Source organism: Gossypium arboreum, chromosome 7 (assembly GCF_025698485.1).
Source record: "Gossypium arboreum isolate Shixiya-1 chromosome 7, ASM2569848v2, whole genome shotgun sequence".
In the NCBI taxonomy this organism is placed as follows: domain Eukaryota; kingdom Viridiplantae; phylum Streptophyta; class Magnoliopsida; order Malvales; family Malvaceae; genus Gossypium; species Gossypium arboreum.
In genome coordinates this window covers 8,580,975-8,653,063 of record NC_069076.1, presented here as the reverse complement: position 1 = coordinate 8,653,063, position 72,089 = coordinate 8,580,975, and the positions used below count along the sequence as shown (strand labels likewise).

General features: G+C 35.2%; 3 protein-coding genes across 4 annotated transcripts; all 3 read right to left on the bottom strand.

Annotated features, from left to right (window-relative positions):
- Positions 1 to 37,903: 37,903 nt before the first annotated feature.
- On the bottom strand, positions 37,904 to 38,476 carry LOC108469420 (uncharacterized). Its single transcript, XM_017770305.2, has one exon. The coding sequence runs from the start codon at positions 38,382 to 38,384 to the stop codon at positions 38,025 to 38,027; it is 360 nt and encodes a 119-aa protein (XP_017625794.1). The 5' UTR covers positions 38,385 to 38,476; the 3' UTR covers positions 37,904 to 38,024.
- A 1,577-nt stretch (positions 38,477 to 40,053) lies between these two features.
- On the bottom strand, positions 40,054 to 41,176 carry LOC108468933 (chlorophyll a-b binding protein 151, chloroplastic). The gene is made up of 2 exons (XM_017769801.2): positions 40,956 to 41,176; positions 40,054 to 40,865 (listed from the first exon to the last, which is right to left on the bottom strand). The coding sequence occupies exons 1-2, from the start codon at positions 41,099 to 41,101 to the stop codon at positions 40,214 to 40,216; spliced, it is 798 nt and encodes a 265-aa protein (XP_017625290.1). The 5' UTR covers positions 41,102 to 41,176; the 3' UTR covers positions 40,054 to 40,213.
- A 13,521-nt stretch (positions 41,177 to 54,697) lies between these two features.
- Positions 54,698 to 58,304, bottom strand: LOC128295202 (putative calcium-transporting ATPase 13, plasma membrane-type). 2 transcript variants are annotated; one of them, XM_053030478.1, is made up of 3 exons: positions 57,999 to 58,304; positions 57,291 to 57,830; positions 54,698 to 57,156 (listed from the first exon to the last, which is right to left on the bottom strand). In XM_053030478.1, exons 2-3 carry the CDS (start codon positions 57,737 to 57,739, stop codon positions 54,822 to 54,824), a joined length of 2,784 nt encoding a protein of 927 aa, XP_052886438.1. In that variant the 5' UTR covers positions 57,740 to 57,830; positions 57,999 to 58,304; the 3' UTR covers positions 54,698 to 54,821. The 2 variants fall into 2 exon arrangements, with proteins under 2 accessions (XP_052886438.1, XP_052886439.1); XM_053030479.1 differs by having other exon boundaries at positions 58,003 to 58,304.
- Between the last annotated feature and the right edge of the window lie 13,785 nt (positions 58,305 to 72,089).

Sequence of the window (72,089 nt, the reverse complement as noted above, 5' to 3'; positions counted from 1 at the left end):
ATTCATATCACCTTTTCATTTATCATCTTACCATATTGTTGTTATATCGAGTTTTCAACCCGAGGGTTAAGTACATACCTGTTCAAAGTATCCATTTCACAACACTTACCAATACGTCCCTTTCATCTTAAGTATTCCTCCATTTGAGTAGAACTTTACCGTTGAACACATCGAATATAATTCGGATACATGGAAAGTTTGCACATAAGTGCCACATATGTAGCCAAGCTACCATGTAACCCGCCCATAAGTGAACTCGGACTCAACTCAACGAGCTCAGGCGTTCGCATCCATAAGTGAACTCGGACTCAACTCAACGAGTTCGGATGCCTAGTTACATCTCACGAACTCGGACTCAACTCAACGAGTTCGGACGCTCGCATCCATAAGTGAACTCGGACTCAACTCAACGAGTTCGGATGCTCAACCATCCTAGTGACATGTCACTTGTATCCTCATCTATTCCTAAGGTTCAAACGGGCTTTTTCCTCGAACACTTATCCTTGCCGTCTTCCGTAGAATGCCGAAATCAATACTCAGTAACAATTATATTTAACAAGTAGTTCGCATAATTTGCATATTATTTGAAATTAACCACAAGCATACATTTCATAATAAAATTCAGCATAACATATAATTAACATCAATAACTTAAAATAACCATTATGCTACATTATTTACACATGAACTTACCTCGTATGCGAAAATGGCTATTTTACCATTTAAATCCACCACTTGGTATTTTCCCCATTTTAGCCCAATTTCAGTTTTCCTTGCTCTATCATTTAAAATATAGTCTAATTAGGACTCACATTATTCAAATTGACCCAAAATCATATTTTGGAAAATTTACAATTTTGCCCCTAAACTTTTGCATATTTACACTTTTGCCCCAAAGCTCGTAAATTAAAATTCAGCCTATTTTCTTATGTTTTATGACATGCTGATCATTTTTCCTTCTATGGCAACATCAAATTCTCACTCTAACATGTACTTATGACTATTAGGTATTTTTACCGATTAAGCCCTTTTGCTCGTTTTCACTTAAAACCGAGTAGTACAAGTTGTCTAACATAATTTAAAACCTCATATTATATCATAAAACACCAAAATACACAAATTTCACTTATGGGTATTTTTCCAAATATAAACCCTAGGTTAAATTATTGCTAGCATAAGCTAAATCGAGCTAGGGACTCCAAAACGTAAAAATCATTAAAAACGAGGCTAGAACGGACTTACAATCGAGCTTGGAAGCTTGAAAACCCTAGCCATGGTTTCTCCTTGCTATATTCGGCCATGGGGTTGAAGATGAGCAAAATTGGCTTTTAATTTTGTATTTTAATTCATTTTACCCCTAAATGACCAAAATGCCCTTACTACTAAACTTTCCAAAATTCCATCCATGTCCAATTTTTGTCCATAGACTTAGAAATTGGTAAAATTACTCTTTAAGGACCTCTAATTAATAATCTAATTCAATTTTATGCAAAATACTTCTAGAACACAAGTTTTGCAATTTATTCAATTTAGTCCCAAATTTCAAATTAAGCACTTTATGCATAAAATTTCTTCACGAAATTTTCACACAATCATGCAATCATATCATAGACCTTAAAATAATCATAAAATAATTATTTATATCTCGGATTTTGTGGTCACGAAACCACTATTCCGACTAGGCCCAAAATCAGGATATTACATACATGGCCATGTGAGTAGCCCGTGTAACTCTCTGTCCAAAAGGGCCAAAATAAGGTGTAAAGTAGACACGGTCGTGTGGAAATCTCACACGCCCGTGTGGCTAAGGGACATGGCTATGTGTCCAAGGCACATGCCTGTATGAAAATCGAAAAAATCTCCAAACAGTAGCCACACAGTAGTGTAGCACCAAAAATTGTCGAAAACCTTAATTTCCCAAATGCACACTGCCATGTGGACTGCCCGTGTGTGACACACGCCCTTGTGGCCACCTGCGTGGTCACGAAACCATACAGAAACAGGCTGAAAATCGTGCTTTAGGCAATGAAATAGTCCTCAACCCTTGGCAGTTTAGAAATATACCAAAATATGTAGAATTTCACGCAGTTCAATAGCAATATAATACTTCAATTAATCAATCTCAAAAACACACAAGAAATTGTCGAATTCCACAAAATCCAACAGCAATGCGATAACAAAATTAAACAGTTTCATAACACACACCTTAAATCGAAACCTTGATGCCAAGACTGATCGATTCGCTCCCACTAAACCATTCGAAAACCCGATTTAGAAAGCAATTAGACGGAACACACGAAGACGACTAACCCTTAACCAATCGGTAAGTAACATATATGTAAAAAATAAAAAGAATAAGAAAAGAATTGAAGAACGGAAGGAACCCCAACAAAATTCTAAAAATTTGGGAAACAAAAGGAAACAGTAAGAGAAGAACGTGAAGAGAAAGTAATGGAAAAAAACGTGATATTTGTTTTATGAGAACAACTTCTTTTTGTAAAAAATAAAATAACAAATACTTAAATAGTTTAACACAAAATCAAAACATAACTTAAACCAAAATTCGAATAAAACCAATTATTCTTTAACACACATGAGGATTCAAACCTGAAACCCGAAGGTAAACTAACACACATCCAACCACCGAACCAACAGCCTCATTCCGACATTAGAACGCAAAAATAAACCCAATTGTTCAACCTACTCACTAACCCTTACTTCAAACCTTAAAACCTCTAACCCCAAAATACGAGGCGTTACACACTGAATCTCTGTCAGACACTATGGATGAAGGTACCCCATGTAGGCGAACTATCTTAGAAATATACAATTTAGCTAACTTTTCCAATGAATAACTGGTATTCATTGGAAGGAAATGAGCTAACTTGGTAAGCCAATCAACTACCACCCAGACAACATTCTTTTTAGATGGACTAAGGAGTAACCTTGAAACAAAATCCATGGTGATCCTATCCCATTTCCATTCGAGAATTTCCAAATGATACAACTTTCTAGAAGGAACTTGATGTTCTACCTTAACCTTCTGACAAGTCAGACAAGTTGAGACATACTCCAAATTTTCCTTCTTCATACCCAACTACCAATAGGAGTCTGTGATAACCCGAATTAGGGCCTAATTAGAATAGTGGTTTCGAGACCACAAAATTCGAGATAGAAATAATTATTTTATGATTATTTTGAGGTCTATGATATGATTACATGATTGTGTGAAAATTTCGTGAAGAAATTCTATGCCTAAAGTGCTTAATTTGAAGTTAAGGACTAAATTGAATAAGTTGCAAAACTTGCATTCTAGAAGTTTCTAGTATGAAATTGCTTTGAAATATTAATTAGGATGTCTTAAATAGAAATTTGACCAATTTCTAAGTTTATGGACAAAAATTGGACATGGATGGAATTTTTGAAAGTTTAGTAAGGAAGGGCATTTTGGTCATTTGGATATTAAATGAAATAAAATGGGAAAAATAACACAAAAATGATCATCTTCTCCATAAGTTGCTGCCAAAATTTTCTCTCCACCATAGCTAGGGTTTCAACACTTTTAAGCCTTGATTGTAAGTGATTTCTATGCCTGTTTTTAATGTTCTTTACAATTTTGAAATCCTCGTAGCTCGGTTTACCTATTTCTACCAATATTTTGAGCTAGGGTTTATATTTAAAATTTTACCCATGGATGATCTGTATGAATTTTGATGTTTTATGGTAGAATATGAAGTTTGAGATTGTGTTAAAAAACTTTTGCTAAGTGATTTTTCGTAAAAACGAGTAAAATGACATAATCGGTAAAAATACCTAATATTCATAAGTACATGTTAGAGTGTGAATTTGATGTTGCTATAGAAGAGAAAAATGATCAGCATGTCATAAAACATAAGAAAATAGGATGAGGTTTAATTTACGAGTCTTGGGGCAAAAGTGTAAATATGTGAAAGTTTATGGGCAAAATATTAATTTTGCCAAAGTTCGTACTAGGGGCTGTTTTGATGAATGTGTGTATTAAATAAATTAATTTGGTATTATATATCAAGAGAAAAGAGATTCGAGTCGAGATTGGGGGAAAAATAAAGTTTACGAGGAATAGGCTCGACTATTCTCATTTTGTATCGAGGTAAGTTCATATGTAAATATTGTAATATAACCGTTATTTTAAATCATTTAATGTTATTTATAGGATATTATGATTTTTATCATGCAATTCTATGCTTTGTGGTCATTGTTGGACAACATGCAAAAATTTTATGAATTATGTGAAAAATGTGAAAGACTACCGAAGTATCGTCATTGGTATTCCAAGGAGAATGTTAAAGGAGTATGAACGAGGAAAGTCCCGTTGAACCTTAGGAATATACTAGGATATTTGGGCATCCAAACTTGTTGAGTTAAGTCCGAGTTCGTGAGATGTAACTAGGCATCCGAGCTCGTTGAGTTGAGTCCGAGTTCTCTTATGGATGCGAACGCCCGAGCTCATTGAGTTGAGTCTGAGTTTGCTTATAGGCGGGTTACATGGTAGCTTGGCTACATATGTGGCACTTATGTGCAAACTTTCCATGTATCCGAGTTATATTCCGATGTGTTCAACGGGTAAAATTCTAGGGAAATGGAAGAATACTCAAGATGCAAGTAACGTATTGGTAAGTGTTGTGGAATGGGCACTTTGGACAGGTATGTACTTAACCCTCGGGTTGAGACTTGATACGACAACAATAATATGGTAAGACGATGAATGATGTATAAAAATGTGATATATGTTTTGGTGATATTATGCTAATGTTGGTTGATATAATTGCTTTGTTAAGTTATTTGTTATTTGCATGTGGACTTACTAAGCATCTATGCTTACTCCCTCCTTTTCATTCTTTGTAGTTTTGACAAGTCAATTTGGAGATCGGGACGGTCGGAGGCACGCTCACACTATCACTGGACAATTACGGTATAATGACTTGTAATTTTTGGAAATATGGTATGTATAACATTCCAATCATTTTGTGTGTATAATCTTACGATATGGCCCATGGATGGAATAGAAATGTTTGAGAATGATTAGCTATTGGAATGGCTAATAAATTTTATATATAATAACATGTATGTTGTATGTCTTAACTAAACCATGAAAATCCTTGGAAAGGTAAAATTGACCACAAAACAGAATTAGGCAGCAACAGTGACGTGAATTTGAAAAATAACTAAAAATAGTAGAAATGGAATTAAATAATGAATATGTTATGGAATATAAGATTTTTGAGTCTATTTTCATATGGAAGAAACTAAACAAGTAAATGAGTTATATTTTATGAGATATTTAAGTTTTGGTGGAATAGGGTCAGAGCGATCTCTGAATCCCCTATTTTGACTTTAAAAATTTACCATAAATTTTACAAAAATAATTAGGAGTTTTACTTACATGTGTGAAATCCTTATTGAGTCTAGTTTTATGAAAAACAAACAACATAGTCATTGAAACTCTGTACAGGGAGATATCTGATTTGTAATAATCAGGGGTCAGAGTAGCCGAACCCTGAAATAGGGGAGACTTTAACTAATAAATTGTACTAATTGGCCAGACCAAAAATTCTAGAAAAAAATTTAGTAAGTAGATATATGAGTCTATTTTTATGTAAAATTTATGGAATTGGATTTCGAGTTTCTTAACTCGAGATATGGATTTTTTAGCAACTGTGATGCAGTTAGCCAGCTTGTCTGGAAATTCTAAAATAAATTGTTTGAGCTGTTTAATTAATAAATTAAGTCCGTTAACACCTCTGCTCGAATCCGGCGACGGTCTCGGGTACGGGGGTGTTACAGAGTCCTTCAGATCTTCGTACATCTTGATGCTACCAAGGTGGAGTGAAAAAGGTCCGTAATGACTTCCCTTAACAACTCTTTTCTTATCCTATTTCCTACTAGAACAAATAACCTATTCCTGAACTTGAGCTCACCTTCATTGCCTACACTGAATTTCATTGCTTTACCAGACAACATCCTTTGTTTAAACTTGTGACATTGGGCATTGATTTGTCGTAATACGATGTAGCAGATTAAACTAATTTTTGCACTTTAGAAGCTTGAAAGCAAGTGTTTTCATTAGGTTTTAATTATATTTTAGTAAATTTTCTTGAAGATAATAAAATATGCAAATGAGTCTTTTATTGACCTTAGGGGCCGAATGAGGCCTAAGGGTGTGAACTTTGTAAGTGTGCAAAAGACCATTAGAAGGTGTACTAAACTGATACTCATCATTATGTTGCAATACAGAATGATCAATGTCGTAAAACAAGGAGAATAATGGAGAAAACATGACTCTACCTTCGGTGTCGCGACACACCCCTGAAGACATCCCAAAAGGAGTATATTGACTCTTATCTCGTGACACAGGCCCTGCTATGCTGCAACATCTACTCTGGACAAGAACTAACACGAGCTAGGGAGCGTTTTGGTTCACACAATCAATCTTAAAGCTTGGGAACGTCAGCTAACCTAGGGTTAAGTACGATAACCACCTGAAATATATAAATAGGTTCATTTGTCACACAATATGGACATCAATACTTGGTTTAGAATTCTTTTTTAAAAATCAGTTTAGTTTTTCTCTTTTCTTAAGTTTAGATTTACTTTTAGTTTTTTCTTTGTTTTATCTCAATAGATCTAGTTTTTGGAGACAATCAAACTTTGTGGATTCACGTGCATTCTTAATATAAATCAGGCTTTTTCTTAACCTTTATATTGTCGATTCATTTAGCATGTTTGCTCTTTATATCAATTCTATATTGTTTATGAAAACTGTGAGGGATTAACGAGTGAAGGTATGATCTTTTAACTGTTTTATAGGGTTACTCAACGGATCAGCTGTTTAGGAGAGGAAGAATTGAAACCCTAGGCTTGACAACCCTTAAAAGTCATCAAGGTAGGAATTAACCCAAAATTGGTTTGGCCTATCCATGAACACCTTCACCCCAAGCCAGTCTGGACTGTGAGGTTGAAAGATAAGTAGTCCTTGCTAACTCATTATTTTAGTGGAATATCAGAAGATCCTGCTGGGATAGCGACTAGTTGATTGGCAAGAAACCCAAAGCAACAGTTAATGAAGATAACTGAAACAAGCTAATCACCCATAACTAGATTTGATTAATTCCGCTTTTCAATCCCTTGATATTTATTACTTTATTTTATATATTTTATTATTATAAAAATCTTAAAAACTCATTTTATTTTTACTTTCGTACTATAACTTATTTCGAGTACTAATTAGATCTTTTGGTGTTTAAAATTGATCTAGCACTAGCCTCCCTTGGGTACGATCCTTAGAGTATTTACCTACTCCATTGTAACTATATTACAACTAGACTCGTATACTTATGGATATCGCCTCATATATATATATATATATATCTTTTACTACAGTATTCACAGTTTGGATGTTAGTACGTTCGGAGGCGGTTAGACATCCTTCATTTGTTATTCTATTATTAAAGAGAGATAGGGTGGTTTCACAACTAGCCCCGCTAATAAGGCCCTATCATCAAACATGGCCACCTTAGCTCGAAGGGACAACAAAGTTGCTACAATCTTTCTACTCAAAGTATTTGCCACGACGACATTTATTTTCCTAGGGCGATACTCAATGATCAGATCATAGTCTTTCAACAGTTTCAGTCATCTTCTTTAACATAGATTCAAATCCTTCTATGTTATCAAGTATTTTAGACTTTTGTGATCAGAAAATATGTGACATCTTTCCCTATACAAATAATGTCTCCTGAGTTTCAGTGCGAAGACTACTACTACTAACTCTAGATCATGCATAGGGTAATTCTTTTTGTGAGGTTTCAATTGGCGTGATGCATAAGTCATGTCATTTCCTTTCTACATAAAGCCATATCCTAACCCATTTAGAGAGGCATCAGTATAAACTGTGTACTCAACACTAGGCTCTGGTTATGCTAATATGGAGTTTTAGCCAAGACTTTTTTCAACTCCTCGAAGCTCTGTTGGCATTCATCACTCCATACAAACTTTTCTTTCTTTCTCAACAACTTGGTGAGAGGCGATACTATTATCAAGAAACCCGTCACAAACCTCTTGTAGTATCTAGCCAACCTTAGGGAGTTGCAGACTTCAGAACATTGTTGGGTGCATTCCATTCTAGAACTGCCTTTACCTTAGCAGGGTTTACGATAATTCCATTTGCTGAGATAACATGTCCCAGGAAGTGCATCTCTTTCATCCAAAACTCACATTTTTTGACATTTTAATATATTTAATGTTCACATAGGGTCCACAGCTCAATTCTTAAATGCTTTTCATGATCACTCTTACTCTTAGAATAAACCAGTATATCATCAATAAATACTAACAAATTGGTCCAAGTAAGGTTAGAATACCCTGTTCATTAAGTCCATGAATACCCTGTTCATTAAGTCTATGAATACTGTTGGCACATTCGTCAACTCAAATGGCATCACCAAAAACTCATAGTGACCATATCTAGACCAGAAGGTTGTCTTTGGCACATCATCATCCTTGATTTTAATCTGGTAATGCCCTATCCTTAAATTGGTCTTAGAGAAAATTGAAGCCCCGTTTAACTGATCAAACAAGTCTTCAATCATAGGCAGAGGGTACTTGTTCTTTATTGTGACCTTATTCAACTGACGATAATCTATATACAGGCGCGTAAATCTATTTTTCTTTTTAACAAATAAAATTGACACACCCCAAAGTGGCACGTTGAGCCTAATAAAACTCTTACTCAACAAGTATTAGAAATGCTCATTTAATTCCTTAAGTTCCAACAGCACAATTTTATAGGGCGTGCACAATATAGGGGGTTGTCCATGGTTCCAACTCTATCGAGAACTCTATCTCTCTTTCAGGGGGCACACTAGGTAGTTCCTTAGGAAACACATCCGAAAATTCTTTCACTACAAGTACTTGGTTGATTTCACTTCGGGACTTGGGCGTATCCAAGATATATGCCAGATAAGTATCTGTGCCCTGAACAAACAGCTTCCTAGCGGACATCACAAAAATATTTCTGTTTGTCAAGTCTGACTATTTACTAGACAACAATATTTCTTCACCTTTAGTGCTTGCAAGGCGTACACTTCTAAATCGACAGTCAACTATAGCATTATGCCTAGCAAGCCAATCTAATCCCAAGATGACATCAAACTCATAGAAGCTTAGCAATAGCAAGTCTGCCAAAAACATATACTTGTTAATAGACAAAGGACAATTCCTGATCAATTTTTTCACTACTGTACTTTGCCCCAAAGGATTTGTTACCAATACGTTCGTATTAGAATACTTTACTTCAAGGCTAAGACCCTCTATGACCTTAGTACATATGTAATAATGGGTAGACCCAGAGTCAATCAAAACATCAAAATTATTGCCATTGAAAGAAAAATTAAAAGTTATGGCCTTAGGTAGGTTTGCATCCTCCTTGACCTTCATCACATAGGTGCGAGTTGAGGCGCTAGAACTTGTCTTGCTATAGTTCTTTCTTTGTGATCATTGCACTGAGTTGGACTTGGTTTCCATCTCTGATTTGCTCTCGTTTTGAAACTTTTGTGGGCTTCTAATAGATTGCTCTGTATTAAAATCAGGCTTAAACGGGTAGTCTTTAAGCATGTGGTCTCTAGATCTACAACAGAAGAAAGCCCCCTAATTTCTTTTTGCATTCACCATCGTGACTCCTTCTACAATAGCTACATTCACCTTTTCCGATTCTGAAAGCTCAAGAACTTGCTATGGGCATTGCTGGCTTGCTGAATCCTTTACATTTGTAGCCAATAAACTGTGAGTCTTTCTTTAAAGCTGAAAAATTTCAGTCCTTTGGCCTATTGAAACTAGATGGAGGTGGAGGACTTGATCTGCCTCTTTTCATTCTTTTTTTTTCGAAGTTCTTACTCTTATCCTTGATAATGGATTCTATGTTGTGAGCTTTGGCTGTTAGCTCTACCAAAGTCTTGCATTTATAGGCTACCATAAAAGCATGAATTTCATCTCTGAGTCCCTATTTGAACTTGTCACACATTTCCTTCTCTGTTGGAAACATATTTTTGGCATATCTACTGAGTCGGAGGAATTCACACTCGTACTCCACAATGGAAATCCTACCTTGTTTCAAATATAAAAAGTCTTTATTTATTTGTTTGTTCGACAAACATCTAATTGATATACCTCTCTCTGAACTTTTCCAAGAAGAATTTCCAGTCAACGATGTGCTCAGGGGTAACACTAACCAATGTTTCCTACCATTGGTATGCTTCTCCTTCTAGTAAGGACATGGCACATCTAAGACTATCTTTTTTTTATTACACTTTAATTCTTTAATGACCTTATGTAAACGAGACAACCACTACCTAGCTTGTAACACCCCTTGTAACATTCCGAAATAGGGCCTAAACGGAACAGTGGTTGCGAAACCACAAATTCAGGGTAAAAAAAAATTTTATTATTATTATTTTGAGGTTCATGGTATGATTACATGATTGTGTGAAAATTTCGTGATAAAATTCTATGCATAAAGTGCTTAAATTGAGGTTAGGGACTAAATCGAATAATTTGCAAAACTTGCATTCTAGAAGTTTTTAGTATGAAATTATTTTGGAATATTAATTAGGAGATCTTAAATGGTAATTTGACCAATTTTAAGTTCATGGACAATATTAGGACATGGAAGGAATTTTTGAAAGTTTAGTAAGGAGGGGCATTTTGGTCATTTGGTTATTAACATTAATAAAAAGGTGAAAAAGATGATAAAATTGTATCATCTTCTTCAAGTTACCAGCAGAACCTTACCTCTCTCCATAGCTGGGGTTTCTTCAACTTTCAAGCTTCATAGTAAGTGATTCCAAGCCCCGTTTTTAATGATCTTTACGTTTTTGAAGTCCCGGTAGCTCGATAAAGCTTATGCTAGCAATAATTTAAGTTAGGAATCAAATTTGGAAAAATACCCATAGGTGAAATTTGTGTATTTTGATGTTTTATGATGGAATATGAGGTTTTAAATTATGTTAGACAACTTGTGCTACTTGGTTTTAAGTGAAAACGAGTAAAAAGGCTTAATCGGTAAAAATACCTAATAGTCATAAGTACATGTTAGTGTGTGAATTTGATGTTGCCATAGAAGGGAAAAATGATCAGAATGTCATAAAACATAATAAAATAGGATGAAGTTTAATTTACGAGCCTTGGGGCAAAAGTGCAAATATGTGAAAGTTTAGGGGCAAAAATGTAATTTTGCCAAAGTTTGAGTAAAGGGTTGTTTTGATAAATGTTGATATTAAATAAGCTAAATTTGCTATTATAGATCAAGAAGAGCGAAATTTGAGAGTAGATCGGGGAAAAGAAAAAGTAAAGGACTAAATTGTAAAGTTTAGTCACATTTTGTATCGAGGTAAGTTTACAGTAAATAAATGCAATATTCTTTTATTTTACATTATTATTGTCAATTTCCAGCATTTATATATTTATGTTATGAAAATATTTAAAGTCGAATTTAAGGTGAAGTGACAGAGGAAAAGTGTTAGAAAGCCCCGGTTGAACCCTAGGAATGTTAGGATATTAGGGTTGACAGACGAAACGAAATGAGCCATGTAAGTCCATATTAGAAATATGGCTTTGGAGACAGGATTGAGCCATGTAAGTCCATATTATATATGGCATTGGAGACAGAATAATTCATGTAAGTCCATGTCAAAGACATGGCATTGGCGAGATATTGATAGACAGAACGACCTAGTATCCTTAGTATTCTGAGTGGTTCAACGGGTCAGGATACGAGTTAAATTACAGTGAATTAACAGCAAAGGAAAAGTAGATTATACTTATGAAAAAGGAAAGGTCAGGTAAGAAAGAAGGTAAGGGAATAAAGAAGAAGATAGAAATTGAGAAGTAAAGAAATTTATGATGTTAGATGATATTATGCATAATTATCCATTATGTTGAATGTTGTGATTTGTTTGCTTGTAAGCTTACTAAGCTTAGTGCTTAATCTCTTTATTTTATTCTTCTTATAGTACTTATCTAGCCACTCGGGGATTGAAGGAAACGTCGGAGGCCGATCACACTATCAAAGAAATAACTCGGTATAATTAGACGTTTTGTTTTGTGTATGGCATGTATAGAAACTTAGCCACTTTTGGTATAATATGAACAATGAATGATGTGTAAATACTTTCTAGTGATTAGCTAATAAAATGGCCGATGATATGCATGTTTATTAATATGTATGATTGAATGGTGATTATCACATGAAAATTATGAAAATGTGAAAGTAACCTAAAACAGATTCAAGTAACAGCAATGACGTAACTTTGAAAAATCACTAAAATTGTATAAACATATTTTGAAGATGAATAATATATGAAATTAAAGCTTATTATGTCTATTTTCTTATGGAATAAGAAAAATAGGTAAAGGTATTATATTTCATGATATATCTGAGTTTTAGTGAAACAGGGTCAGAGCGATTTCTGGAACCCCTGTTTCAACTTTGGAAATTCACCATAAATTGTAAAAAACTAATTAGAAGGTATACTTTATATGGTTATAATCCTTGTTGAGTCTAGTTTTAAGATAAACAAACGGCTTAGTGATATGAATTTTGTACAGGAAGAAACATGGTTTTTAGTAACAAGAGGTTAGTGCAGTCGAGTTTTGAAACAGGGGAAACTTTAACTAATAAACTATACTAATTGGCCAAGTCAAAAATCTATGAAAAAAATTAGTAGATAGATATATGAGTCTAGTTTCAGGAAAAATTTACGGATCTTAATTTCGAGTTTTGGAACTCAAGATATGAATTTTTAGGCGACTACGACGCAGGATGGCAGCACATTCCGAAATGCTTAAATAAACAATTTAAACCTATTTAAGGGATAGAATAAGTTTAGTAATGCCTCGTGCTCGATTCTGGCAACAGTCTCGGGTAAGGAGTGTTACACCCCTAACCCGTATCCGTCGCCGGAATAGAGCTATGAGGTATTACCGATCAATCACAACACAAAGCATACATTCAACATACATTACGTATTTCCATATAAACATCAATCATACATAACCACATCATCCCTTAAGAGGGCCTACAAGGCCTGAAAATATGTTTAGAAGAGGTTCGGGACTAAACAGATAACATTTGCAAACTTTAGAAAACTTAGAAAATTTTCTTTACTTTCAAGGTCACACGCCCGTGTGAACAGGTCGTGTGCCTCACATGGCCGCTAGACACGCTCGTGTCACAAGCCGTGTGAAAATAGGGCATACATACTGACCTGCACCACACAGCTGATGAAACGCCCGTGTACCAGGCTGTGTGAAATCTAAGGGGGTTACTGACTTAGGTCACATGGCCGACTACATGCCCATGTGCTAACCCGTGTGCCACACACAGCTAGTAGACACGCCCGCGTGTCTAGGCCGTGTCAAAACTATAAGGTATACTGACTGTAATTCGAATGGTACCCCAAGGGACACACGGCCATGTAGCAAGACCGTGTGTCGTACACGGCTGAGACACACACCTACGTCTCTGCTTGTATAGATAAAAATAGGTCATTTGCAAAGCCAATTTGCCACCCTTTTTCTCATATTCACCTAGCCATAAAAAAATACCAATTCATCACATATATGGGCAGCCAATATATACCAAATCACATATAATTCATGTCATTTTATAATCAACCATTTCACTACTTAAATCCTCAACCACAATCATGCCAAAACAATCAAACTTGAATAACTTCTAAATACATTTCATCATCATCATCATCTTATCACATATTTCAAACAACAAGACTTACCATTTTAACATTCCATAATCAAGCCATCACATAAGCATTATATACATCATATAACTTACTTATCAAACACATAATTTAGGCCAACTTATATGACCAAATACATACTAACAATTACAGCCAAAAGTAAGCCAAATCTCATGGCTTAAATCATAATTCAAAACATAACATCAACTCACTAGCTTATACATGCCATATACCATATTTACAAGCATCCAAAAATACCAACAAGATGATTGATAGTGTGATGATGTATTCTTGATGATCCCCAAGTCCGAGCTAGCTTCGATACTCTATAAAACAAAGACAAATAATACACAGTAAGCTTCATAGCTTAGTAAGTTCGTACCAACAATACTCAATAGTTCATAAAATACAAACCATCAATTAATAAACACTTAGTAGTTCTCATATCATTATTCAATTCTAATTCATGACCATTTATCATGTATATACAAATTCATCAGCTTCTAACACTTAGTATCAACTACCACATAGGTATAGTACGTACATGTACTTTCTCGTATTTATTTATCTCATTCTCCCCTCTTTGTCTAATACATTAAATCGTTAGGAAATCTTTCAATGCTTTAAAAGCTCCACACTTAGTGCATAAATGTTTAGCCGAAGCTACAACGATATCACACACTTAATGCCATTATATTAAATCAAAGCTATCTCGGTATCGTACACTTAGTGCCACATAAAGCCGAAACTATTCCAATTCGTACACTAAGTGCTGTATATAACCGAAGCTATCTCGAAACGCAGACTAAGTGTCAAATATAGTCGATTTGTCGTCGTACGCATTCGTAGTCGCATATATACAATTTATGCATTATTAAAGCATTAAAAACATAATCATAACAATGTTTATCATGTACGAACTTACCTCGAACGTAAAAATGATGAAACTAGTCGATTAATCGAGTACTTTGCTCTTGTCTCGATCTAAGTCCATGTTCCTCTTTTCTTGATCTATATAATATCAAAATTAAACTTGTTTATTCAACCACACATTCAATTTAATCCAAAAATACCTATTTAAGCATTTTTGTAATTTAGCCCCTAAAGTTTCACATTTTAACAATTTAGTCCTTATTTCATAATTACACAAAATTCACACAATTCAATCCAATTTCAGACTAGCCGAATTCCATAGGGACCCCTAGCAGTCCAAAAATTTCATTTATTTTACATTTAAACCCCTCAATTTGCACATTTCACAAATCAATCCTTATTTGACATTTTTGTCAAAAATCACTTTACAAAACATTTAAATCTATCAACAATTACTTATTTTCCATCATCAAACATTCAAGAACTCAAACATTCATCAATGGAACTATAAAAAATCATCAAAAAACTAAAAATTTAAGGCACGGGCTACCTAGTACTCAAAGTAACGATCATAAAAAATAGAAATCGTCAAAAACCGAGTCAAAACCGTACCTTAATCAAGCTTATAAGTTTCCGAAACCTAAAACAACATTTTCCTATTCTTTTGTTATTGATATTCGGCTATGGATGATAATAATTAAGCATAAAATGGTTTTTATTTTATTTAATATAACTTAATTCATACTTTACCATTTTACCCTTGGTTATTAAACCATTTAATCAACAAATATAAGGCCATTTATGTCCATCTCCACTATCAATGGTATAATTACAACATAAGGACCTTTGATTTAATAAGCCATGGCAAATAAGTACTTTTAACATATAGAATGCAACTTTTGCATTTTACGCGATTTAGTCCTTTTTCTTGAATTAAGCTATTAAACAATAAAATTAGCTCACGAAATTCTCACACATATATAATCACATGCTGTAAACATAAAAAATAATATTAAAATAATTTTACGACCATGAGTTTGTGGTTCCAAAACCACTGTTCTGATTTAGCTAAATTACACAACCACTATGAGGTCATCTCCCCTATCATTAAGAATTTCTTTGGCGCCTCTTTTCCTAATCTCCCAAACATGATCAAATTTAGGAGGAGCTGTCACAGGTGTAAGTGGCGTGGGCTAAACTAAGAGAACCACTTTAAGATGTGGTTAAAGAGGGTGCTGAGGCTATTGTGGTTGGGGTTCTTGTTCATTCCACATAAACTGGTCAAATAGTTGGGGCATCATAGCGAAAAACATGTTTCTGAATGCATTTCCTACATCTTAGCATCATTGTTGTTGGCGGTTGTAGCTTGTTCCTAGTTGGGAACATGACTTTCCATCTCCTCACCTGTTGCTTCCCTTGAACTATCAGACATGTTTCTTTTCTCACTAAAAAATAGATATTACCTTAGTACAAAACATTAAAGACTATGCCAGATGTGTACTACACATGATAGGGGTGTGACATTATCTTTTAGGAGTTATACGCTCCGATGCCCAAGACAAATCTTCCCAATTGGACTTGATAGACGACATATTAGTCTTTCAACCGGTTTGCTCATTTTCACTTATACTAAGGGCAAGTTTAAGTTTGTCTACTAATATAAGTTGTCTTTCTGTATTACGATCCGATCATGTAATACTACTTAGTATTAGTTTAAACATTAGACAACTAGTGGGTAACATTTGCTTCTATTTTACTTTGCGTGCAAAAACCACATGAGGACAACTATACAAAGTATATTAATGTAATTAATGAATTTGTTTTCGTAACAAATCTGTTCGAAAAAGTTATAAGTTTACAAACAAATATACTACACTCAAGGCACCAGATCCAGCACACTCATCATCTTGGATCAACTTTAGACTTAGTGCATTTAATCTCATAGTTCCATGTATTGACATCTCTTTCCCAAACCTATTTTTACAATTTCCACATGGAAGATTTTATTGAAAGTAAATATGTGAAAAACACTAAAAACACACAGTATTTACAATGCAAACATAAAAAGTCAAATCAACTAAAATGAATAATCAACTAAAATGAATCTAAAATATATAAAATACTCAAGAAACTAAAAAATGTAAGTAAAATATAGCCCAAAATAATCATATGATAAGGGTTCATCAAATATATACTTTAAATATATAATATAATATAATATAACATAACATAACATAACATAACATACATAACATAACAATAACATAACATAACATAACATAACATATATATAATGTAACGCCCCAATTTTCGGGAATTCTGTGAATGATTGGCAAAATTTCATGCTTTAATTTTGTCATTTGTGAGTGAAATTATGAAATAGGACCTATGTGAAAATGTTTGAAAATGCTATAGGCTAAATTGAAGTGACCAAATAAATAGGAGTGCAAAATATGAGGATTTGCATGACAAGCCTCCCATTTTACATGAAGTGGCCAGCCATCATGTTGAATGTAGACAAAATGTACACTTGATATCCATAATTTATGGTACAAATTGATACAAATTGATAATAGGTTAGGTAAATGTTTCATGATAATGTGTTAGGTAAATGTTTCATGATAATGGGTTAGGTAAATGTTTTATGATAATGTATTAGGTAAATGTTTCATGATAATGGGTTAGGTAAATGTTTCATGATAAGAATTTCATGTCTTTTGTATTAAAGAATTAAATGGATGAAATATGAAGTTTTATTAAAGAAAAAGGGGTGAAAAGAACAAAGTTTTGTCCATCTTTGTTCATCATAGCTGAAAGTTAGAGAAGAGAAAGGAGAGGAGAAAGCTCTTGAGTATTTGGTCATTAGGAGGAGGAAAATTGAAGGTAAGTTCTTGATACCTTGCTTCTATTTTGAAGTTCATGAGTTCTTCTTGATTCTACCTTAACTCTTGAACTATATTTTGATTTTTAGTTGTGTTGTGCGCATTTAGTCATGAATTAAAATGAAGGAAATGGTTGTTGTTTCATGTTTTTTTGATGAAAAATGGAAGATAGGTGAAGTTGAGCCAAACAAATGAGCATGCATGTGCCTTAGATGTTAAAGGGAAAAATCAGCTAACATGTTGTGCTTTAAAATGATGAAATGGAGATTATGCTTAAGTAAAAATCATAGATATGTGATGATTGATTGGTGATATACATGTTTAAATAACATGCATGCAAGATAGGTGTATGAAAGAGTGATTTGGTAATAAATTTGCTTGGGACAGCAGCAGTAACATGACTTTGGAAAATTACCATAAATTGTGGGAGAAGAATTAGAAGCTGAATAAATTATGTAATTAAAGCTTATTGAGTCTAGTTTCTAATGAAATAAACAAGAACATATTTTGAATTCTGTACAATGAGAAATTTGATTCGTAATGAAGGGTGGTCAGATTAGTCAAACAGTGAAACATGGGAAACTTTGAGAAAAATCTGGTATTGATTGGCTAAACCAAAAATTCTGAAAATTTTATGGATAGAATATATATGAGTCTATTTTCAGGGAAAATTAACGGCACTTGATTTGGAGTTTCGTAGCTCCAGTTATAAATAATTTAGTGACTGTTGCTCAGGAAGACAGCTTGCAGTGAAATTATGATTATGTGGTAAACATTGACAAAAATTTGTTAATGAGTTGCCTATTGTTTTCTTATAAGCTTACTATAATCTGTAGGTGTGGTTGGCCGAATATCGTAAGGGGTTAATCGTAGTTTGTATTTGAATAGTTAGATTAACGTGTTAGTAATCCAATTGTAGGCGGTTCGTGTGTGGATCTCGTCAACATATCGTCGCAAGCAGTGTGTAACTAACACCCTCTTTCTTAGTCTGGATCGGCAAAAGTCGAAAAGTCGAAATGCCGAAAACCGGTATTTTGTAGATTTGCAAGTGTGCGAATGTTCGTGAGGTAAATCGATTAATGTTTTTGGTAAGCTGCAAAATTAGACTGTAAAGTGCATGATTTTTGTGCCCTCGATATTTTTGGGCTTAATGGGCCAAAATTGGAATGATGGGCCAACGGGCCCAATTCGGTAAGAACCCTCGGTACGTGATTCTATTAGTACGTGAAAGGTAGGAATATGCATGAAAAACCCTAAAATAGATAAATTATTGAAATACCTTTAAAAGTGGAAAATTTACGTTTACCCTAGTAGATAAATTACCAAATACCCCTAGGTTAAATTGACCTAAATGCATGTTTGATTGTTGTTATTTATGCATGCCATGTTATTATCGATGCATGGGACTGGGATATTGACGGAGGAAGTACTGAAAGTGGCTTGTCCACGTCTTGGAGGCTTTGCCTCAATTTATCGATAAGCTGAGCAAAGCAAGGCCGCAACTGTGGAGTGTTAAATTTGGGTGGGTTGAGCTATTCCCACATGGAGTGTATGGCTGGTACGGGTGGAGTGTAGTGGTTGGTGGGTTGAGTAGTCTCCCAAATGGGCTTGCATATGTTTCTTGATGTTGCATGTATTTTGAAATGGGCCTATGGGCCATATTGTTATTTGAATAAGGGCTAAGGCCCGGTTTATTGTGTCTGAAAAGGGCTCGCCCAAGACCATCTATTACTGAATGGGCTTAGGCCCAATGGGCTTGAGTGACTTGGACTTTGAATGGGTTTTCCTTACACACTGAGTTTCCCCAAACTCATCCCTTTTATTTTCATCCACGCAGAAATCCCCAACCATAGTGGGCTTGGAGTCGTGAGGGAATTTGAGTGGCCACCCGCTCAAAGTTTGATTTTCTTCTGGTGAACTAGACATCCTTTTAATTACGTTTGTGGTTTTGGGCTTTTAAATGTAATAAGGCCGCTTATTTATTTTTGGTGGTTTTTAATATGTATTAGTAAGATAGGTAATACTTATTTTAACTGTTGAAATTGGATAGCTTTAGGGCGCGTTTTCAAAAATAACAGTTGATTTCAAAATAACACGACAACAAGCAAAGCTTCCGCAATGAAAGCATTTTCCAAAATTAATCACTTTTCCTAAAAATGACTTAATCGAACCGGTTTTCTAGAAATATCCATGACGTTAAGGTGTGGCAATGGCGGTATGCATGTCTAGGATTGGATCCGAAGGAGCTTGGTACTTTAGCGATCCGATGGACTCACCACCTCTTTTCCGGTTTCCTACGGTGCATGACTTCCATTCACTTTAACCCTTAATGAATTAATCTTTTGAACATCAAGTACGATTTTACGGACTTAGAATGGAAAATTTTTTTAACGTTTTTGGTGTGGCATGCCGGATCCGGCCATAACTTTTGGGCCGGGTTTGGGGTTCTACATTTAGTGGTATCAGAGCCCGGTTACAACAACTCGGCTGTGAATAGGGTCTAAAAAGGGTTTTCAAAACTTTATGCAAAAAAAAAAAGAGAGGGTATTTTTGGAAAAAAAAATCTGATTTTTGTAATTTCCTGTTTAAAGGAGATAATCTCCGAACTTGTTTTTTTTTTTACACAAATGTTTGGAAAATGGATTTCAAAAAGTCTAAATCTTTTGAGTTTATCTGAAAACTGATGAGGTGGCACACTGAATCCCCGGCACCAAGGCTGTAAGTACTATTCTGTTTTATATAATAAATTGTACTGTAGTTAGTACTAAACCTTAGAGATAGTACTATAGATAATATAGCGTAAAGGCTACTGGCGAGACCGTAGGGTAAACTAAACCCTAGAAAACTAAGACATTAGCTAAACTGTGGTTATGCGAGAACAACTCTGAAACCTTATCTGTTCATAAGATATTCTGTAATAAACAGTGGAAACAGTAAACTAACTGCATAAAATTCGTATTCAGATAAATCGATATGAGTACGAGAGCTACTCGGGGAAGAGGCCGTGGTCGAGGCCGTGGTCGAGGCCGAGGTAGTACTCAAGCTGGATCTTCGTCTTCTGAACACATACCCGCTGGAGTAGCACGACCACCACCGGTGGATGAGAATGGGCCGTATGATCGGGCCGCGGGGGATAATGCTCTGTCCCAGGCCATGTTAAGAGTTTTGGAAAGGATGGCTGGAGCTAATATCGGGCCTATGAATAGGGAGGGGGTCCATTTCTGAGCGACTCCGGGCCAACGGAGCGGAAGTTTTTAGGGGTGTATCTGGAGTAGCCCCAAATGTGGCTGAGTACTGGCTGGAAGCCACGGAGCGGATTATGGATGACTTGGACTGCTCAGTAGAGCAAAAGTTAAAAGGAGCAGTATCCTTACTACGGGATGAGGCATATCAGTGGTGGATCACTGTGAGAGAGGGTACCCAGTGAGAGGGTAACACAGGAGTTGTTTAAGCGATCCTTCAAGGTGAAGTATATCGAGCTAGCTATGTGGATCTGTGAAGGAAGGAATTCTGAACTTGACCTGTGGTGGTAAGACCGTTGCTGAATATGAGGCAGAGTTTCTGCGATTGAACCGGTATGCTAATGGTATTGTCTCTACCGAATACGAGCACAGTGTTCGCTTTGAGGATGGCCTCAGGGATGAGCTAAGGGTGCTCATAGCTCCGCAAAGAGAGCGCGATTTTGCTGCATTGATAGAAAAGGCTAAGATAGCTGAAGAGGTGAAGCAAGCTGAACGAGGGAACCGTGTGAGGATCGAAATCGATTCGGAGAGATGTTGGACCAACTGGTGCTGCAAACCGGAATGTTAAGAGAGCTAGGATGGAAGAACCAGTTGGAGCGGTTCCGGTGAATACTGTTAGACCACAAGCTTGTGGAGATTGTGGTAGAATGCATCTGGGGGAATGTTGGAAACGTTCTGGGGCTTGTCTTCGTTGTGGATCAAAGGAACATAAGATCAAGGATTGTTCTAAGAGGCCAGCTCAAGCTCAAGTGGTTGAACAAAGGACTGTGCAACCCGTGCAAACAGCGCGAGGTGGACTATCGCCGTCGAGAGGTCATGGCCGAGGTCGTGGTGGCAATAACCATGGACGTGGGGCACTGGCAAGGGTACTATTAACACCGAGGCTCGTCGGCCGACTTTAGTATATCTTTGCTCGTCGTCGCGCAAGAGGGTGATGCACTGACGTCATAAGCGCACGTTTTTATTTCTAGCATGTCATATAACGCCTTGGTGGATGTTGGATCTACTCATTCCTATGTTGCATGTGCCATATCTGGGTCGTTGGGTGTGCACTCTGAGGAGATTGTGAGTGGGGTATCTGTACTAAGTCCTTTGGGTCACTCGGTTAGGGTAGACAAACTGTATAGGGATGTACCCTTAGAAACTCAAGGTAGGATTTTCCCGGAGATTTGATGGAGTTACCATTCGGAGAGTTTGATCTCATTTTGGGAATGGGTGGCTTGTTAAGCATAAAGCGACCCTGGATTGTGCTTGCTAAACGAATGGTGTTAAGGACCACAAAGGATGAGGAGGTTATGGTGATAGGTGAGCGAAGGATTATTTGTCCAATGTGGTGTCGGCATTAAGAGCCGAGAAGTGGATTCGGAAGGTTGTGAGGCTTATTTGGCATTTGTAAGTCAGTTGGAAGAGGAGGGACTGACAGTGGATAAGGTTAGGACTGTAAAAGAGTTCCAAGATGTTTTTCCGGAGGAGCTTCCAGGATTGCCTCCGAACCGAGAAGTGGAATTTGGAATCGACTTATTGCCTGGAACAGCACCTGTGTCTATCGCACCGTATAGAATGGCACCGAAGGAGTTGGTGGAGCTAAAGGCACAAATTCAAGAGTTGTTATATAGGGGCTTCATTAGGCCAAGCGTGTCTCCATGGGGAGCACCGGTGCTATTCGTGAAAAAGAAGGATGGTACGATGCGGATGTGCATTGATTATCGCCAGTTGAACAAACTGACGATTAAGAATAAGTATCCACTGCCAAGGATTGATGATCTGTTCGACCAGCTTAGAGGAGCTTCGGTATTTTCTAAGATTGACCTTCGATCTGGATACCATCAGTTAAGGGTAAAGGAAGTGGATATTCATAAGATGACATTCGTGACTCGATATGGTCATTACGAGTTCTGGTTATGCCGTTGGGTTGACGAACGCACTCGCCGCTTTCATGGATCTAATGAATCGAGTGTTCCAACCTTACTTGGACCGATTTGTGGTAGTTTTCATCGATAATATTCTAGTATACTCGAAAACTGAGGAGAAACATGAGGAGCATCTACGTATTGTGCTGCAAGTGTTGAGAGAGAAGGAATTGTATGCAAAGTTTAGTAAATGTGAATTTTGGTTGCGAGAAGTGGCCTTTCTAGGTCATGTGGTTTCTACTGAAGGAATTAGAGTGGATCCTCGAAAAGTTGAGGCAGTTTTGGGATGGAAGCCACCAAAATCAGTATCGGAAATTCGGAGTTTTCTGGGTTTGGCAGGCTATTACCGAAGGTTCGTAGAAGGATTTTCTCGATTCTTCGCACCATTGACTAAACCATTAAGGAAAGGGTAGCATTTATGCGGACCGAGAATCACAAAAAGCTTGTAACCATTTGAAAAAGGTATTGGTGAAGCACCGGTGTTGATTCAACCGAGTCAGGAAGGGCTTCACCGTGTACTGACGATCGTCACATGTGGGGTTAGGATGTGTCTTGATGCAAGAGGGTAAGGTGGTCGCTATGCTTCGCGGCAACTTAAGTCTCATGAAGCGAACTACCCTACGCATGACTTAGAGCTAGCAGATGATCTTTGCGTTGAAATCTGGAGACATTACTTATATGGAGAAAAGTGTATCATATACACGGACCATAAGAGCCTAAAGTATCTGTTAACTCGAAGGAGTTAAACTTTAGGCAACGAAGATGGGTAGAGTTGCTTAAGGATTACGATTGTTCGATTGAGTACCACCTGTAAGGCTAACGTGGTGGTGGCGCGTTGAGTCGAAGGGTTGTTTCGATTTAAGAGCCTTGTTTGCACGTTTGAGTCTGTTTGATGATGGAAGTCTGTTAGCGTAATTGCAAGTGAGGCCTATTTGGGGTGAGCAGTTAAAGAAAAGCAGTTGAAAGATAACTCGTTGGTTCTTCGATTTGACAAGTTGAGAAGGGTGAGAATGAGGATTTTGAATTTGAATCTTGAAGGAGTCTTATGCTTCCGAGGAAGAATTTGTGTTCCGAAGGACTCTAACTTGAGACAGTCAATATTGAAGGAAGCTCATGGGGGACTTTGTGCCATGCATCCTGAAGGGAATAAGTTGTATCACGACTTGCGAGAAGCTGTCTTGGTGGCACAGGCTTAAACGAGAAGTGTGAGTTCGTGGGAAATGTCTAACATGCCGACAAGTGAAAGCTGAACATCAATTTCCTTCTGGATTACTGCAACCGGTGGAAATTCCACTGTGGAAGTGGGAGAGAGTCACTATGGACTTTGTGAGTGGGTTACCTTTGACACCCACCAAGAAAGATTCTGTGTGGGTAGTGGTGGATAGGTTAACAAAATCTGCCCATTTCATACCAGTTCGTACTGATTACTCCCTGCAAAAGTTGGCTAGGTTGTATGTGGCAGAGATAGTGCGACTACATGGAGTGCCAGTGTCGATTATTTCTGACCGAGACCCTAGGTTTACATCTCGGTTCTGGAAGAAGTTGCAGGAGGCATTGGGTACACGTTTGGATTTCAGTACTGCCTTTCATCCACAGACAGATGGACAGTCGGAGAGGGTTATTCAAATTTTGGAGGATATGTTAAGGGGTTGTATCATCGATTTTCGTGGGAGTTGGGAGGACTACTTGCCATTGGCGGAGTTTGCATACAATAACAGCTACCAAGCAAGTATTCAGATGGCTCCATATGAGGCACTTTATGGGCGGAGATGTCGTACGCCTACGTGTTGGACAGAGTTGGGTGAACGACAAGTGCTTGGATCGGAGTTGGTGGCAGATACTGAAAGTAAGGTTAAGTTGATAAGAGATCTATTAAAGGAGGCATCTGATAGACAGAAGTCGTATGCGGATCTAAAGCGCAAAGAGATAGAGTTCGCAGTTGGGGATATGGTTTTCTTAAAGGTTTCACCTTGGAAGAAGATCTTGAGATTCGACAAGAAAGGTAAATTGAGTGCGCGGTTTATAGGGCCTTATCGGGTTCTTAGGCGGGTAGGGCCAGTAGCGTATCAGTTAGAGTTACCACCAGAGTTAGACAGAATCCATGACGTCTTTCATGTGTCTATGTTAAGAAGATATCGATCGGATCCCTCACATGTTGTGCCAGTGGAGGAGATTGAAGTAAGGACTGATTTGACCTTTGAGGAAGAACCCATACAAATTTTAGATCGAGAGGTTAAAGTTGTAAGAAGGAAGTCGGTTCCGTTGGTAAAAAAATCGTGTGGCGTAATCATGGAAGGAATAAGCTACTTGGGAATCGAAGAGACTATGCGTCAACAATACCCTCAACTATTTGGATCAGGTAAATTTCGAGGCCGAAATTTCTTTAAGGGGGGTAGAGTTGTAATGCCCCAATTTTCGGGAATTCTGTGAATGATTGGCAAAATTTCATGCTTTAATTTTGTCATTTGTGAGTGAAATTATGAAATAGGACCTATGTGAAAATGTTTGAAAATGCTATAGGCTAAATTGAAGTGACCAAATAAATAGGAGTGCAAAATAGGAGGATTTGCATGACAAGCCTCCCATTTTACATGAAGTGGCTAGCCATCATGTTGAATGTAGACAAAATGTACACTTGATATCCATAATTTATGGTACAAATTGATACAAATTGATAATAGGTTAGGTAAATGTTTCATGATAATGTGTTAGGTAAATGTTTCATGATAATGGGTTAGGTAAATGTTTTATGATAATGTATTAGGTAAATGTTTCATGATAATGGGTTAGGTAAATGTTTCATGATAAGAATTTCATGTCTTTTGTATTAAAGAATTAAATGGATGAAATATGAAGTTTTATTAAAGAAAAAGGGGTGAAAAGAACAAAGTTTTGTCCATCTTTGTTCATCATAGCTGAAAGTTAGAGAAGAGAAAGGAGAGGAGAAAGCTCTTGAGTATTTGGTCATTAGGAGGAGGAAAATTGAAGGTAAGTTCTTGATACCTTGCTTCTATTTTGAAGTTCATGAGTTCTTCTTGATTCTACCTTAACTCTTGAAGTATATTTTGATTTTTAGTTGTGTTGTGAGCATTTAGTCATGAATTAAAATGAAGGAAATGGTTGTTGTTTCATGTTTTTTGATGAAAAATGGAAGATAGGTGAAGTTGAGCCAAACAAATGAGCATGCATGTGCCTTAGATGTTAAAGGAAAAATCAGCTAACATGTTGTGCTTTAAAATGATGAAATGGAGATTATGCTTAAGTAAAAATCATAGATATGTGATGATTGATTGGTGATATACATGTTTAAATAACATGCATGCAAGATAGGTGTATGAAAGAGTGATTTGGTAATAAATCTGCTTGGGACAGCAGCAGTAACATGACTTTGGAAAATTACCATAAATTGTGGGAGAAGAATTAGAAGCTGAATAAATTATGTAATTAAAGCTTATTGAGTCTAGTTTCTAATGAAATAAACAAGAACATATTTTGAATTCTGTACAATGAGAAATTTGATTCGTAATGAAGGGTGGTCAGATTAGTCAAACAGTGAAACATGGGAAACTTTGAGAAAAATCTGGTATTGATTGGCTAAACCAAAATTCTGAAAATTTTATGGATAGAATATATATGAGTCTATTTTCAGGAAAATTAACGGCACTTGATTTGGAGTTTCGTAGCTCCAGTTATAAATAATTTAGTGACTGTTGCTCAGGAAGACAGCTTGCAGTGAAATTATGATTATGTGGTAAACATTGACAAAAATTTGTTAATGAGTTGCCTATTGTTTTCTTATAAGCTTACTATAATCTGTAGGTGTGGTTGGCGAATATCGTAAGGGGTTAATCGTAGTTTGTATTTGAATAGTTAGATTAACGTGTTAGTAATCCAATTGTAGGCGGTTCGTGTGTGGATCTCGTCAACATATCGTCGCAAGCAGTGTGTAACTAACACCCTCTTTCTTAGTCTGGATCGGCAAAAGTCGAAAAGTCGAAATGCGAAAATCGGTATTTTGTAGATTTGCGAGTGTGCGAATGTTCGTGAGGTAAATCGATTAATGTTTTTGGTAAGCTGCAAAATTTAGACTGTAAAGTGCATGATTTTGTGCCTCGATATTTTTGGGCTTAATGGGCCAAAATTGGAATGATGGGCCAAGCAGGCCCAATTCGGTAAGAACCCTCGATGCGTGATTCTATTAGTACGTGAAAGGTAGGAATATGCATGAAAAACCCTAAAATAGATAAATTATTGAAATACCTTTAAAAGTGAAAAATTTACAGTTTACCCTAGTAGATAAATTAAAATACCCCTAGGGTTAAATTGACCTAAATGCATGTTTCATTTGTTGTTATTTTGCATGCCATGTTATTATCGATGCATGGATGGGATATTGACGGAGGAAGTACTGAAAGTGGCTTGTCCACGTCTTGGAGGCTTTGCCTCAATTTATGATAAGCGACGACAAAGGCAAGAATGTGGAGTGTTAAATTTGGGTGGGTTGAGCTATTGCCCACATGGAGTGTATGGCTGGACGGTGGAGTGTAGTGGTTGGTGGGTTGAGTAGTCTCCCCAAATGGGCTTGCATATGTTTCTTGATGTTGCATGTATTTTGAAATGGGCCTATGGGCCATCTTATTATCTGAATAAGGGCTAAGACCCGGTTTATTATAATCTGAAAAGGGCTCGCCCAAGACCATGATATTACTGAATGGGCTTAGGCCCAATGGGCTTGAGCTGACTTGGACTTTGAATGGGTTTTCCTTACACACTGAGTTTCCCCAAACTCATCCCTTTTATTTTCATCCACGCAGGAAATCCCCAACCATAGTGGGCTTGGAGTGTGAGGGAATTTGAGTGGCCACCCGTTCGAAAGTTTGATTTTCTTCCGTGAACTGGACATCCTTTTAATTACGTTTGTGGTTTTGGGCTTTTAAATGTAATAAGGCCGCTTATTTATTTTTGGTGGTTTTTAATATGTATTAGTAAGATAGGTAATACTTATTTTAACTGTTGAAATTGGATAGCTTTAGGGCGCGTTTTCAAAAACAACAGTTGATTTCAAAATAACACGACAACAAGCAAAGCTTCCGCAATGAAAGTATTTTCCAAAATTAATCACTTTTCCTAAAATGACTTAATCGAACCGGTTTTCTAGAAATATCCATGACGTTAAGGTGTGGCAATGGCGGTATGCATGTCTAGGATTGGATCCGAAGGGAGCTTGGTATAGCGGTCGATGGACTCACCACCTCTTTTAGGTTTCCTACGGTGCATGACTTCCATTCACTTTAACCCTTAATGAATTAATCTTTTGAACATCAAGTACGATTTTACGGACTTAGAATGGAAAATTTTTTTAACGTTTTTGGTGTGGCATGCTGGATCCGGCCATAACTTCTGGGCCGGGTTTGGGGTGCTACATTTAGTGGTATCAGAGCTCGGTTACAACAACTCGGCTGTGAATCGGGTCCAAAAAGGGTTTTCAAAACTTTATGCAAAAAACAAAAGAGAGGGTATTTTTGGAAAAAAAAATTTGATTTTTGTAATTTCCTGTTTAAAGGAGATAATCTCCGAACTTGTTTTTTTTTTTTTACACAAATGTTTGGAAAATGGATTTCAAAAAGTCTAAATCTTTTGAGTTTATCTGAAAACTGATAAGGTGGCACACTGAATCCCCGGCACCAAGGCTGTAAGTACTATTCTGTTTTATATAATAAATTGTACTGTAGTTAGTACTAAACCTTAGAGATAGTACTATAGATAATATAGCGTAAAGGCTACGAAACTGAGACTGTAGGGTAAACTAAACCCTAGAAAACTAAGACATTAGCTAAACTGTGGTTATGCGAGAACAACTCTGAAACCTTATCTGTTCATAAGATATTCTGTAATAAACAGTGGAAACAGTAAACTAACTGTATAAAATTCGTAATCAGATAAATCGATATGAGTACGAGAGCTACTCGGGGAAGAGGCCGTGGTCGAGGCCGTGGTCGAGGCCGTGGTCGAGGCCGAGGTAGTACTCAAGCTGGATCTTCGTCTTCTGAACACATACCCGCTGGAGTAGCACGACCACCACCGGTGGATGAGAATGGGCCGTATGATCGAGCCGCGGGGGATAACACTCTGTCCCAGGCCATGTTAAGAGTTTTGGAAAGGATGGCTGGAGCTAATATCGGGCCCATGAATAGGGGGTCCATTTCTGAGCGACTCCGGGCCAACGGAGCGGAAGTTTTAGGGTGTATCCGAGTAGCCCCAAATGTGGTAATCTTGGTGGAAGCCACGGAGCGGATTATGGATGACTTGGACCGCTCGAGAGAGCAAAAGTTAAAAGGAGCGATATCCTTACTACGGGATGAGGCATATCGGTGGTGGATCCTTTGAGAGAGGGTACCCAGTGAGAGGGTAACACAGGAGTTGTTTAAGCGATCCTTCAAGGCGAAGTATATCGAGCTAGCTATGTGGATGCGTGAAGGAAAGAATTCTGAACGACCTGTGGTGGTAAGACCGTTCTTGAATATGAGGCGAGTTCTGCGATTGAACCGGTATGCTAATGGTATTGTCTCTACCGAATACGAGTGCAGTGTTCGCTTTGAGGATGGCCTCAAGGATGAGCTAAGGGTGCTCATAGCTCCGCAAAGAGAGCGCGATTTTGCTGCATTGATAGAAAAGGCTAAGATAGCTGAAGAGGTGAAGCAAGCTGAACGAGGGAACCGTGACAGGGATCGAAATCGATTCAGGAGAGATGTTGGACCAACTGGTGCTGCAAACCGGAATGTTAAGAGAGCTAGGATGGAAGAACCAGTTGGAGCGGTTCCGGTGAATACTGTTAGACCACAAGCTTGTGGAGATTGTGGTAGAATGCATCTGGGGGAATGTTGGAAACGTTCTGGGGCTTGTCTTCGTTGTGGATCAAAGGAACATAAGATCAAGGATTGTCCTAAGAGGCCAGCTCAAGCTCAAGTGGTTGAACAAAGGACTGTGCAACCCGTGCAAACAGCGCGAGGTGGACTATCGCCGTCGAGAGGTCATGGCCGAGGTCGTGGTGGCAATAACTATGGACGTGGGGCACCTGGCAAGGGTACTATTAACACTGAGGCTCGTCAGCCAGCTTTAGTATATCTTTGCGTCGCCGCATGAAGAGGGTGATGCACTGACGTCATAACTGGTACGTTTTTTATTTCTAGCATGTCATATACTGCCTTGGTGGATGTTGGATCTACTCATTCCTATGTTGCATGTGCCATATCTGGGTCGTTGGGTGTGCACTTTGAGGAGATTGTGAGTGGGGTATCTGTACTAAGTCCTTTGGGTCACTCGGTTAGGGTAGACAAACTGTATAGGGATGTACCCTTAGAAACTCAAGGTAGGATTTTCCCTGGAGATTTGATGGAGTTACCATTCGGAGAGTTTGATCTCATTTTGGGAATGGACTGGCTTGTTAAGCATAAAGCGACCCGGATTGTCTTTGCTAAATGAATGGTGTTAAGGACCACAAAGGATGAGGAGGTTATGGTGATAGGTGAGCGAAGGGATTATTTGTCCAATGTGGTGTCGGCATTAAGAGCCGAGAAGTGGATTCGGAAAGGTTGTGAGGCTTATTTGCCATTTGTAAGTCAGTTGGAAGAGGAGGGACTGACAGTGGATAAGGTTAGAACTGTAAAAGAGTTCCAAGATGTTTTTCCGGAGGAGCTTCCAGGATTGCCTCCGAACCGAGAAGTGGAATTTGGAATCGACTTATTGCCTGGAACAACACCTGTGTCTATCGCACCGTATAGAATGGCACCGAAGGAGTTGGTGGAGCTAAAGGCACAAATTCAAGAGTTGTTAGATAGGGGCTTCATTAGGCCAAGCGTGTCTCCATGGGGAGCACCGGTGCTATTCGTGAAAAAGAAGGATGGTACGATGCGGATGTGCATTGATTATCGCCAGTTGAACAAACTGACGATGAAGAATAAGTATCCACTGCCAAGGATTGATGATCTGTTCGACCAGCTTAGAGGAGCTTCGGTATTTTCTAAGATTGACCTTCGATCTGGATACCATCAGTTAAGGGTAAAGGAAGTGGATATTCATAAGACAGCATTCAGGACTCGATATGGTCATTACGAGTTCCTGGTTATGCCGTTTGGGTTGACGAACGCACCTGCTGCTTTCATGGATCTAATGAATCGAGTGTTCCAACCTTACTTGGACCGATTTGTGGTAGTTTTCATCGATGATATTCTAGTATACTCGGCGAGGAGAAACATGAGGAGCATCTACGATTGTCTTTGCAAGTGCTGAGAGAGAAGGAATTGTATGCAAAGTTTAGTAAGTGTGAATTTTGGTTGCGAGAAGTGGCCTTTCTAGGTCATGTGGTTTCTACTGAAGGAATTAGAGTGGATCCTCGAAAAGTTGAGGCAGTTTTGGGATGGAAGCCACCAAAATCAGTATCGGAAATTCGGAGTTTTCTGGGTTTGGCAGGCTATTACCGAAGGTTCGTAGAAGGATTTTCTCGATTCTTTGCACCATTGGCTAAATTAAGGAAAGGGTAGCATTTGTGCGGACCGAGAATCGACAAAAAGCTTGTGACCATTTGAAAAAGGTATTGGTGAAGCACCAGTGTTGATTCAACCGAGTCAGGAAGGGCTTCACTTGTGTACGCCGATCGTCACATGTGGGGTTAGGATGTGTCTTGATGCAAGAGGGTAAGGTGGTCGCTTATGCTTGCGGCAACTTAAGTCTCATGAAGCGAACTACCCTACGCATGACTTAGAGCTAGCAGCGATGATCTTTGCGTTGAAAATCTGGAGACATTACTTATATGGAGAAAAGTGTATCATATACACGGACCATAAGAGCCTAAAGTATCTGTTAACTCGAAGGAGTTAAACTTTAGGCAACGAAGATGGGTAGAGTTGCTTAAGGATTACGATTGTTCGATTGAGTACCACCTGTAAGGCTAACGTGGTGGGCGGCGCGTTGAGTCGAAGGGTTGTTTCGATTTAAGAGCCTTGTTTGCACGTTTGAGTCTGTTTGATGATGGAAGTCTTAGCGTAATTGCAAGTGAGGCCTATTTGGACCTGAGCAGTTAAAGAAAAACAGTTGAAAGATAACTCGTTGGTTCTTGATTTGACAAGTTGAGAAGGGTGAGAATGAGGATTTTGGATGAATCTTGAAGGAGTTTTATGCTTCCGAGGAAGAATTTGTGTTCCGAAGGACTCTAACTTGAGACAGTCAATATTGAAGGAAGCTCATGGGGACTTTGTGCCATGCATCTGAAGGGAATAAGTTGTATCACGACTTGCGAGAACTGCTTGGTGGCACAGGCTTAAACGAGAAGTGTGAGTTCGTGGGGAAATGTCTAACATGCCGACAAGTGAAAGTGAACATCAATTTCATACGGATTATCGCAACCGGTGAAAATTCCCTTTGTGGAAGTGGGAGAGAGTCACTATGGACTTTGTGAGTGGGCTACCTTTGACACCCACCAAGAAAGATTCTGTGTGGGTAGTGGTAGATAGGTTAACAAAATCTGCCCATTTCATACCAGTTCGTACTGATTACTCCCCGCAAAAGTTGGCTAGGTTGTATGTGGCAGAGATAGTACGACTACATGGAGTGCCAGTGTCGATTATTTTCGATCGAGACCCTAGGTTTACATCTCGGTTCTGGAAGAAGTTGCAGGAGGCATTGGGTACACGTTTGGATTTCAAGATCGCCTTTAATCCACGCATGATGGACAGTCGGAGAGGGTTATTCAAATTTTGGAGGATATGTTAAGGGGTTGTATCATCGATTTTCGTGGGAGTTGGGAGGACTACTTGCCATTGGCGGAGTTTGCATACAATAATGACTACCAAGCAAGTATTCAGATGGCTCCATATGAGGCACTTTATGGGCGGAGATGTAAATGCGCCTACGTGTTGGACGAGTTGGGTGAGCGACAAGTGCTTGGATCGGAGTTGGTGGCGAGATCTGAAAGTAAGGTTAAGTTGATAAGAGATCGATTAAAGGAGGCATCGATGAGGCGAAGTCGTATGCGGATCTAAAGCGCAAAGAGATAGAGTTCGCAGTTGGGGATATGGTTTTCTTAAAGGTTTCACCTTGGAAGAAGATCTTGAGATTCGACAAGAAAGGTAAATTGAGTCCGCGGTTTATAGGGCCTTATCGGGTTCTTAGGCGGGTAGGGCCAGTAGCGTGTCAGTTAGAGTTACCACCAGAGTTAGACAGAATCCATGACGTCTTTCATGTGTCTATGTTAAGAAGATATCGATCGGATCCCTCACATGTTGTGCCAGTGGAGGAGATTGAAGTAAGGACTGATTTGACCTTTGAGGAAGAACCCATACAAATTTTAGATCGAGAGGTTAAAGTTCTAAGAAGGAAGTCGGTTCAGTTGGTAAAAAGTCTTGTGGCGTAATCATGGAAGGAATAAGCTACTTGGGAATCGAAGAGACTATCGTCAACAATACCCTCAACTATTTGGATCAGGTAAATTTCGAGGCCGAAATTTCTTTAAGGGGGGTAGAGTTGTAATGCCCCAATTTTTGGGAATTCTGTGAATGATTGGCAAAATTTCATGCTTTAATTTTGTCATTTGTGAGTGAAATTATGAAATAGGACCTATGTGAAAATGTTTGAAAATGCTATAAGCTAAATTGAAGTGACCAAATAAATAGGAGTGCAAAATAGGAGGATTTGCATGACAAGCCTCCCATTTTACATGAAGTGGCCAACCATCATGTTGAATGTAGACAAAATGTACACTTGATATCCATAATTTATGGTACAAATTGATACAAATTGATAATAGGTTAGGTAAATGTTTCATGATAATGTGTTAGGTAAATGTTTCATGATAATGGGTTAGGTAAATGTTTTATGATAATGTATTAGGTAAATGTTTCATGATAATGGGTTAGGTAAATGTTTCATGATAAGAATTTCATGTCTTTTGTATTAAAGAATTAAATGGATGAAATATGAAGTTTTATTAAAGAAAAAGGGGTGAAAAGAACAAAGTTTTGTCCATCTTTGTTCATCATAGCTGAAAGTTAGAGAAGAGAAAGGAGAGGAGAAAGCTCTTGAGTATTTGGTCATTAGGAGGAGGAAAATTGAAGGTAAGTTCTTGATACCTTGCTTCTATTTTGAAGTTCATGAGTTCTTCTTGATTCTACCTTAACTCTTGAAGTATATTTTGATTTTTAGTTGTGTTGTGAGCATTTAGTCATGAATTAAAATGAAGGAAATGGTTGTTGTTTCATGTTTTTTGATGAAAAATGGAAGATAGGTGAAGTTGAGCCAAACAAATGAGCATGCATGTGCCTTAGATGTTAAAGGAAAAATCAGCTAACATGTTGTGCTTTAAAATGATGAAATGGAGATTATGCTTAAGTAAAAATCATAGATATGTGATGATTGATTGGTGATATACATGTTTAAATAACATGCATGCAAGATAGGTGTATGAAAGAGTGATTTGGTAATAAATCTGCTTGGGACAGCAGCAGTAACATGACTTTGGAAAATTACCATAAATTGTGGGAGAAGAATTAGAAGCTGAATAAATTATGTAATTAAAGCTTATTGAGTCTAGTTTCTAATGAAATAAACAAGAACATATTTTGAATTCTGTACAATGAGAAATTTGATTCGTAATGAAGGGTGGTCAGATTAGTCAAACAGTGAAACATGGGAAACTTTGAGAAAAATCTGGTATTGATTGGCTAAACCAAAATTCTGAAAATTTTATGGATAGAATATATATGAGTCTATTTTCAGGGAAAATTAACGGCACTTGATTTGGAGTTTCGTAGCTCCAGTTATAAATAATTTAGTGACTGTTGCTCAGGAAGACAGCTTGCAGTGAAATTATGATTATGTGGTAAACATTGACAAAAATTTGTTAATGAGTTGCCTATTGTTTTCTTATAAGCTTACTATAATCCGTAGGTGTGGTTGGCCGAATATCGTAAGGGGTTAATACGTAGTTTGTATTTGAATAGTTAGATTAACGTGTTAGTAATCCAATTGTAGGCGATTCGTGTGTGGATCTCGTCAACATATCGTCGCAAATAGGTGTGTAACTAACACCCTCTTTCTTAGTCTGGATCGGCAAAAGTCGAAAAGTCGAAATGCCGAAAACCGGTATTTTGTAGATTTGCGAGTGTGCGAATGTTCGTGAGGTAAATCGATTAATGTTTTTGGTAAGCTGCAAAATTTAGACTGTAAAGTGCATGATTTTTGTGCCCTCGATATTTTTGGGCTTAATGGGCCAAAATTGGAATAATGGGCCAACGGGTCCAATTCGGTAAGAACCCTCGGTACGTGATTCTATTAGTACGTGAAAGGTAGGAATATGCATGAAAAACCCTAAAATAGATAAATTATTGAAATACCTTTAAAAGTGGAAAATTTACAGTTTTACCCCTAGTAGATAAATTACCGAAATACCCCTAGGGTTAAATTGACCTAAATGCATGTTTGACTGTTGTTATTTATTGCATGCCATGTTATTATCGATGCATGGGATGGGATATTGACGGAGGAAGTACTGAAAGTGGCTTGTCCACGTCTTGGAGGCTTTGCCTCAATTCTTGATAAGCGAGCAGCAAGGGCGCAATGTGGAGTGTTAAATTTGGGTGGGTTGAGCTATTCCCACATGGAGTGTATGGCTGGTACGGTGGAGTGTAGTGGTTGGTGGGTTGAGTAGTCTCCCCAAATGGGCTTGCATATGTTTCTTGATGTTGCATGTATTTTGAAATGGGCCTATGGGCCATATCATTATCTGAATAAGGGCTAAGGCCCGTTTATTATGTCTGAAAAGGGCTCGCCCAACCACCTCATTACTGAATGGGCTTAGGCCCAATGGGCTTGAGTGACTTGGACTTTGAATGGGTTTTCCTTACACACGAGTTTCCCCAAACTCATCCCTTTTATTTTCATCCACGCAGAAATCCCCAACCATAGTGGGCTTGGAGTCGTGAGGGAATTTGAGTGGCCACCCGTTCGAAAGTTTGATTTTCTTACGTGAACTGGACATCCTTTTAATTACGTTTGTGGTTTTGGGCTTTTAAATGTAATAAGGCCGCTTATTTATTTTTGGTGGTTTTAATATGTATTAGTAAGATAGGTAATACTTATTTTAACTGTTGAAATTGGATAGCTTTAGGCGCGTTTTCAAAAACAACAGTTGATTTCAAAATAACACGACAACAAGCAAAGCTTCCGCAATGAAAGTATTTTCCAAAATTAATCACTTTTCCTAAAATGACTTAATCGAACCGGTTTTCTAGAAATATCCATGACGTTAAGGTGTGGCAATGGCGGTATGCATGTCTAGGATTGGATCCGAAGGAGCTTGGTACTTAAGCAAATCGATGGACTCACCACCTCTTTTCCGGTTTCCTACGGTGCCTGACTTCCATTCACTTTAACCCTTAATGAATTAATCTTTTGAACATCAAGTACGATTTTCTGGACTTAGAATGGAAAATTTTTTTTTAACGTTTTTGGTGTGGCATGCCGGATCCGGCCATAACTTCTGGGCCGGGTTTGGGGTGCTACATATAATATAATATTTTTATTTTTAATTACTAACAAATATTGGGTGTAGTGGTAAGATAGATCGCACTCTCAATGAAAAAATAATCTTCAAACTTTGGAGACACCATTATTGAGAAGGACAACTACAAACCTTAAATATGTCTCTCTCTCTCTTTTTTTTTTTTGTGCTAATAATCTAATTAATGAATTGATTCAAATTAAGAATCAAGTCATGTCAACAACATAAAGTAGCAAATGTTAAAGCCCATTATTGACACTTCAATTACCAGTGTTCAAGCATTGTTGATATAATTTTCCCTCCCCTATTTTCTAAGTTGAATTTTTTACTTTAAAAAATTGGTCAAAGTCTATTAAGAGTCCCTATGCTATTACATAAAGTTCATTTTAGTCCCTCTACTAAAAATTACTCCAGATAAGTCTCTGCACATTACAACTTTATTCAAATCATGACACCGTTATAATTTGTCGTTAAGTTACTAATAATTTAAACAAAATATATCATACACAATTGATTTACCCATTACCTCACTTTGCCCATAAAAAAAACCCAACCATCATTAAAAGAATCCATGTACTTTTAACTATCATGTAGCTAAAAATTACATGTAAAGTTTATTGTAGTCTTTCTACTAAAAATTGCTCCATATTAGTCCTTATATATTACAAATTTATTCAAATCATGACACTGTTACAATTTTCCGCTATGTTATTGATAATTTTGGACAAAAATATATCATACACAATTGATTTGCCTGACTCGATTAATAAAAAAACCCAACCATTCCCTAAAAAAAATCCATGTAATTTTGAACTATCTTGTGACTGAAAAAAAAAATTTCTTCTATGGGTTGAATCAGGTCATGAGTAAATCAGTTGGATATGATATATTTTGTCTAATTATCATCAATTATTGAAAAATTGTAATAGTGTCATGATTTGAATAAATTTTACAAGATCTAATTCGGAATAATTTTAATTTAAAGACTAAAATGAACTTTATATAGTAGTATAGGGACTACCGAAAAAATAATCAAATCATTAATTCAATGGACCGGTCTGGTTATATAATGGTGGTAGGAAAGATATAAGAGTGGAGTAGAAAGGTCAAAATGTTATTTGTTTCCAAATGCAAATGTTTCAGCGACTAAAACAACCTCAACTTTATACCATGGTCGACCTATGGATCAAATAGCCATACAAGTTCCAATGTAAAAATAAACAAAGACAAATCAAGAAAACACAGCCAAACAAGAAAAGGGAAAGCAACATATACAACGATCGGTGGCATCTCATTGCATAAAAGTCACAACAAACCGCATCAGCCCAACTTTACAATGTAAGTGAATAACCAAACTATAACTGTTATAAACAATGCCACCACAGTACAAGCAAGCTCCACATTATTGAACAACCCAATATCATCTTTCCTATGAAAAGAAATTAGGAAAAGGAATCTGCTTGTATTTGCAGCTCTTTCTTCTTTTTTTTTTTTGTTCATTTTTTCAGATTGGGTTTAGCAATACTTTATACTGAATGATTTTGGCACTAAATCACTTTAAGTTATGATGAATGCCGAGGTTCGATGATCAGAAACCCTTAAATGTGATGGAAAATTTAAAGAAAAATTGAAGACATATACCCAGCAATGTATATTATCAGTAAATATATATGGTTATATTACTCTTTCAATCTTACAGACCAAAAAAACACAAGAGGAAAGAGAGAGTAGATAAGTTAACAAAGATATTATGACACATATTAAGGCTTTCCGATCTACAGATGAAGAGAAGTATCAACATCAGAGTTCTCCAAATATTTTGAAGTACCGCTTGAAGTTGGTTCACTGTTAGTCCATAAGCTCGTTGATGCAGGGATTCCCATGGCTCTGAAATCGGTTTGCTTGCTCAGTGAGTTCAGTCCAAGAGTGAGCGAGTCTTGCTGGGGTTGCCTGTATGATAAATGCACGTCGGGTTCGTAGCGTTTGGTCGAGCCAGCACGGTCGGGTTCAGAGAATAGTTTCAGAAGCTCTTTAGCTTCTCTCTTTTGTCTAACCTTCTGCAGCTGCCTAAACCTTTCTTGCAAAAGTGCAATCGAGGAACTAGCCATAGTAGGATCCCCACTTTGCCTACCCATTATATGAAAAAAAATCTTTTCCTTTGTGGCTCAAACACAATTGAGTATATAGATGTATTTATAGGAGATGGTTGATCATTCTGTAACATAATAGATACGATACAACCGAAAATGGGTCTACGGCAGCATTTAAGTCCCTGCATTAATGTATACTAATTTGTTGGCATCCCAAATGATTGTGGGTGATGTAATATGAAAGGAGAATCGACTGCTGTGCAGCAAAATACAAGAAGAAAAGTATAGAGGCTAGTGTAGGCAGGGGTGGGTTGATGGATGTAGGCAAATGTAGTTTGTTTAAGGGAGGATAAAGCGTGAGAGATGAGAGTCCAAATGGGTTTGGAGAGTAGTATTTGGAAGCAAGCTTTGTTGGGGAATCAATGGTTAGGTAATCAAGTGTTGGCTTGTCTTTGAAAAATCCAAGTTAGCTTCGAAGAAGATGGTGCATTCACTGGCACGTTTTGGATGCATATTGTTTCTTTTTATTTGATTTCAACTTACACCTTTGTTTTATTTCATTTATATTTTAGGGGCAAAAGGCAGAGCATCAGAAAATAATAATCTTCGGAGTTTTTTTTAGGTCCTTTAGTTTCTTTTTATTTATGAAATTATATCAAAGACTTCATTTAATTTCATAAGTCTAATGGTAATCATGTAATTACATTCTGATGTTGCCATATGTAAAAGGCAATAGAAACAATGAACTTCATTTCCAAAATCAATGATGAAAACACAAAAAGTATGGATAATAAAACATTGTCCTATGCATATGTCCATTAATTTTATCATACAACATGTTACTATTAGATTTAGCTGAACCACTTTCTCCGGAGACCCCGCAATTGAAAACAAAAGGGTGAAGACAAATTCATGGTATTATGATCTCTTTTGTTTCACATCCCTTTGGCATGCCGTGCCATACAATAAACTTGTTGTGGGATAAATTATATCCTCAATTTAGTTCAATTGGTAAAACTGGTGAGATTGATTAGTTCAAGGCTAAACTTAAATTCTAATTCATAAACAAATATAGTTAACAAGATTTTGGTAATGATAACAAAAATAGAAGTTTTCGAGTATTTAAGTTTAAGTCATATTATATATAAATTTTTAATTTAGATTTTCATTTAAGTTCAAGTCCCGCCAGGAGATATTTTATATTCAATCTATGCTTCCTACTAACACTGGCTATTCCAGATTAGCTTTCATTGCTAAGTAGATGGTTTATCTTTGGTGGAACCATCTGTTAAACTTTAGATACTGCCGATGCTACTTATCTGCCAAAACAATGACAATGGTGGTGTAAAATTGGAGGAAAGAATCACAAATGTTGAGATTAAACTCTCAATTTTGATGAATGTCACGTTTTGAAGGTGACTGTATATGAACCAACATGAGTTAAGCATTGGATTAAACTAAACTGCTTTCTAGAATCTATGGTCGTGAAAATTTCTACAAGAGATAATAGCTACTTTCTTCATTTAAAAGATGAATTGCCTCAGCTCTTGGCTGGAATAAATACTTATTCCAACATAAATTGTAAGAATTAGATCCTCGTATTAATTTCAGTGTGTTAATGTAAATGACTAGGATTTTTTTTTTTTTGGAAATTAAATGATTAATATAGATATGTGCCACAGAAGTTTATCTTATGTGCTGCAGAAAATCATGCTTTAGTGATATCAAGAAAATACTATTTCAATTACAAAAGATCAAAGCATTAATGATACAAAAGCTCCAAAGATAAGTAGCGAAACCACATTCATAGTGAACAGTGATTAACATTACAGCTTTCAAAGACACATCTATGACTATGACTCCATCTAAGTTGTTCATTTTCCGGGGACAAAGTTAGTGGCATAAGCCCAAGCATTGTTGGCCACCGGATCAGCAAGGTGGTCGAAAAGGTTCTCGATGGGACCCTTTCCAGTGACAATAGCCTGGACGAAGAACCCAAACATGGAGAACATTGCCAGGCGGCCGTTCTTGATCTCCTTAACCTTCAATTCCGCGAAGGCATCAGGGTCATCAGCCAATCCAAGCGGGTCAAAAGCACCACCTGGGTAAATTGGGTCGAGTCCTTCACCGAGTGGTCCACCACCAACTCTGTACCCTTCAACAAATCCCATGAGCACAACTTGGCAAGCCCAGATAGCAAGAATACTCTGAGCATGGATGAGGTTTGGGTTGCCGAGATAGTCAAGGCCACCCTCGGAGAAGATTTGGGAACCAGCCTTGAACCAAACCGCCTCTCCGAACTTGACACCATTTTTTGAAAGAATTTCAGGGAAAACACAGCCAAGGGCACCAAGCATAGCCCACCTACAGTGGATCACCTCAAGCTCACGGTTCTTGGCAAATGTCTCTGGGTCAGCTGATAATCCAGCAGTGTCCCACCCGTAGTCCCCAGGGAATTCACCGGTCAGGTATGATGGGATTTGGTCAGAGAATGGACCCAAGTACTTTGGGCGGTCAGGGCCATACCTGTTTATAAGTAATCAGAACAATATTTCCCTCTCTCTCATGTTTTTTGCTCATAAAATAGATTAATGCATGCAACAAAATGTAACGTACCAGATGCTGGTTGGAGCACTTTTGACGGTTCTACGCATGGAAACGCGACCACCACCGACGGCACCGATCTTGCAGACGAGCTCATTGGACTGCTTCAAAGCTGTTTGGCCAGCGAAAGCAGATTGTTGGATAGCAGAGGTTGCCATGGTGATGCCTGAGAGCTTTTAGATTAGACTTGGTTTTGTTTGCCGATTGTTGTGGCGATTTATGTGAATCAGGAAATGTACATGTCAGCAGCAATCTATTGGATGTGGATTCCTCCACGTTAGATTTTCTTTCAACAGATTTAAGGCTACTGTCATGCCACGTATGATTTACAGGATTCTTTTGATAGATATCTAAATCAATTCCCATTCTTTCGTTTGGGGTTTTATTTTTTTTAATTTTAATTAATTAATAATAAATTTATAAAAAATATTTAATTAGCAGAAATTCTTTTAAATATATTATTCTAAAATAATATAAAAATATTTTAAATTTATTTTTAAATTTGTTTCTGAATCAATGTTTCATCAGTCATTTTAATTACATAATTTAAAAATAAAGATGTTTACCATATGTGTAAAAAAATTAAACATTTTAAAAGTCTAGATTTTTCAAATTGCCAAATGAATATGTATATATATACAAAAGAAGAGAATAGAAAATAAATCTAAAATCTTGTTCTCCGATGCCTAAGAACATTCGCTTGCAGCAAAGGAGAATACTATTAGGCGGGTTACGTAAACAGATTAGTTCATTCGTGCCGTCCTGTGCTAAATTTGCTAAATGATTTGTGCAACCATCGTCTTCACATAAGATATGACGAACCTCAGTTATTTAGCCCCCACGTATTAAGGGTATGTTAGTGCAAATTTTCGATAAGAAAAATCTCGAATACACGAAAGAAACTCGAATAAAAAAAGAAGAAATAGGATAATGCTCCAAGACATGTATCAAGCCACTATCTTTAAGGTTATATTTGCCCACACTTATCTTCAGTGTGCAAAAGAGTTTCAACTAAATTAATCTCGAGGATACAATAAAGCCAATGACTATTTGCTTTTTGCATTGACGAGAATAGTCCACTAAGTACTGAGCAATGTATAACAAGAAACTCAATTTCTATAAAGGATTTCTAAAGTAATACTTTATAGAATAATCTAATAATATTAGAAAATGGAGGAAGGAAAGAAAGAATTTTAAAATTTGTTGTGTATCTTCCAAATGAAATCTCATTCCTATGTATAGGAATTTTCATATCTCTTCATAGAGACATCTTTCAATAGATGTCTTTTTGAATAATAATGTTTTAAAATAAACACATAATTATTCATTTAATATTATAACTATTCAAATGATATTGTTTGAATAGTTATAATTTCTTTCAAAAATCAAATAATATACTTTTTGACTAATGACCAAAAGATTTATCTTTTGAATTAATTACACTAATTAATTTATAATTATTGGAACACTATAAATATTTGAAAATGTTCCAACAATTTCCCCTCATTTTCAAAACATTTTAGATTTTGATATTCTTGGAAATCAATTTGCATAAATGAATGTGTCTTACGATTGAACATTCACTTAGTGAAAATATGTTAAAATTAATCGAAATTGCATGGTAGACTAAGCTTTGAACCAACTTTTCCATTTGATTAACCGAACACATCTCACACAATGATTTCAACATCGATAAATGCATGGTATCTAGGGACGCTATTAGGGCCATGTGTCTGTGTCCTCTTTTCATGAGTGCTGTCAGAGCCAAGTCCTTGAGCTCTTAAAAGTCGCCACACTTCCACTCACATAGGTAGATCCTATCAAGAGTGTTCCCGTAATTATAACACTCTAACATATTTATGTTATGGGTCTATTAAGAGTACATTACTCATCCTTCCCTCATCATTACGGGTACCTAGCACTTTAATCTTAAGATGGATTTATTTATAGTGCTAACAGTCACATACTAATAATGTACTTTGTCTCGTTGAACTCAAGACTTGACGTTATACCAAGCATTGAGTCGAGTTTCCATCAGATGACTCTAATTAATGGGCTTGAGTCTCATCCCTTTTAAGGTCCTTTTTACTGCATCTCTAGCAAGACTTTTTGTCCAAAGATCCTCGAAATTTTCACTTGACCTCACATAATTAATACTGATTACTCCATTAGAGATTCATTGTCGAACATAGCTATGTCTTAATCTAACGTGTCTAGACTTTCCATTATATACTTGGCTATATGCCTTTGCTAGAGTAGCCTTACTATCACAACAGATAGAAATAGGTGAAATCGACTTAGGCCATAAAGGTACATCATGAAGCAAATTTCTTAACCATTCTGCTTCTTTAGATGCAGCGGTTAATGCAATAAATTCTACTACTATGGTAGAATCAGTAGTACATGTTTGTTTTTCGGAACCCTAAGAAATGGCTCATTCACCAAGAATGAAGATTCATCCACTAATAGATGCATGATCTTCCAAACTTGTAATCCAACTAGCATCCGAATACCCTTCTAAAACTGGAGAATATCCATTATAACACAATCCATAGTTAATAGTTTTCTTTAAGTACCTAAGTACTTTATTTAAAGTTTGCTAATGCAAACTACTTGAATTACTTGTGTACCTACTCAATTTCCCAATAGCATATGTAATATCTGGTCTTGTACAAGTCATTATGTACATAAGACAACCAATTAGACTTACATATTTCAATTGATCAATTTTCCTACCAGCATTAAATATTAATTTTATTTGAGGATCCATAGTTGTAGATGCTGGTATACAGTTGAAAAGATCAAACTTTTTAAGCACATTTTCAATGAAATATGATTGTGATAAAGCTTTAGTGTTTTCATCTTGGGTTATTTTAATCTCAAGAATAACATTTGCTACACCCATATCCTTCATAGCAAAGTTGTTTGAGAATAATTTCTTTATGATTTCTATTTATTCTAAATCCGTGAAAAAAATGAGCATGTCATCTACATATAAGCAAATTATGACACCTTTTCCATTTTCAAATCTGCTATATATGCACTTATCAGATTTATTTATTTTATAGCCATTAGCTAAAACAACCTCGTCAAACTTTTGATGCCGTTGTTTTGGTGATTGTTTAAGTCTATATAAAGATTTAACAAGCTTACATACCTTATGCTCCTATCTTGGAACATAAAATCTTTCTAGTTGTTCCATGCACACTTCCTCTTTCAATTCACCATTTAAAAATGCAGTTTTAACATCCATTTGGTGAACAACCAAATTATATATAGAGGTAAGTGATATCAAGAGTCTAATTGTAGTAATTCTTGCTACTGAAGCATAGGTATCTAAGTAATCAATACATTGTTTTTGTGTAAAACCTTCGGTTACCAACCTTGCTTTAAATTTATTAATGGTTCCATCGGCCTTCATTTTCTTTCTAAAGATCCATTTTCAACATATTGATTTCGAACCCGGTTGGAAGATCAACTAAGATCCAAGTTTGATTTCCCATTATTGAATCCATCTCATCATTTATTACTTCTTTCCAAAAAGAAAAGTCTTGAGATTTCATTGCCTCTTCAAATGTAATAGGATCAGATTTTGTATTATAACAATAAGGTATCTTATTGCATATACTTTCACCTTTTTCCTTCTATAAAAAATAAAATAAAATCTAGTCCAAAATCTTTGACCTTTTTAATCCTCTTACTGCTTCTTAATTCTTGACAAGATTTATCATTATTATCAATTTGTTTGTAATGGCCCGTTTTCAGTGAAATCGGAACAGTGGTTTTGGGACCACAAATTTGAGGTCATAAAATTTATTTTAATATTATTTTAATATTTACAGCATGTTAGAATCATGGTATAAAAATTTCGTAACGAAATTTTACCGTTTGTATGCGTAATTTGTGAAAAATGACTAAATCGCATAAAGTGAGAAAGTTTTGTTCTATTAGCTAAAGGTATTAAATAACTATAGAACTTCAAAATGGAGGTCCTTATTGAGTAATTAGACTACTAAATGAGATAGTGGATGTGCATGGCATGGTATTTATGAAAATTTTAAAATTAGGTAAGGGTAAATAGGTAATTAGGTAAATAAATGATATATTAAATAAAACAAAATGTTCATCTTCTCCATACGTGCATTGCTGGAAATTTTAACAAGAAAACCCTTGGTAAAAGCTTGAAATTTTGCAAAGAAAGCCCCTTGTATGTAAGTGATTTCTTGTCCCGTTTATGTTGATTTTTTATGTTTTCAGGATCGTTGTTGCTTAAGCTAGTTAAATAGGGGACTAAATTGCAAAATGATTGAAAGTCTAGGGTTTTACCATGAGAGCATATTAGTTTTTTTTTTTTTTTGAAGTTTAATGGAAAAAATGAATCCTTGTTGTTAAATAGACAACTTCTGTTAAAAGATTTTTAATGAAATTGTCAAATAGGGGCTAAATTGTGAAATGTGAAATTTGTGTGTTAAATGTATGAATTTTTGGAATGTATGGGATGCTATGAACACCTATAAAATTTGGCTAGGCTTGGGTGTAGAGAAATTTTCATGAATTTCATTTTACGAGCCTAGAGACTAAATTGTAAAAAGGTGAAAAGTATGGGGGTAAAATGGTAATTTTTTCATAACATGAAATTGAATTGAATTGAATTGAATAGAGTAACTATTGAATTAGTTAAATTTGATTATTTAGATCAAGAAAAGCCATGTTCGGAATTAGATCGAGGCAAAGATAAAGTAGTGGATTGATCGGTCAATTTTCTTCGTACTAATTTGAGGTAAGTTCGTATGTTTAATAAGCATTAAATTATATGTGTTTAAATGCTTCATTATTATAATTGTGATGATATGACGCCATAGAAGTTCTCAATGAGGTATCGTCAAAGTATTGGATCCCAGTTGAACCTTAGGAATAGATAGGATACAAATGATATGTCATTAGGGGTTACCGTGTTTTGGGTGTTGGTCTCGTATGTCCTACTGGTTGCTGAGTTTCTGGCATGTGTTGTGGTTACTTTACTGCTTGTGTGAGCAGCACCGTGTAGCTACGTCTTAACTTACAGCTTGTGTGAGTAGACCCAGTGATACCTCATGAGTGAGCATCTACATAAGATATAAGATAGAGATGGTTTTGACAACGTATTGGCACTTAGTGTGCTAGATACTCGAGTATCCGATAGTATTCCAAATGGTTCAACGGTCACAATGATGATATAAGATTATACGAGTTCGATACGAACTAGCACATGTATTCATATGAAATACGAGATATGGTTTATATTTGATATATAAATACATGGTTAACATAATTGTGAATTGCGTGTTAGGCTTTGGGCCAATTGAAGATAATATATGATTTTATTTCTGTTTACTTAAATTGTAGATGATTTGGTAAGTTGTATTTATTAGCTATACGAACTTACTAAGCTTAATTGCTTACTCCATTTTTATTTCTGTGTTTTTAGTGACTCGAAAGCTCGTAGAAGTCGTTGGAAATTATGTCACACTATCAAACTCTCATTTTGGTACTTTGGATTTTGTATATTTTGGGTTAAATGGCATGTATAGGTGTTTTGGTTATGTGGCCTATATGTTTTGTTGTGTTATGGCCATTTGATTTGGCTTGTAATGTGGTCATGTATTTTGGTGTGTATATATGTATAAATGGCCTTATGATATGTTGTGTATAATTCCTTTATGAATACCTTGTTTGTGCAATTGTGTTTAGGTACTAAGTGGTTGGAATTGAGATGAGTATGCATGATAAGTTCTAGAAATAAAGTCTCATAAATGTATTTGACCTTTTAAGCAGACTTTAGAAGTATGTTTGATGTGTGTTAAAGTGTTTAAGTTGTATATGTGATAGTGCATGGTATAAACTTGATATTGGATGGCTTTAAGTGCCTATTTATGTCATGGTTGTCTGTGCATTTTTGAGTTTAGGTTGGCACCACTTTGGGTGAGGAAAATAGCTTAGAAAATAGCCTATTTTTGTCCACACGGGTAGAGACACGGGCGTGTGTCTTAGCCGTGTGTCACACACGGCTAGGTGACACGACTGTGTGTCCCCTGATACTTTATTAGAAACCAAGTCAGTAGCTTCACACGATTTAGCACACTTACGTTTGGTTTGGCCGTGTGGCACAAGTCAGTATACCCTTCAGTTTTTACACGGCCTAGTACACGGCCTGCCACACGGGTTTGTAAGGCGATTTCAAAGGGTACATGGCCTGGCATACGGGCATGCGGGTTGGCCGTGTGACCCAAGTCAGTGAGTTACACGAGGTCGGACACGGGCTGGAACACAGCCATGTGATTTCATTTCGAATGCCCACAAGGTCTAGCCACACGGGAATGTATCCTTTGTACATTGTAAAATTTCAAAGTTTTTCTAAAAATTCCTCAAGTACTCGGTTTAGTCCCGAACCAGTTTTAATGTCTATTTGGGGCTTCGAGAGCTTGTATTAAGGACTATATGAATGAATTTGAATAGTTTTTAATTGGTATGAGAATCGTATTCGAATTGTATGGTTGGTTGAGATATAAGTCCAGTAATGCTCCGTAACCTTATTCCGGCATCGGATACGGGTTAAAGGTGTTACATTTATTAGTATTAGAGCTACGGTTTAGTCAATTATCAGACTAACTAGTGTATGTGAGTCTAGCTATACATGCTATTTATTAACCTGTGATAGTGTGACATCTCCTGACAGTTTAAAATCATGTTTTTTATATAGTAATGGATCTCAATAAAGCAGACTCTAATGATGTTGAAAGTAACGCGCCGGCCTCAATTCGAGTGGCAGCGTCGTCTGAGTATTTACCTGTGCCTGTAAGTCATAGAAGAAAGGCTAAGGAAGCCTTCTTCCAGATGATAAATGAATGGTTCACCAAGTTCGTACGGACGAACCTGGCTACTTAACAATCTCCAACCTCTCTTGTTCCCCAATCAATTCCTGTTATTCCTTAATGTTTTGAACCAATCCGAATTAGTAAGCTGCCAGTTGATAAAATCCGTAAATATGGGGCTGAAGAGTTTAGGGCTATAGTTGATGATGACTCTAAAATAGCCAAGTTCTGACTAGAGAATACAATGCGGGTATTTGATGAATTATCTTGTACACCATTCAAGTGTGTTAAATGTGTTGTGTCTCATCTGAGAGATTCAGCTTATCAGTGGTGGAATACCTTGATATCTGTAGTACTGAGAGAATAGGTCACGTGGGAATTCTTTCAGACCGAGTTCAGGAAAAAGTACATAAGTCAGTGATTTCTCGATAAAAACGCAAGAAATTTCTAGAGTTGAAACAAGGTCGTGTGACCGTAACCAAGTATGAAAGAGAATTCGTAAGACTAAGTAAATATGCTCGAGAGTGTGTCTCCACTGAAGAAATTATGTGTAAACGGTTTGAAAATAGGTTAAATGAAGACATCAAGCTTTTAGTAGGGATACTTGAATTGGAAGAATTTGTAGTTTTAGTTTATAGAGCTTACAAAGCCGATGAGCTTAGTAAAGAGAAGAGAATAGCCGATTATGAGGCTAGAGATTCGAGAAAGAGGTCAACGGGAACATCTTATCACTCGTCGTCAAAGAAATCAAAGGGTTTCTATAATTGTTCGACCGTTTTAGTGGGATATTCGAACCGAGATCGTGGAAAACAACACATAGGTTCAAAAGCTCAAGCCACTTCAGTAACGAGCGTTGGTAGTGTTAAAACCAACAGACCTGATTGTCAACGTTGTGGAAGACGACATTTTGGAAAATGTTGAATGAATGACAGATCCTGTTTTAGATGTGGCTTGCAAGAACAGTTCATTCGTGATTGCCCTGAGTTACCTGAGAAAGACAAACTCCTGACTGCTCGATCGAGTAATACATCTACTATAGGGAAACCACTCTGAAATACTAGAAATGTGAGCGGCAGTTGAGTTGCAACGAGAGAATCTATTGTAAGATCTAAGGCATGAGCGTCAGCTAGAGCTTATGTTATTTGTGCTCGCGAGGATGCCTCGACACCAGATGTTATCACCGGCACATTTTCTCTTTATAAAATAGATGTAATTGCTTTGATTGATCTGGAATCAACCCATTCATATGTATGTACAAAGTTAGTGCCTACTAAGAGTTTGCCTGTCGAGTCCACTGAATTTGTGGTTAAGATATCGAACCCCTTAAGTTAATATGTCCTAATTGATAAAGTCTGCAAAAATTGTCCTTTGATGACTCAAGGTTACTGTTTTCTGGCCGATTTGATGCTCTTACTGATTGATGAGTTTGATGTAATATTAGGTATGGATTGGCTGACTTTGCATGATGCGGTTATGAATTGTAGACGAAAGCTTATTTTATTGAAATATCAGAATGGTGAGATTCTTCGTATTGAATCCGATAATTCAAGTGAGTTGCCTATAGTGGTATCAGTTATGTTAGTGTAGAAATATGTGAGAAAGGGTTGCAATGCTTATCTTGCTTACGTACTTGATACAAAGGTGTCTGAATTAAAGATTGAATCAGTACTAGTGGTTTGTGAATATTTAGATGTTTTTCCGGAAGAGTTACCCAGGTTGCCACTGATTATAGATGTTGAGTTTGCTATTGAGTTAGTACCGGGAACATCACTGATATCGATAGCTCCGTACAGAATGGCTTCGACAAAGTTGAATAAGTTGAAAGCTTGGTTGCAAGAGTTAACGGATAGAGGCTTTGCACAATCTAGTTTCTTTTATTAGGGTGCACCAGTTTTATTTGTAAAGAAGAAGAATGGATCAATGAGACTGTGTATTGATTATCGATAGATTAACAAGTTTACAATTAAGAATAAGTATCCTTTGTCGAGAATTGATAATTTGTTTGATCAGTTAAAAGGAGCAACAGTATTTTCAAAGATTGATTTGCGATCCGGTTATTATCAGTTGCGGGTTAAAGATTCAAATGTGCCAAAAACTGCATTCAGAACCAGGTATAGACATTATGAATTTCTTGTTATGTTATTTGGGTTAACTAATGCTCCTGTAGTTTTTATAGATTTGATTAATAGAATTTTCAGACCTTATTTGGACAGATTTGTTGTTGTGTTCATTGATGATATATTGAAGATAATATATGCTTTTATTTTTGTTTACCTAAATTGTGGATGATTTGGTAAGTTGTATTTATTAGCTATACGAACTTACTAAGCTTAATTGCTTACTCCGTTTTAATTTTCATGTTTTTAGTGATTCAGAAGCTCACTCAATTCGGAAGTCGTCGGAGATTACGTCATACTATAAAACTCTCATTTTGGTACTTTAGATTTTGTATATTTTGGGTTAAATGGCATGTATAGGTGTTTTGGTTTTGTGGCCTATATGTTTTGTTTTGTTATGGCCATTTGATTTGGCTTGTAATGTAGTAATGTATTTTGGTGTGTATATATGTATAAATGGCCTTATGATATATGGTGCATAATTGCTTTATGAATGCCTTGTTTGTGCAATTGTGTTTGGTACTAAGTGGTTGGAATTAAGATGAGTATGCATGATAAGTTTTAGGCATAAAGTCTCATATATGTATTTGACCTTTTAGGTAGACTTTGAAAGTATGTTTGATGTATGTTAAAGTGGTTAAGTGAATGTGCTTATGGATATCATGTTGTGTGTGTGATAGTGCATGATATAAAATTGATATTGAATGGCTTTAAGTGCCTATTTATGTCATGGTTGTTTGTGCATTGTTGAGTTTAGGTTGGCACTATTTTGGGTAAGGAAAATGCTTTGGAAAATAGCCTCTTTTTGTCTACACGGGTAGAGACACGGGCGTGTGTCTCAGCCGTGTGTCACAGCCGTGTGTCCCCTGATACTTCATTAGAAACGAAGTCAGTAGCTTCACACGGCCTAGCACACGGGCGTGTGGCTTGGTCGTATGGCACAAGTCAGTATACCCACCAGTTTTCACACGGCCTGGCACACGGGCGTGTGAGGCCATTTCGAAGGGTACATGGCCTAGCACATGGGCGTGTGGGTTGGCCGTGTGACCTAAGTCAATGAGTTACAGGGGGTCGAACATAGGTTGGGACACGACCATGTGATTCCATTTCGAATGCACACACGGCCTGAGACACGGGTGTGTCCTTTGGCCGTGTGTCTCACACGGCCTGACCACATGAGCGTGTATCCCCTGCACATTGAAAATTTTTAAAGTTTTTCTAAAAATTCCTTAAGTACTCGGTTTAGTCCCGAATCAGTTTTAATTTCTATTTGGGGACTCGAGAACTCGTATTAGGGACTATATGAATGAATTTGAATAGTTTTTAATTGGTATGAGAATCGTATTCGAATTGTATGATTGGTTGAGGTATAAGTCCGGTAATGCTCCGTAACCTTATTCCAACGTCGGATACGGGTTAGGGGTGTTACATTGTTCCAATGGAAACTCATTCTTATTTGAATAATGAATCAATTGTTGTGGTTGTAATTGTCTTGAAATAGAATTAAATCTATTTTCATCAAAAATAACATATCTTGATTCAATAATAGTATTAATTGAAATTGGATCATTTGGTTAAATTGCCATGAACTTATATGCCTTACTATTATATGCATATCCTATAAATATGTATTCAATTCCTCTTTCATTAAACTTTTTACGTTTAGGTGTTGGAACTTTGACAATAGCTCTATATTCCCAAACCTTCAAATAATTAAGGTTTGGTTTCATTTTCTTCCATTGTTCATAGGGGGTTATTTTAGTTTCCTTATTAGGAACTCTATTCAATATATGACAAGCTGTTAGAACAGCTTCTTCCCAAAAACCTTGTCCAAGACCTGAATATGATAACATTGAATTTACCATTTCAGTCAAGACTCTATTTTTTCCTTTCAGCTACACCGTTTTGCTGTGGTGTGTAAGGGGCTGAAACTTGATGGACAATTCCAGTAGATTCAAAATAACTTGGATTATAGTATTCTCCACATCCATCTGGTCTTAAGCACTTGATAAATGATTCACACTAAAGTTCAACTTTAGATTTATAAACTTTAAATTTATCAAGCACTTCATCTTTTGAATGCAATAAATATAAATAACAATATATAGAACAATCATCAATAAAAGTAACAAAATATTTCTTTCCACGTAATGTAGGAGTATTATGCATGTCACATAAATCACTATGTACCAAACCAAAAAATTTGTTTTCCTTTTAACCTTAGGGAAAAGGGTTTCTATTAATTTTAGTTAACATACATGTATTGCACTTTTTAATATTATTATTAAAAACAAGAATTAAATCTAACTTATATATGTCATTCAATTTTTATAATTCAAATGATTTAATCTATAATGCCATAAACAAGAAGATTCAACCATATAAGCAAAAATAGTATTTTTATTCTTATTAATAATATTGAGTTCGAACATGCTCTCATACATATACCATTTCCCTACAAAAATTCCTCCCTTAGACAAAATAAACTTATCTGTCTCAAAAACAAGTTTGAAACCAAACTTAATCAACAAACTTCCAGACATTAAATTCTTCCTAATTTCTGGTACATAATATACATCATTTAAGGTTAAAACCTTTCCAGAAGTAAATTGTAGTTCAACAGACCCTTTGCCTTTGATTGTTGTGGTGGAAGAATTTTCCTTGTACAAGACATTGTCATTTTTACATTGTGTGAACTTTGTGAATATGCTTTTGTCTTTGTACACATGTTTGGTTGCTCTGGTATCAATCCACCATGTATTATCATCTTGTGTCATATTAATTTCAGATATCATTGCAATGAACTTTTCGTTATTATTAGCCTTAGAAGATGATTTTTTCTTTAAAAACCGACATTTATTCTTGAAATGTCCTGACTTACCACAATGATAACATGAGCCATTTTATTTCTTTTTTGAACTTAGGCGTTCTATCAATCTATTTGAACTTTCTCTTAAATGGTTTAATAGTCTATACTTCCTCTATAACATGCACTTTGGCATTTTTAGAATTTAGGTTTTGATCTTACTTTCGATATTCTTCTTCAATACAAAGATGGTTTGCCAAAGCCTCAAGAGATATTTCATCTTTCTTATGTTTTAGACTTCTTTTAAAGTCTTCCCAAGATGGAGGAAGTTTGTCTATTATGGAGGATACAACAATCATTTCATCCATTTTCATATCCTATTACTTAAATTAATTCAACATTTTTTCAATATCACGGAATTGTTCCATAACAGAATGACCATAACCATTTGATAATTATTGAAATAACTGACAATAAACTTCTTACTTGTAGCATCTTCGTTCATGTATCTTATCTCCAATTTGTCTCACAATTCTTTAGCGGTGACTTCGTTTTGGTAGGTGTCGAACAAACCATCGGATAAACCATTCAATATGTGGCCCATGCACACATAATCAACATTGTCTCATTTTTGCCTTTCTCGAGTTGTAGCAACAGATTCGTTTTCATTCTCTTCAGGTCTTGGAGTATCCAAAACATAGAAGATCTACAAAGTTGATAATAAGAAGTGCATCTTTTTCTGCCATCGTCGGAAATTGCCATCATCAAACTAATCAAGTTTGACAAAGTTCGAAGCCATCTCCCTTAGCGTTCCACTTTCATGTGTTGTGGTATAACATTAAAATTGTTAGTACAAATCTCTCGTGAGGAAAATTTCGAACACACGAACGGAATTCAAAAAGAAAAAGAAAAAATAGAAAAAGGCTCCAAGGCGTGTTTCAAGCTACTATCTTTAAGGTTTTATTCGCCCCCACCTATCTTCAGTGTGCAAAAGAGTTTCAAGCAAATTAACCTCGAGGAAACAATGAAGCCAATGACTATTTGCATTTTGCATTAACGAGAATAGCCCACTAAGCACTGAGCAATGTATAACAAGAAACTCAATTTCTACAAAGGATTTCTAAAGTAATACTTTATATAATAATCTAATAATATTAGAAAATGGAGGAAGGAAAGAAAAATTTTTAGAATTTGTTGGTGTGTCTTCTAAATGAAATTTCATTCCTATTTATAAATATTTTATATCTCTTCATAGAGATCTTTCAATAGGTATCTTTTAAATAATAAAGTCTTTAAAATAAACACATAATTATTCATTTAATATTATAAATATTCAAATAATATTGTTTGAATAGTTATAATTCTTTTCAAAAATCAAATAATATAACTTTTAACTAATGATCAAAAATTTATTATTTAATTAATTACACTCATTCATTCATTTATAGATATTAAAATACTATAAATATTTAAAAATATTCCAACAAAGTAAACAATTAATAATATAAGTATTTAATGGATGGTCGAGACAACAACTTAATTATCCACAATGCAGCAAACTCAACCATCAAAGGAGACACCCTCAATCTTTCAAAAAGGTAAAAATCCAGTACAAATAAATTTCATAAATATGAACCAATAAAATTACTAACAATTGATGAATTTTATTTGAATTTAGCTATTATTTAAAACACAATACAGGGTATATTATTCAAATGATTCATCCAGTCTTAACTCGATTAATATTAATATGAGTATTTTTGTGAAAATCAATAATTAATAAAATAAATTATTTTTAAATAAATTTTACCGAAATAAAAATATAAAAATTAATCATGAATGATAATATTATTAAACCCTAAATTTGGAACTATTTAAATTCATAGAATCTATTGGGAGTCTCCAAAGCTCAATTTGTGAGAAGATGGGAGTTTTCTCGAGAAAGCAAGAACAGAAAAAGAAGTGAAGAAGAAAGACAAATTTTCTTTCTTTAATTTTATAGGATTCACAGATTTAACAGTTTAACTGATCACCGACACTACGTGCTAATGCTAACACAAACAATTCCTAAAAAAGAAAAAATTAAACAAAGTTAATAGGCTATTCAGGCAATGTCAGGGTTGACATAACAATATGAAAAAGAAGCAACAACACACACTGAAAATGGAATGACAAACAACCTTAAGCTAGACCTTCTTAGCCTCAGATACCCAAACAGAGAACCAGATGACCTCGAGCTCCATAAAACTTCCGAAGCTGAATCTGCAATGAGTTTTACGGTGAGACCGGTCCCGCACAGCCAAGCAGCGTAAATGAAGCAGAAGCCCCATTGCATCACATTTAGCCTCTCGTACTCTGCTAAACTTTGCAACAACTCGACCACTACAACCTGCATAGCCATAACACCTCCCGAAGCCATAAGAAACCAATGGCTACTGCACATGAATCTCACTACTGATACTGATACTTCTTCATTCCTTGCAAAAATAATTATGGTACTGATGAATAGATCCAAGACTTGGCATAATATGAAACCATTGAACACCATGGTTTTAACAACATCTTTGTTGATTTGGAGTATAGCTTGACCAATAAACTGTAAGACCAACAAATGACAAGCATCTGATGCAGCTCGGATTGCAACGTTTCTCCACATGGTCTTGGTTAGCAGTGACTTCATCCGTCTCGCCGGCTGATTGTTCATCAGTTCCTGGTGGCCATATGACTCCATCACCATCATTAGGCCACCTAAGATACAAATAATGGAATTCACCCACAACATATGGATTCCTGTTATAGGGGATTCATCTAATATAGATGTTGTGACAAGGGTTACAAGCAAGCTGGCAAGGGTTGCAGTCAGTTGGATTTCGGTGAAAGTCCGAACATTACCATAAGCACATTTGCCCATCTTTAAGCAGCGAATTAGTGACCTCAGCGAATTCCTAGAGGAAATTACAATTTCAGAGTTCTCTCTGGCCATTTTAGTGCTACACTCACAGATTGTGATCCCTACATCAGCTGCCTTCAAGGCTAGATCATCGTTTGTTGCCATTCCCCCAATGAAAGCCACTACATGACCTTCCTGTTTCAAACGCTGTAAAATACGAATTTTGTCCTTGAGTTTGCAGCTTCCTATCACAGCAATCTTATTCATTCCTTCTGCAGTAGCAGCAAGTTCATGAAGATCCTTGTTTTCAATTGCCATATCACGTAAGTCAGGATTCAGGATTCCTATTTCATGTGCCATCACTTGCGCTGTTGCGAGCTCATCCTTTGACATCAGCTTGCACCCTACTTCTTCCTCTTTAAGAGCTCCCACTATGGATCCCATTACTTCTTTACATGCAACCACTGTGTTCTCATCGAAGCATATAACTGAAACAATGCCAATCGTGCCACAAGATGATAAACTTTGTACATTTGCGTCCCCTGATGCCATCTTCTTCTTCCAGTACGAAAGGGAAATCGTAATCACAACCGGCATTCCATGTTGTAATGAAGTTACCATAACAGTAAGAACACCGGTGAATATTTGAACTTTTCCTCTAGGATTCAAGAAAACCCTTGCAAAGATTTTTATCACCCTGTAAGCTGAAACATCCCCCTTCATTTCTGGCATTATATTACTGTTTTTGTCCATCTTCCTCGCTAATAGGTTAATTAGCACCAAAGCAGATACTAATAGAGATATAGAGAGTCCAACATATTCCATATAAGCATTGGTCTTATCAATCTGATCTTCCATCAATGACTTCTCATCGGGATCAACTGTAGGCAAAACTGAATTGTCACCCACCGATGTTACAAGCATGTGACCTTCCCCTTCCATAATCTTTGAACCAGCTAAGAGAAATGGGTTGTCATCACGATTGATATTAGGATTCAATTTGTCATCCAACTTCAAACCATTTTCACTAACAAACAAACCATCAGCAGGGACAAAATCCCCCTTCTTCAGACATAAGATGTGACCAACCACGAGGGTAGATATGGTAATGGTTTTGGGTTGTCCATCTTTTAAAACACTAACATGGAATTTTTTCCTCTTCTGCAACCGTCTTGCTCGGCGATAATTAGCCACTGACCGAAATATGAGAAGCATAAAGACAGCAACAAGTATTGCAACCCCATCATGCCACCCATGTTTGGGTTCGGCCTCCATCATCTCAATGGTAAAGGACAAGGCAGCGAAGACCAAGAGAGGAAAAATAGTAGGAGTTTTGGAAGCTTCCACGAAGGAAACAACAAAGAACTTTGCGTCAAAAGTGGTGCCTGTAACTATCACGGCCGTTGCTTGCTCTTCAAAGCTGCGATCAATTTCGTGTGCCAAGATTGATTGAAGACGTGATTTAACTCGTCTTACTCCACCTTCTTCCTCTAGGGAGGTCAAGTCTTTGTCTCTCACAATTTGAGCAGCCTTTCTTAGAAATATAATACTGCAAAACCAACATGAAATACGTGTTAAACGGACATGGATCGGGTGATGGCACGTGTTGGGCAATTTACTCAATAATAATAAAATATTTAAACCCTCTTAATAAAATTCTTTTCAACCAATGTGGTTACTCGCCTTTCATTACCATCAACACCTTCCGGAATGTTAATTCTAATATCGTCAGCTGACCTGGGAACAGATCCATCTTCTTTGGGGAAAACCTCTATTTTGGGTGCAAACATATCATTCGTACTGCAGTCAGCTGAGCCAGAGGTTGACGACGACTTCGGAACAGATCCATCTTCTTCAATGAAAAACTCCTTTATTTCGGTTGGAACCATGTCAATCGTACAGCAGTCAGCTGAGCCAGAATTTGAAGACGATTTGGGAACAGATCCATCTTCTTCAATGGAAAGCTCTTCTCTTCCGGATTTAATACGACTTCCAACAACTAAAAACAAATTGTACAATCGAGTCCAATTCTTCCGAGATGAATTTGCGGTGGTGTTGAGCAAGCTGACAGAAAGAGTGTCTTCATCACCATGCTCATTACAACCTCCAATGTTGCTTGCTCCAGCAAACATGTTTAATCAAGCTGAACAGCACCTAGGAATTTCACACCGCCCTTCAATAATAGCAGGCTGATTCCTACGGTCACTCCTTGAACCAAAGAAACTACCTTCACAATTCATGAAAAAAGTATATGAATAAATAAATAACTCAATATTTGGTCTTCTTTTTTCCAGCTGAGGAAAAAGCCCCAAGTAGGACAGGAGAGATAAGAATAGCTGTCACTGACAGTTTAATTAGTTAAAAAAATGAACACTGGAAAGAATCGATTACATACAGTGAGATCAAAGAACTGATTATGCTGTGTCCCTATGGAAAAGCTTCAAACCGATGAACCTTGAAATATTACTTCAACAGTATGAAATTCCTGCAACATTGAAACAAGATTGAAAACGAAAACTTTTTGGAGTTAAACAAAACCAAAATGGAAATGCTGGAGTAATCTTGATGCTTTGTGGGGGATAACAGTGAATCTTTCTTTTTCTGAGCTATGCCTGCCTATATTCATAAAATTATTATTTCCTTCTGTCTTAGATAGACTTTTTTTTTTTTTTTCTACTTTGCTTTCTAACCTTTGACAAAGTCAAAGCCACAAGCTCCGTACCTTCTCACTATGTACGCGTTTACCGCGTAATATTATTTTTTCTTTCATTAACTTAAAAACCAATATCATTATACAAAAAATAAATCATTGTACTATTAATGTGATCACTATAATACCATTACACTAACTAATTTTATTGTAATCTCATCCAAATTATTTTATCAACACGATAACTGAAAATGATTAAGTTTATGAGCTTCACCAACTGCCCCATAATATTTAAATGGCGGCAAAGTTCAATGAAGCAAATTATGGAGAATTGATTTAAATAAAATTAAAAATATTTACATTTTAAATTAAAAAGAATTATCTATAATCTATAACCTTTCGAATATTGTTTATTGGAGAGGTCGACTTTTTTAAAAAAATAATTAAAGCATAGTTCATCGAGCAGTTAACTATTATCAAACAATAAATATTATCTTCAAGTCGGGACATTATCTTTTACCTTTACCAGGAATTGTGTACGGTTTAAAGAGAGAGAATATCTCCCTTAATGGCGATAAGAAATATAATACAAAATACAAAATCAAAAAATGATTTTGTTTCATAATTGTGGAAATTAATTATCCCACGGTTTACGACGCGCTATATAAAAGGAAGAATGGACGAACGTTCCAATTTCTACATTTTTTCCTTTTTTGACTTCAGAAGTAAATTTCAATTCTAATTCCTCTAACTTTTAGATTATATAAATGGTTAAATTTTAATTTGGTATTTATAATTTGTTTAAATTTAAAATTTAATTTATATATTTTAATTTTGATATAATTTAATTTTTAACTTTTATAATGTCCTTAGTTAATTTAAATATTTCATTCAAATAAAAATAATGTTATAAAATTTTAAGAATTGTTAATACCGATAAAATTTTTTATTAAACACATTATAATGTTTTTTTATATGAATATCAAGTTTTTCTTTTCTTTTTTCAAAATTTCACATCAACCCAAAAACATTCTATCAGAGTTAATAAATAAACTCAAATTTTTAATTCAAAAAAAAAACTAAAATCTTAAAAATTAAATTCTAAATTCTAAAGATAAGAACACTACAACTAAAAGACCTTCCTCGTTGACATGTGGGCCTTCAATTTCTCTTCTTTTTTCTATTGCATTTAATAGGAAAAGGGTAATATTTCAATTTTGGTCCTTATGTTAATATACCTATATAAAACCCTCGAGTCACCTTATTTTTTTTCTTTTCTTTTTGCATTAAAATGCTAAAATTTTAGTTTTGTTCCTATGTTTTGCTCAAATTTAAGATCATATAACAATGGTTAAATTTTAATATTGATCTAGGTGCTACACTTGAATTTAAGATTGATTTTTATACTTTAACTTTTGACAAAATTTGGTACCTCAAATTTTACAATGTTCTTTATTAATCCAAATACTTTATTTTGGTTAAAATGTTTATGTAACTTTCAAGAGTTGTAAATACTATTAAAATTATTTGTTAAATTCAAATCCATTGCAAGTCATTTTTGTTACATGGCTACTAAATTAGTATTTTTTTAAAATTTCAACATATTACACCGAAATTTAACAAAAGAATTGAATGGTGTTAATACTAAAGTTTAAATTTTAAATCTGAAAAATAGAAAGACTAATAAAAGTATGAAAGCTCAATTTGATACATAAGAAAAATACAAAATTTAAAGCATATTTTAATATTTAAATATTTACTCTATAATTTAATATAAAATTAATTAACCAACACAAACCGTGGTCAGCACCATCTTAGTTATTATATAAGAGGAAGGCTTTTCTTCTTTGATCCAATGCTATTCTTTCTCTCTTTTTTTTTTTTTTTGTCATTATAAATATAAATAGTTAAATTTCAATTCAGCTCTCTTCTATTTATTAGGTTACAAAAAAAAGTCAAATTTTAATATTAGTCCCTATACCATGCTTGAATTCAATAATTAATCTTCATACTTATTTTTTACATAATTTATTACCTCAATGTTTATAATTTTATTAGTTATTTATGTAAAAGTTTCTAAGTGATTTTGTCACCACAAGTGCCCTTTTTCATTTTTTTTGCCCTATAAGATAATGGTAAAATTTTAGTATTGATTCATTTACTTTGCTAAAGTTTGGGATTTAGTCCACATATTAATTTGGCATAATTTAGTCGTCTATTTTCTCAATGATATTAGTTGATCTAAATAATTAACATCCTTAATTATTCCATTTAAATTGTTGTCATAAATTTTTCTTTAAAATACATTTCTAACACATACAAAAAATCTATTTCGAGATGATAAGTACACATTTCTAACATACACACGCACAAATCAAAAATCTATTTCAAGTATGATAAGTTTGGATAGTATTTTTAGGAGAAATTTCAGCCTAAACATTTTAATTGAGATAATAAACTATTTGAACTATAACTAAAAGTAGAAATGCCTCAAATTAAAGAATAGATATTAAGTACTAAATTAAAACATACTAGAGGATCATATCATAATTTGACCCAAAGCAATCATTTGATTTAATAAAAAGTTTAAATTTTATAACAAATATTTTTAATTAAAATAAATATAATTACTATCATAATTATTTTAATAAATATGTATTACAATTTTAAAAGCATTTAATATATATAATATAGTTATAATTATAATTAACCTACCATTCTACACTATTATATTTTGTCTTGCCTCGCGTTTTTTCTATGCTTCATAGTGCAAGGTTTTTGGTCTCGCCGTTTGTGCATGTTTTTTTTTGGTATTTGCTTAGTCAAATCTTGTTGTTTTGGTTGCCTTATGGAATCTGTTAAATTTTCATGAAGGCTAATTTTCAAAACCTTTCTATATAAGAGAAAGAAGATACAGTGTGAAGATTCAATTTTTAGACGGTGTCGGAAATTGTTATTTTAGAATTCAATTTCGTAAAATTGAGTTAGTGAAATTATAAATAAAATGATTTCTGAAGTTTATATGCAAATATATTAAAGAATGATTAAGTAATTTAATCGAAAAAATAATTAATTAAAGTTTATGGACTAATTAGTAAAATTTCAATCACTATTGAAATTTTAATTTAGAAAATGGTTGTCCAAAGCTAAGAAGAAGAAGGACAAAATTCTTTGTTTTCTTTCCATTTTAGTCCAAAATTAACCAAAGTAATTAAGTTATTTCCTTAAGATTTTTATGAATTTTGAACCATGGGAGCTTGTGTAATAGCTTGTTTTTAGTGGTGTCGGAAACAGTGATTTCAAGACTACAATTTTGACCAGTGATTCGGTAATTATTATTCATTTAATATTTATAAGGTCATTATAGTGTCATATTAAAATTTGATTAGAAAATTTTAACATTTAATTCTGTAATTAAGTAAAAAAAACTAAATCGTAAAAGGTACAAAAGTTAATTGCTATTAGTTTATTATGCTAAATGATATGAATTCATTACTTGAAGGCTTTAAAAGGTAAATAGACTTTGACTAACATAGTGGACGGTTTAAGTGTGGTAATTTATGAAATTTTAGTTAAATTAAAAGGTTAAATGGTAATTAAATTAATAAATAACTTAAACAAAAGATGGACAAAGTCATCATCTTCATCTTTTTCCTTAGAAAATCGAAACTCCATAGCTAGAAGGATATCAAGCTTTCAGCCAAGTCTTTTCCTTTTGCATAGTAAGAAATTTAAGTCCGTTTTTAGTGATTTTTATGTTTTTGAGATTGTTGTAGCTTAATTTAGCTAACCCATGGACTATTTTGTAAAACTATTGAATGTTTTGATATGTGCCATGATGAATTTTTTATGTTCTTGAAGTTTAATGATAGATTTATAAGATTGGTAGTTAAACATGACTATTTTGTAAAATGATTTTTGTTGATTTTAAGTTTAAGGACTAATTTGATAAAATAATAAAGTTAGTAAGAAATTATTGTGAAATTTCAATAATTATGGGTTGTATGAGAGCCATAGGGAAATCGGCTAGCTTAAATTGGATTTAATTGTGATAATTTTTTAAGTTTTGGGTTTAGGGACTAAATTAAATAAAAAGTAAAAAAAATTAGGGTAATAATGTAAAATATCATTAAAGGGTCAACTACATGAATTTAAATATTTTAAGATATTTTAATTGGTTAATTGAGCTAATTTATTATATATAGATCAAAAAATAAATCAATCGGTTGATAATCGTGGGAAAGGAAAAGTTGTCGAGTAGTCACCGTCAATGTGTCAGTAGCTACTACGTTTAGGTAAGTTCGTATTAGATTTTGTTATGCTTATTGGTGTTTTGAATTATAGTTTTATATGTGTATATATATGTGTGTGTATAATGAACATGGTTGATTGAGGTAAGTCACAAATGTAATCAAAGGCTTGAATGGCAAAATATGGCATTTGTATTTGTTTGATTTGAAACATGTCTTGTTATGGAAAGTTGTGGTCAAATTGATCACAGTATATGGTTATAATCACGAAAAGACTAAAGTATACAAGTTAAATCCCATGTGAACTTAATGAATATCTAGGATTCAAATGACATGTCATTAAGGTGTTCTAGACATTAGGTGCCGATGATTACAGTTTCCAGGTACTATGTATCGGTGTTTTAGTTCCAGGCACTAGGTGGCAGTGATTACAATTTCTAGGCACTATGTACCAGTGGTGGATACCATAACAATGGATGGAATCTAGCATTTTTTGAAGATTCTCGTCAGCATGTGTGAGTAGCATCGAGTATTGGTTAATGTCTCGATTGTCAACTTTGTGAGCATTAGTTCCCTGCATATCCGAAGTTAATTTACTATAGTTATTCGGGAAAAACAGTCAATGAAATGTTTACAAATGGATCTCATAGGAAAAATGGTTGTATACTTACGTATAGTGAATTTGGCATGTGAAAAAAGTAACTCGGTATCTTGTAATGTTGTTTGTACATGTCTAACCATGTGGTATGATAGGCAATGTGAAACAAGGCTTGGAAATTCTAGTCATGTTATATTTGAATTGTATGATTAAAATGACAGGTATGTGTTGTTTAATTATATGATCTTACTAAGTTTTATGTAAGTTTACCCTATTTTGGTTTTTTTCCTGGTAGATTTTCGGATTCATTTTGTTTATTGGAACATCATTGAGATCACACTATCCGTCAACTCTTTCGGTAGCTATTTGTTTATTTTGGCCAGTTATAAGTGGCATGTAAATAGGGTTTTGGTATGTATATGTTAATGGATACCTTGATAATGTTTTTTTGCCATTTGAGATGTAAATCTTGTATTTGATTATGTTGGTGACTTGAATTGGTAATGTCCTACTTAATATCTATATTGATACTTAGTTGTGGAATGGTTCTTATGTTTTAGGTAATCTAATGAATTTTGGTTAGTTTTATGCTAGCATTGGGACTTGGTATAAGTTGGTTGTTTTGGCATTGATTTCATGTTTGAATGTTATGGTTAATGCTTAAATGATTTATGTTTTAAAGTTTGAATTATGGTGCCAGTGAGGCCATATTGGTTAGGCACTTAGGTTGAATGTTATTTGGTATGTCTTGGCAAACATTTTATGTAGGTTTTTTGGTTAGTAATTGCATGACTTGTGGTCTAAGTAATTTAGGTTGATATTGCTTGTTAGAATGTACTTTCACACACACATACGACCTTTGACACGATCTGCCACACGGTCATGTGTCTCACACGGATGCATGACACAGTTATGTGGCCTATTTAATTTTGGTAAAGGTTTGTCCACACAGCAATAGTTAGTTACACAGTCTGAGGACACGGCTGTGTGACCTTGGAATACACGGCTGTTATAGGACCACTAACTGCCTTCAGACGTACTAACATCCAGAGTGTGAATACTAAAACAAAAGATATATATATATATATATATATATATATAAAAATGAGGTGGTATCCGCAAGTATATATGTCAGGTTGTAATATAGTTATAAAGAGTAGGTGAATACTTAGAGGATCGAACCCAAAGGAGGCTAGCACTAGATCAATTTCAACCTAAACACCAAAAGATCTAATTAGTATTTGAAATAGGTTATATTACGAGAATATAAATAATAAGGATTTTTGGGGTTTTTATAATAATAATAGTAAGAAAAGCAAATAATATTGGGAATGCGAAAAGTAAAATAAATATGATCTAATTATGGATGATTAGCTCGCTTCAATAATCTTGATAAACTATTACTGTGGGATACTCATCAATCAACTAGTAGATACCCTAGTAAGATCTTGCAATACGTCCACTAGAAAAATGAGTCAGCAATGACTACTTATCTTCCGACCTCACAGTCTAAATCTGCTTGGGGTTAAGGTGTTCATGGATAGGCCATACCAATTTCAGGTTAATTCCCACCTTGATAACTTCCTAGGGATGTCAAAGCTTAGGGTTTGGGCTTTTTCTTTCCCGAATAGCTAATCCATTGAGTAACCCTATGAAGTAGTCAATCCATCATACCTCCACTCGCTAATCCCCCATAGAGGGATTAGTTCCCCACGGTTTTCATAAACAATATAAAGCCGAAATAAAACCTGATTTGTATTAAGAATAATAGTGAATCCACAAAGTCTGATCGCATCAACAAACCAGATTTCCCAAGATAGAACAAAGAACAAACTGAAATAAATCTAAAAACCTAAGAAAAGAGAAAAGCTAAACTAAAATTAAAAGAAAGATTCTAAGCTAAGTAATTCGTGTCCATAATATGTGCCAAATGAGCATATTTATAGGCATAAGATAGTCGTCATCCTTAACCTAGGTTAGCTGACGTTCCCAAGCTTTAAGTTTGATTGTGCGGACCAAAACGCCTCCTGGCTCGTATTAATTTCCATCCAGAGTCGATGTCACGACACATCAAGACCTGTGTAGCGACATAGAAGTTAGTATACTCTTCTTTAGGATGTCTTCAGGGGTATATTTTGACACCCTTAGACCATGTCGCGACATCGAAGGCTGGCTTGGAAATTCATTTATTCTGCTCCTATGTTGCGACATTGAATCCTCCGTGCTGTAACATAGAGACCAACACTAGTTTAGCATGCCTTCAATAGTTTCCTGCACACTCACAAGGCCCATTAGCTCCCCCTTAGGCATTATTCGACCTCTAAGGTGAATAAAAACTCAATTTGCACACTTTATTGAATTTAATTGAACTTACTAAAACATAATTAAAACCTAAAAAGCTCCTAAAGTGCAAAAATTAGTTTAATCTACTACACCAAATTATGGAAAATCAACCACATAGCCTTAGCCTTGTCACACGGCCGTGTGACCCCTATTTACACTTTTTACCTAAAATTTTTAAAAGTTTTAGATTAGCCCAAATTTATTTCCAGGTTGTTTTATTAGTTTCTCATGCTTGAAAAAGGCTCGATTATGATGGATTATCATTGAATGATTGTGATTATATTATGTTAGGAAATTTTTATCATTTATGTTGGGATAGTGAATAATGTTGGTGTTTACAGTTGTAATACCTTATAGCCTAGGTCATGTGACCGAACTGGGTATAATGTGTTACAATTTGATTTAGCTAACTCATATATTAATTTCTTCAATTGTTTACTGTTTAGAAAATTTTCCTTAAATTATAATTGATGAATTTAAGCACGAATTTGAAGAGATTGCCAGTTAGGAAGCTTGGATTATGTTAAGGATTAAACTAGAAATTAAGTTAAGCCTTATAGATAATTTTGTGACATTAGGGACCAAATAGAACAAAGTGAAAGTTGTTAAAAAATTATGATATAGATTAAAAGCACAAGGTCCTTAATAGAAGGATATGAAATCGGATTTTGATACAATGTTAACTATAAAAAATATAAACATTTCAGATATAAGGATTAAAATGAATAAAAATAAAAAATATGTTTGATTATATGTTTTTCATGAGATTGAGTGGAAACTAATACCATTTTTGTAATTGAATTATTGAATGTAGCTAAAGACGATGAGAGAAAGGATAGACGAAAGCCATAGACGAGTTGCTAATACAGTTTGTACTTTTATAGTTTGAATTCAATATATATATATATATATATATATTTTCACAAACTAGCTTACTTGAGGTAAATATACTACTTGTCTCATAATTTGGTTTGTATATGATGATATGAAATGTTATTAATTGAATTGAGATGAGTATGGTATAAATGAGTATTATGAAACTATGATATGTGATCATGAATATAAGTATGTTTTTGGAACAATGGTTACCCTATTACTTGTCTCAGGTAGAGTCAGTATAGTTGGCATGCCATAGGATTAGTGTACGAGATTATACTTCGATTTATATAAATGGTGCAGAGCACATACTATACTTCGAATGTTTCAATAAGGAGTGGAGCACACTTTACTTTAGTTTATATTGATGAGGCATAGTGTGCAAATTATACTTGGGAAGTACTGATGAGGCATTAGGTGCTAGCTATATTAGTGCGATGGTTGGATTATTCGTGTATTTGTCTTGAGTTTGTGTCCAATTAATAGGGATTATGAAACATATACCATGCTATGTATTTTGTGATATGAGATGTTAATATTGGTTTGTGTATCATGTATGTTAATATTAAAGTAAAAAATGATGGCATGTGAAAGATCATGTGAACCAGTTAAAACAAGCCCTGAGGGCCTATATTGATATAAAATGAATCTATGGATTCGAGACAGAAATGAGAAATGAATGGATTTATAGTATGTTATGTCGTATATGAAATTGAAATATGATGACAAAAGAAGTTATGTTTTCATAAACAAAATGTCAAATGAAATTTGGTATTACGCTATGCACTTGAGGCATGAAAATGCAAATTGATTTAGTTGATAGATGAATCATATATTAATTTTATGGATATCTTATTTTTGTTGATTATTGGTTCAAATCACGAAAGTACCATTGAGCCCTATCACTCAACGTACAATTTGTTTATTTTTGTGTACAAGTTTTATAGGTTTGAAATCTTGAAGTGATTGACAACATCCAGACTCAACTTTCAACTCAACAAGTTTGTATAATTTCGATATGTTAATAGCAAATGGCATGTACCTAATGTTGAATTGGTTTTTAGTTTTCGTTTTAGTACTTATGTTCAGAAATTTTATACTTGGACATGACCATATAAGTTGGTAGCATTTGTTACCAACCATTGGGAAAACACTCTCTTTTCAGAGATACTTTTGGCGTGTTTTGGAGGGATGGCATTTATATGCATTTTTTGTTGCTTTTAGGCTCTGCACTCATATGCACTTTGGTGTGTTTGGTGGATTATGCTCTCACAAGCTTCTTGGTGTGTTCTAGTGGATACTCGTGTGTCTAAATTTGCTTCACTAAGGTTACATTGTGTAATGGCATCATTTTCAGTGGTACAAGAAAATGCGATTTCAAGATCACATTTCTGTTAACCGTGTAACAACCCATTTTTCAGTGGTATTGAAAATGGCAATTTCAGGACCCCATTTTTTTATGATTGAGTCCGTAAATATTATTATTTAATATTTACGATGTTAGTATAAAGGTTAATTGATATTTGGTCCTTTAATTTTGTCAATTGTGTAACAGCCCAAAAATTAATGGTGTTAGAAATAGTGGTTTCAGAACCCCATTTTCGATGAGTGAGTTTGTAATTATTATTAATTGATTTTTATGAGTCTATTTTAGTGTTATATTGAATTTTGGTATAAGAATTATATTGAATTGATAGTTGATTAAGGTACATGGACTAAATTGTAAAAGTTGATCGATATAGATTTTAAATTACTTATGGACCAAAAGAGCAATTAAACCAATTTTAATTATCGGATAGTGGAATTTGATGTTGCCATCCACTAATGTTAAGTAATTAAGGTTTAGGTTAGTTAATTAAGATTAAATTAATAGATTAAGATTAGTTTAATTTTAATAATTGTATAAAGTTTAAAGTTAGTGGAATGAAAGAGAAAGTTATCATCTTTCTCATCCATTACCTCTTATGGTCGAAAGTTATCATTTTCGGTTTTAGAAACTAAACTGAATAAAATATGAAATTTTTGGTTTTAGAAACTAAACTGAATAAAATATGAAATTTTAGGGAACTTTCATAAAATAAAATAAAATTGCGATATGTATTCAAATAGTTATAATAAGATATTTGAAATTGATGATTGAAATGAATTATCGTATAGGTCGGGATTTGAACGAGTCGGATGATAATCATGAAAAAGGGAAATTACAAATTAGTCCCTGACGTCTCATTTAATGTTGTTTTGCCATGTAAGCTCATATGGTATATTTATGGTTAAATCCTTATGTATGATATGTTGTGAATTTATGTACATTATATTGAATTTCAAAGTAATTGCAATATAGTACTCAAATAGGAGATTGAGATTAAATTGAAAAGAAATAGACATGAAGTTACATGATGGAAATTACCAAGATGAAACTTTGTAAATGTATCATACACATGGTTACAAGTTGATTTTTGATGGTTCTAAGATCCAACATTTGTTTCAAACTCGAAGATGCATGTGACAAATGTTTAGCTCTAACGAGAAACCTAAAGTCATTTTATTAAGTTTAGCCCGGACAGTAACCTGACACAAATATATATATGTTTAACTCGGACAAGCATCAGATATGATCAGTACCTGTTTATTTTATTTTATTTTTATGATGTTTCATTGGGTAACTTACAAGATATGAAATTTTATACTTGTTCTTGATATGCTATATGAAAAAAAAATGAATCAAGCTCACATTATTGTGATTGTATTTTGATATGCTAGGTAAATGTGGTTAAATACATTAGATAACATATGTACTTGTTATATGAGGTAGGTTAATTGTTGTATACTTATGAGTTTATTATGCATTTCGTAATGCTTACCCAATTGCTATTCTTTTCTTGTAGATTTTGACTTATAGAATGGGTCAATTGGATCTTTGAGGAGCGCACACGATCCAAATCTCAATTAGGTAGACTTTTGATCGCTTGAACTTGGTTATACGTGGCATGTACTTAGGAGTGTCAAGTGGTTTGCAATGTTAACCATCTTTGAGACATAGTTGATTATGGATACTTATGGTATTGGCACTTTGATCATGTTTATAGTTTGGTGTTATGTTATATGAATATAAATATGAAATAACATGTTATATGGTATGAATTAATGGCATGCAATGGTATATATTGGTTGTATGATTTTCATGTATCATTGTTTTAATTTGGTGCCAAATGATGGCACATTGGTTAGTTGAAGCTAGGATTATATGATGAACATGTGGTGATTGAGTTTGAAATGATTTTGTGCAGGTTTTGAGTGTGCCTAAGGCACCAATTGAGTCTGGTTTTGGTTTGAGCATGAAAAAGCATCAAAATGCAATATTTTTGGCCTTTTTGCATCAATACTATAGGTTGAAGTATCAGTACTTTATCAAATGAACAGGACTTTAAAAACAATAGAATGCTAAAATGGTATCGATACCAAATTATGTATTGGTACTAAATCTCAGGTATCGATACTAGTGAACTGTTGTATCAATACCAATGTAAGGTACCAATACCTATAAGGAAGTATCAATACATTGATTTAAGTATCGATACCTTTTGATTTAATTTGATTTTATTGAAAAATCGAATCTAAAACTAGTATTAGCACCTGAGGTAAGTATCAATACTTGTTCCTAAATTTTGAAAATTTTTGTATTCGGTCCTTGTTTATGCTCGAGTTTGTATTTGAAATTTCGTAAACTCATTTTAGGCTCGATTCTAATTAAAGATTATATTATGCATGGAATTATGTTGTATTTTGGTGATGGAATGAATTTATTGGTATTATCTATATGTGTTTACTCTGGTAACTATGGTAACATACCGTAGTTCGGGTTCGGCGATTGGACCGGGCGAAAGGTGTTACAAATTGGATATTTAATTAAGGTACAAGGACTAAATCGTAAAAGTGGTAAAAGTTAATTGCTATGGATTTTTAATTACTCGATGAATTGGGAGTGAATAGCGAACAATGTTATGTGATTTACTGTTTCTAGTGCTTGAAACTGTTTTGGGCTACCTTTTTGTTTGAAATCTAAATCATCCCAAGCTTCTAAACGCAATAAACCTAAAAGATATCTGTGACCTAAACATTTCACTCGCATGATCTTCTTGACTTCTTTATATTTAGCTCAATGAACACTTTTGATTTGCATTTTTGTATCTATTGTAACGCCCTCAACCCAATCTGGTTAACCGGATTTGGATCTAAGGTATTACCACACGAATACAAACACAGCTTAATCTACTTAAAAAATTAACACATAATTACAACTTACTTAACTACAAATTTTGAACTAAAATACATAAGTACGATAAGTAAATACAGATACAACACGGGGTAATTAAACTACAATGATATCCAAATTGAACCCTAATTTATTATAGATACCCCGAGTGAATTTTTAAGGAATATTTTAGTCTTTGAACATGCCGCCAAAAAACTTGCTTTGTATGCATAACAGCCTAACAAGCCACTCCTTAGGCGTAGTCCTGGCATCGTCCATCCTACCGCAAACTCATATCAATTCACTTGTAACAAAACACACACCCAGATAAGTTCGTAAGAACTTAGTAAGGAAACATCATTTACCTATGTCATTTTTGCACATCTCAACTGGTAACTTATTTAGATGATTTTATCGTTCTGAACCTTCAACTTAATTACTAGTGAATACTCCCTCAATTTCTATTCTCATTCACACGTTAGATACCATAGCTTGCTCAAAACTCATTTCTTACCCATCAACATCCTTGATACGACACTTACCTCTTTCAATCTGATCTTTCTTAAGTCTTTACGTTTTTCCTTTACAGTGATCCATACGACCGAAACACCATTACTTTGTATATGTAACTTTAAGCCATTGTTCTCGCAATCCAAGTTTGATCACATATATATAAATAATAGGTACATTCTTTCTAATGTCTAGTTAGAAAAATCCTTATTCAGAATATGCTTCTTTTATGTTTCCCCAACAATTGTTCTATAACTCATCACCTTATTATTCACAGTAGGCTCATGGTCTTGTAAAACACTTTATCATAGCCCATAGAGGTATTGTGCCATTCTGATCTTTTTTATCACACTTTCAAGCCATACTGAATGCGTCAAAGAAAACTAATACAAAATCCACCACAAGAATCATTCTTTTAGGTTACGCTATTACGAGCCTTACTAGGATACGCCACAAAGGCACTACTTTAAGATTTCACCATGCGCGTCGTTCTTTTAGGTTTTCGCCACAACGGCTATCACATCAAAATTTGCCACACAGGCTATTGATTCATTGTTTGCCACAAGGGCGATTCTTAAGAGTGCGTCACAAAGGCTTTCTTTCATATTACACCGCAAAGGCTTTCTTTCATATTATGCCACAAAAGGCTTCCTTTCCTAATGTGTTTACGATATGGATTTGCCAAAATTCACGTTATGTGAGGTTTTCCCATCATCGTTTTGGGACACATAAGGAACCCTATTCGGTAATCATCATCTTTTAGTTCCTTTCGAAAGGTGCCATGGCCATGGGCTTGTCCTTTAATATTCATATCAGAGATCATGTTTTTAGTCCCGATGAACCTCTTTAGACTCCACCACGGTTATCAAACATAAACTTACTTAACAGACTTTTCATGTACTAACATCACTTAAGACTCAACACTTTTAAGCCATTAATCATACACTTTATCACATGCATTTTAGGTGTGTCATACTCAAACTTCACATACTTAACTTGTCAA

Bases quoted from the DNA above. Each gene is read 5' to 3' on its own strand.
- LOC128295202 (XM_053030478.1), bottom strand. From the start codon at position 57,739: ATGTTTGCTGGAGCAAGCAACATTGGAGGTTGTAATGAGCATGGTGAT. The intron at 57,157-57,290 runs GCGAGTAACCAC...TTGGTTTTGCAG, and splicing joins GGTGTTGATGGTAATGAAAG to TATTATATTTCTAAGAAAGG.
- LOC108468933 (XM_017769801.2), bottom strand. From the start codon at position 41,101: ATGGCAACCTCTGCTATCCAACAATCTGCTTTCGCTGGCCAAACAGCT. The intron at 40,866-40,955 runs GTACGTTACATT...ACTTATAAACAG, and splicing joins AGTGCTCCAACCAGCATCTG to GTATGGCCCTGACCGCCCAA.
- LOC108469420 (XM_017770305.2), bottom strand. From the start codon at position 38,384: ATGGGTAGGCAAAGTGGGGATCCTACTATGGCTAGTTCCTCGATTGCA.